The sequence below is a fragment of the Bombina bombina genome, unplaced genomic scaffold (assembly GCF_027579735.1).
Source record: "Bombina bombina isolate aBomBom1 unplaced genomic scaffold, aBomBom1.pri scaffold_627, whole genome shotgun sequence".
Taxonomy (NCBI): Eukaryota; Metazoa; Chordata; class Amphibia; order Anura; family Bombinatoridae; genus Bombina; species Bombina bombina.
Window position 1 is genome coordinate 1 of NW_026512012.1, and position 52,448 is coordinate 52,448.

Below are 52,448 nucleotides of genomic sequence, written 5' to 3' on the forward strand. Positions count from 1 at the left end.
AATAAAAGGGTTTTAAAAAAAAAATGAAATTTTTTTTTTAGCATATTTACATATGCTACTGTGTAGGATCCCCCCCTTAGCCCCCAACCTCCCTGATCCCCCCCAAAAACCGCTCTCTAACCCTCCCCTCTGCCTTATTGGGGGCCATCTTGGGTACTGGCAGCTGTCTGCCAGTACCCAGTTTACAATAAAAAGTGTTTTTTTTTCCTTTGTTTTTTTTTTTTCTGTAGTGTAGCTTCCCCCCCCCCCCCACCCCCCACAGACAAACCCTCACCACCTTGCTGATTATTTTCATTTTCGATTTTTTTATCTTTTTATTGATATAATTTTGGGCAGTGTAGCGGTTCCCACCCGCTCCCTCCCCGTGCACACGCCCGCCCCCACCCTCCCGTGCACGCGCGCGCGCCCGTGCGCGCCCCCAGCCACCCCCGCCCACGATCCCGCCCCCCTTCACTTCCACAGGGCCATCGATGGCCGCCACCCGCCTCCCGGTCCGGCTCCCACCCACCAACACAGGGAGCAACCGATCTCCGGTGCAGAGAGGGCCACAGAGTGGCTCTCTCTGCACCGGATGGCTTAAAAATGTTATTGCAGGATGCCTCGATATCGAGGCATCACTGCAATAACCGGAAAGCAGCTGGAAGCGAGCAGGATCGCTTCCAGCTGCTTTCCACACTGAGGACGTGCAGGGTACGTTCTCAGGCATTAACTGCCTTTTTTCTGAGGACGTACCCTGCACGTCCTCAGTCGTTAAGGGGTTAAATAGGAATCATTTATTTAATAAGAGTTAATTAATTTCGTTAGATTTAAATTATATTTAAGTTACGGGGGTGTTAGTGTTAGGGTTAGACTTAGCTTTAGGGGTTAATCCATTTATTATAGTAGCGATGAGCTCCGGTCGTCAGATTAGGGGTTAATAATTGAAGTTAGGTGTCGGCGATGTTAGGGAGGGCAGATTAGGGGTTAATACTATTTATGATAGGGTTAGTGAGGCGGATTAGGGGTTAATAACTTTATTATAGTAGCGCTCAGGTCCGCTCGGCAGATTAGGGGTTAATAAGTGTAGGCAGGTGGAGGCGACGTTGAGGGGGGGGCAGATTAGGGGTTAATAAATATAATATAGGGGTCTGCGGTGTTAGGGGCAGCAGATTAGGGGTACATAAGGATAACGTAGGTGGCGGCGCTTTGCGGTCGGCAGATTAGGGGTTAATTATTGTAAGTAGCTGGCGGCGACGTTGTGGGGGGCAGGTTAGGGGTTAATAAATATAATACAGGGGTCGGGGGGGTTAGGGACAGCAGATTAGGGGTACATAAGTATAACGTAGGTGGCGGTCGGCAGATTAGGGGTTAAAAAAATTTAATCGAGCGGCGGCGATGTGGGGGGACCTCGGTTTAGGGGTACATAGGTAGTTTATAGGTGTTAGTGTACTTTAGGGTACAGTAGTTAAGAGCTTTATGAACCGGCGTTAGCCCAGAAAGCTCTTAACTCCTGCTTTTTTCCTGCGGCTGGAGTTTTGTCGTTAGAGCTCTAACGCTCACTTCAGAAACGACTCTAAATACCGGAGTTAGAAAGATCCCATTGAAAAGATAGGATACGCAATTTACGTAAGGGGATCTGCGGTATGGAAAAGTCGCGGCTGAAAAGTGAGCGTTAGACCCTTTAATCACTGACTCCAAATACCGGCGGTAGCCTAAAACCAGCGTTAGGAGCCTCTAACGCTGGTTTTCACGGCTAACGCCAAACTCCAAATCTAGGCCTTATTTTGTAAACTCTATAGCAAAAACAGGAAGGGTTTATTCTCATATAAATTAGAGCATTTAGGTATAGGTATATAACGTTCATGTACATGTAACGGCTGCCATGAGTCTGTACTCACATAAATGCACATTTATTCACGCCGCTGTGGTCACTATAACCACAGTGATCACCTGGAGATTAAAACTTATATAGAGGCTTTATTTTATAGAGTGGCTTAGGGGCTTTAATAAAAGGGTTATCCTTTTTGATGGCCTAGTGTATAGGTATTTGACCATGTGTATTTTTAATTTAATATTTTTATAAAAATTGTACTTTCGCTTTACATCCCCAAGACACACACCGTTAGAAGAAGCAGGCCAGCTCCCTAAAGCTCCTCACTGTAGCCTGGCATTTCCGGGTCTCTGGGGTGTGATGATGATGGGCCACTTGGCCACCTCATATGTGGGGGCTAAGTGCACAATTAGTTCTGAAAGCCCCCCATGACAATGCATGGTCGTCATCAACACTAAAGACAATGGGGCCGATTTATCATTTGTCTGGTGGACATTATCCGCTGTATCGATCATGTCCGCCAGACATCGATAAATGCCGACAGCATACACTGTCAGCATTTATCATTTCACAAGCAGTTCTGGTGAACTGCTTGTGCAATGCCGCCCCCTGCAGATTTGTGGACGCTAGCAGGGGTGTCAATCAATCCGATTGTATGAGTTCGGGCAGATTGATGTCCGCAGCCCCAGAGGCAGCAGACGAGTTAAGGAGCAGCGGTCTTAAGTCTGCTGCTCTTAACTCCTGTTTCCGGTGAGTCTCAAGGCTTGCGCGGAAACAGGGGTATTTGGCCCCATTCGGGCCATGATAAATCAGCCCCATTACAGATATGAAAGTTGAGTTGCAATTTTCAATATTTAGACAGGTTGTACAATTAAAAAAATAAAACTTTCCAGTTCACCTCTATGATCAAAAGTACGTCTTTCTTCTGATATCTGTTGTTGTACCATGGCCAATTTACATGAGAGCATACCTAGGTAGGGTCAGGATTGTGCGTGTGTCTTGAGCACTATATGGCAGCAGTGTTTGTAACTATATATTTAAATGGACATCGCACTGTAAAGTACCCTTCTTTTAATGTGTTCCCTATGATCTATTTTACCTGCTGGAGTGTATTAAATGGTTTAGAAGCAACTTGGTTACCTTTATTTTGTCATTTAAAATAGCTGATTTTGCCTACGCTTAAAATGAGAATACTTTGTATTATCTAAAGAAAAGCTATGTAAACAAGACTTAGCAGAAGCCCAGTAGGGGTATTAAAATGTTACTTTTCAGTTGCTCTTTCTAAGGGCCTGATGATCAAAAACTCCTCAGCATGGAGAGAAATTACACAAAATCTTTTTGTGCATTATATTGTAATGTAGGTTCCTCTCCTTGACATATAGAAGCCTAGATTAACAGCTCACAAGGCACAATTTGCCATTCTAAAATTATTTGAGGGTACTCATAGTACTAACGCGACTTCTTAAATCATCTCTCCAGTGTGGAGAACATTAGCTGATCGGGCCCTTATCTTATCTCTTTGACTATACACAAAGGCTCATGCTAAGGAGGCATTTGTGTATAGAGAAATGGATAAGGATGGCTGCTCTTTCTGCTAGCTCATTTAAATTGGTTGTTTTGTCAATAAGCAAAAATATCGATTTAATTTAACACAAAGGGATGTTTTTTTTCCAATTCATCTAATACTATAATTTATTACCTTCAGTTTTAATTTTGTGAGAGTCCAATACATAAACAAGTTCATATTTTCCTCCCACTGTTCCAGAAAGTGTATAATGGGTTCCGTAGGTCTCCAAAAATTCATAATATACCCCTTTATCATAAGTAGTTGGAAGAAATGCTATATCCTCAAGGAAAGTACTTGATAGCATTGCACCTCGGCTCCTCAAATGAAATGTTCCCAACTGTACAGATCCGGACACTTTCATAAATATTTTGTTCTGGGGAAGATAAAAAACAGTTATCATATGTCTCAATTGCTATGAAATATGTATACTGTGCTCTAATAGTACATTACACTAGCAGATATCACCAGCACTCAGAGCAGATGCAACCAGGGAATAGAAGTCACTGCATCCTATGGCAGTATGCTGTGTTCTGTAAAATGTACGTGCAAACTAATTCCTAGGTAACCCCTTAATGGCAGACATTTTCCACTGTTACGCCCTGTACAGCACCCACTTCCTGGGCTGGGGCAGCGCAAGTCTCACAGACACAAGACCATACAATTTCTGCAAGCGTCTCCATGATCACATGCCTGTCAACGGTGTGCTTACAATACATAAGATACACGGCTCACCTTAAAGGGACAGTATACACTCATTTTCATATAACTGCATGTAATAGACACTACTATAAAGAATAATATGCACAGATACTGATATAAAAATCCAGTATAAAACTGTTTAAAAACTTACTTAGAAGCTGTCACTTTGGCTCTGTTGAAAAGGTAGCTGGAAAGCCCACTGCAAGTGGCAAATAAGACACTCCCCCCTCCCCCTTCTTTTGCATATGAAAAGACCCTTTACACAAACAGGAGCAAGCTGGAGTAGGTAGTCGAGCGTATTCACATAAAACTTTGGGGCTTGGTTAGGAGTCTGAAAATCAGAGCAATGTTATTTAAAAATAAACAAAACTATACATTAATTAAAAAAAAAAACTTTATGGGCTATATAAATAGATTATCTACAAAACATTTATGCAAAGAAAAAATGAGTGTATAATGTCCCTTTAAGCAACACCCACCTCAACAGGGAGTGTAGCGCTTCTCTTGTGGCAAATTTCTTTCTTATCTCTTAGAGATCAGGTTGGGAGATCTCGCCTATATTAAGAAAAGCGTGTGTGGCATAATCATTTTTTGGCGCATTTTGATACTTTCTATTCTCACTGCTTGTTCCACTATCGCTGCACTGATCACATGACCTCTACCTCCGGCTGACTGAATGCTCACAGATTGGAGTCATTCAACTACAGCATTTCCCCTCTGTGTATTATGTAACGGACGTATGTGTTGTTATCTGCAGTTAAAAGGTTAATAACCATATATTTATATGTGGCCCTTAAAGGGACAGTCAACACCCGATTGGTGTTGTTTAAAAAGATAGATAATCCCTTAATTACCTATCCCCCAGTTTTGCATAACCAACCAGTTATAATAATACACGTTTTACCTCCGTAATTACCTTGAGGCCCATTTATCAAGCTCCGTATGGAGCTTGTGGGCCCATGTTTCTGGCGAGTCTTCAGACTCGCCAGAAAGAGCAGTTATGAAGCAGTGGTCTAAAGACCGCTGCTCCATAACCCTGTCCGCCTGCTCTGAATACGGAGAGCGTATTTCTCTCTGCATTCAGTGAGGTCTTGCAGACCTGATCCACACTGTCGGATCAGGTCTGCAAGACCTTTGATACATAGGCCTCCTTGTATCTAAGCCTCTGCAAATTGCCCCCTTATTTCAGTTCTTTTGAAAGACTTGCATTTTAGTCAATCAGTGCTGACTCCTAGGTAACTTCACGTGCGTGAGCTCAATGTTATCTATATGACACACATGAACTAATGCCCCCCCAGTGGTGAAAAACTGTCAAAATGCATTCATATTAGAGGTGGCCTTCAAGGTCTAAGAAATTAGCATATGAGCCTCCTAGGTTTAGATTTCCAGTAACAATAACAAGAGAACAAAGCAAAATTGGTGATAAAAGTTAATTGGAAAGTTTTTTAAAATTATATGCCCTATCTGAATCATGAAAGTTTATTTTGGACTTGAGGCTTCTTAAATATTGATCTGTGGCCCCCGTGTGTTAGGAATTGGCCATCACTGTTTTAAACTATAAATGCTTTAGCTAGACATGTCATTGTGCCAACATATTCCTGGATTTGTCCTTACCCATACATATTTGAAGAAGAATATTACACTTATAACTTGAAAAGTTGAAATTACTAAGAAATTATTCCATGGATCAAATTGTTTAGATTGGAATGAGGCACTGAACACTGAAGAGCTACATTGTGGCGCCTTAGGCTAGATACACATATATAATAATAAAAAGAAGTCACTCAGCAACTCAACAGCTAAACACTGGAAAGAGAATGAAACAACTTGAGTGTTCCAATACCTTTGCGTTGATGTATTTCTTGATATTTTCTAAGCGTTCGGTTTTCTTGCTTGTTATTCCCAATCCTCCAGTAATTGTGGTATCATTTAATTCCGTAGGGGTATATTTTAAAGATAGAGATAATCCAAAAGTGTTCGTATTTTCCTCAACCATTTTTGATATCAATTGAACAGAATCTTCAAATGTTTCAGTTGTAAAACTTTTATCTGCTCGAGTCTAAAAAAAAAAAATTGTATGGATAGAAATATAACATTTTACTAACAGAAAACTAAAAATACATATTTGTAATATTTTCATTAAGTATTTTATAAAAGGTTGTTAAAAGTGATAGTTACAGCAACACAAACATATACAAATATATGTAAAAAGCACAATTTGTAATATTTTTTTAAAAACCTCATCACATTCCTATAGAGAAGCTAATTGTGGAATCTATTTAAAAAGGTCCCATTGATTTTAAACACTATGGGAGATATTTATCAAAGGTATGTTGGACCTGATCCGACACTGCGGATCAGGTCCGATATACCTCGCTGAATGTGGAGAGCAATACGCTCTCCGTATTCAGCATTGCACCAGCAGCTCTTGTGAGCTGTTGGTGCTACACCGCCCCCTGCAGACTCGCGGCCAATCGGCTGCCAGCAGGGAGGTGTCAATCAACCTGATCGTACTCGATCGGGTTGAATTCCGGTGATCTCTGTCCTCCTGCTCAGAGCAGGCAGACAGCGTTATGGAGCAGCGGTCTTTAGACCGCTGCTTCATAACTGCTGTTTCTGGCGAGTCTGAAGACTCGCCAGAAACACGGGCCCTCATGCTCCATCCAAAACTTGATAAATGGGCCTCTATGAGCCAGATTACAAGTGGAGCAATATTTGCACTGTGTAATACCAGCGACCGCTAATGTGCACTGGTATTACAAGTTCACAGCAATATTAAGACATAAATATATATGTATTTAAGCATATACATATATATTTACAGGGAACACACAGTTCCCATAGACCGCAATGTAAAGGCACTTTTCAGTGCATTTTTTTTTCTAACACCCCACTCCCACCAGCTTTAGCCCCAAAATACTGCCTAGTGCAGTAATCTTATTTAAAAATAAAGATGCTGCTATCTTTAATTTTTTTAATAAAATATGCTAGACTGTATTTTAGGGCAATTTAGGGCACATTAATCAAATTAACTAGAGATCTGATCTCTGGTTAATTTTATAAGCACTAATTGCTACTTATGGCTGACAAATTTGCCCGTTTGCAGGCGCGAGATAATTTAGCGCTCCACTTGTAATCTAGCCCTAAGTACACTTCATGGTTTCAGGGTTACACTGCACGTATCTGAAGAAAAGTTGCTGCAAACAGGAATACGTAAAAAAAAAAGAAACAAAAGATGGGGGAAAGAACGATAAGATAATCTGCATGAAAAGCCCTGTAATTAATTAATTAGGAATATAAGCTATTGGTTGTAGTAGTTACAAGCTTTTATGCCCCAGGGTGTGTGCAAAGGAGGAAGACAATTATTGTATAATTGTCAAAAGAGCATACAACTGAAAAAGATTTGCTCACCCCTAGGTAAACAAGTTAGTGATTACTGTACTATAAAGGTATCAGTAGGGATAATATGTAGAAAATCTTTATTTAAACACAGAACCATTCATACCAGCAACGTGATTTAAAAACAAAAGCCTGAGAAATCCATTAAAGTTATATCTATATCGATAAAGTATATAAAGTGAGTACTACAGCAGACAGAGAAATAATCTCAACTAAACTCCTTCAATCCGGTAGCTATTTTAATTTTAACTTGTATCGGAAATGTCTGCACTGTGCTGAGTAACAAAGCAACTAATGACGATATAGGTTAAAGGAATCAGGCAAGCAGTTTAAAAATGGATATACAGTAAAAGCTAATTCAATATGGGGGCAACCAAGACTAGAATGTCCTTTTAATGAAGTATTCTTTGGGGTGAAATGCTGATAAGAGTTGTCATCTGGAATCAAATATTTCTCTTAGGATCTTCTTGTCTTGTCAGTTAATATATATTAATCAAATCTAAACTGTAGTAGGAGGGGAATTGGTACAAGCACATTTTATATACTGCTGCATAATGTGTAATTGAATAGGCTTCAGATCATTTTTGCCAAACAAAATAGTTATATTTAGAACATTTGGGTGATAAAAAAGGAATCCAAAACATAAAGAAAAACCAGCGGGCCTCCAGGCAAGGTAAAAAACCTTTATTACACTTCCATTAGGAATAACAGTGAAAGTTGAATAAAAACTGCACGACAAGCAGTGCTGTCAGCCTTACACCTGACGCGTTTCGGCTAGTATGCCTTAATCGTAGATGCTTACACAGTGTCTCATTGAGACTTAAATAACACTGTGATTAGGCTAAATGTGAGAGGCTGCAGTTCATTAACTTGACAAAATAATTGATTAATAACATATGGGCGTCATGAAATAACTCCAATAGCTTAACAGGGTAGTAATAATTTTACAGTTGTATCATACATTGATAAAAGACTTAACATATTCTAAACACTCCATGATAAAAAAGGAAGTCACAAATAATGATATATGATGACCAATTATATTTCATGATAAACAAAAAAAGTGTAAATAGGAAATGTAATAATTATTATAATTAACAGATTAAACACAAATCAGCTCCAAAGAAGCAAATCACTATGGCTACTTAGCTGAACACATCTGCTGAACTAGTAACAAGAGACATTTGTGTGCAGCCACCAATCAGCAGCTAGCTTTCAGTAGTGCATGTCTGCGCCTGAGCCTACCTAGTTATACCTTTCAACAAGGATAAAATGTGCATAAATACATTTAATAATAAAAGTAAATGGAAAAGTCTCTTAAAATCGTATGCTCCATCAAAGCCAAGAAAGTTTAATTTTTACATATGTCCCTTTAATATATCTTAATTGTTCTTAAATATGTAATACAACTAAATTATAGTTTGAAAAAAGACACATTTTGCTCCACATCAATATATAATGTTTCTCTGTAACATTTGGCCATAAAAAACATATTTGCTTGTATTATTATCACTATATTTTGAGAGTACAAACAGTAATAGAGCAGATTCCAAGGCCATAATGTATAATAAAGGCAACCTTAGTGCTGTGCTTTCTTACTGATAATATTCTATATTGGACTTTTTTGTCTTTATTCAGAACTAATGTTGATCGTGTTTAGATTTTGTATATAGATACATGCTTATGCTGTCCGCCTTTAATATTGCACAAGCATTAAACCAGCAACGCTTGTGCAATGCCATCTCCTGCTCGCTTGCAGCCAATCCCAGGGGCTTTTAGATGGCAAAGAGGTTAAGGACCAGCTGTCTTAAGACCGCTGCTACCTAATTATTGTTTCACGCAAGCCTAAAACTATGGGCCTCCGAAACAGCAATCGCTGCTTGGTAAATGGAGCCCTATAACCATTGTAAACACTGATATTCACCTTAGTATATGATCTCATTTAAAAGATGAACTTTCCAATTTTAATGCTTATATTTGCTTTGCAAAAGAGCATAATTCATTTGAGTAATTGTCTGTTTGGACATCAGCTTAAACTTAAATAAAGTAACTAGGGATACTGCTACAAGCCAGCAACAATACAAAAATAAAAAAACATACTTTTATTTATTTCATTTTTTTTAAATTGGGTCAGGACAGGCCAAGAAAAAAAGTAAAGCTTATATACTAACCGAATCAATCAACTAACAAGGGCATTGCTAGATCCTTATTGAATTGTAAAAATGTGAACTTTCAATGCCTTTCCAATCTAAATGCAAAGTTGCCAACTGTCCCGTTTTTCCGAGGATAGTCCCATTTTTGCTTCCTGGCCCTTACTTTTAAGTGTGTCTCTTGGTCTATTTAGTCTGTATTTAGGCAATTATGTGTACAGTGCAGTACTCCTACTACAGAGGGCGCTGTGGCTTATGATTTTACTTCATTGCCTCTAATCTTATATATGTATGTAAGTTTTGTCTGAATCATGAAAGAAAAATGTTGGGTTTCATATCTCTTGAAGTGTAGTCAGGTAAGGAGAGCCATGAAATATGTTGGCTCTTTATAAATAAAGAATATTATTAATAATAATAATAATGATAATAATAATATCAGGATGGGTAGACTAGAATGCAATGTGTGAGGAAGTATAATATTGCACAATTTGTAATTGCCTTTTATTAGCAGGGGTTTAAGACATCAGGCTCTTCATGTGTTGAGCCTGGAATTCACAGATCATACAAAAAATATACTGGGGCATTTCTGTGTCTATTAACCCACTGCCCACAATCATTGCAGCAGCAAAGATCAGAAATTACTATTTACCTCATAAAATGCCACCTACTTGTGAAACTTTCAATAGTGTCTTAGCACAGGTACAACATAAAAAAACAAATCCTCAGTATATCTACATATATTATTTTCTATTCCAGCAGCCCCAACACAGCAGTTAGCAGGTTAAACATAATGTGGTAATATCTGTCTAATTTCAGGCTGTGTAGCATCTTTATAAATTAAATTGAGTTCTTTGTAGTGTCATCCTATACAGATGTTAAAGGGGTTAATAATTTAACCCTTTCTTGCTTATTTTGTTACTTGCTGTAAAGTTATTCTTCCTATGCCAGTTATGTGCTTGAGAGTGAGGGGCTGATTTATGAAAGTGCGAGCGAACATGATACAGATTCAGAGCTTGATAATTCAGACCCTAAGAGAGGAGATGAGAAACTTGCTGATTTAACAGTGCAAAAAGAAAATGCTCTTATATGTTAGAACATTTATTATGTGCTGTTCCCTGCATATAACTATGTGTTTAAACCATGTAAAGCAGGGGTTAAGTCCTGCAAAAAAAGTGTGGGAACTCACCAAGACTTCCACCCTCCCTCACAATTAATTTTGTTTCATTCATATATATATATATATACACTAACACTTACACACACAGTATTTATATGTATATAATCTATAGACTTTGGTTAATGAAAGCAAATTAAATCCAGTGAAGCATTGAATGGTTGCCTTTGAGGTTGAGAATCCTCCTCTGTCACAGTCTCACCCACTTAAGGTGCAATAGTTCTATTTCTGCTGAGGGGAGCTAAATAACCCCAGAGCAAGCCACACAGAAATGTAAGCTCCATGTGTAATAAAAGATAATAAAGATAATAACAGGGGTCATAACACAGCAGGACCGCTGACAATCTTACATTTAGTGTATTATAGGAAGTGTTACTGCCCATTACTAGAGGATCTTACTATCCCTCTAACCAGACTGTGGTCCAGCTCCTCCCACCAGCATCAGCAGTGTTTATTGAAGTGTTTCTGTTCTCTGTCCAGAGAGAACTTAGTTCCTCCTGCAAAAATAGTACAGGAACTCCGTTCCCATGCGTTCCCCCTGATGTAAAGGGATAAAACGCATAAAGTTATCTCTGTTGCAGCAATGTACTACTGTGAGCTACCTGAACACATCTGGTGAGCCAATGACAAAAGACAAATTTGTGTGGCCACCAATCAACAGCTAGCACCTAGCAGTGCCTTGGTGCTGCTGAGGATATGCACATATTATTTTCAACAAAAGTACCTAAGAGAACAAATTAAGTTTGATAATAAAAGTGACTTTAAAAATGACATGTTCTGTCTGAATCATGAAAGTATAATTTTTCCTATCCCTTTAAGCAATCAGTATGGCTATATTATACTACTAGTATTTTATGTGCTTGCTTTGAGGTGGATTGGAGTGGGCGGGGCTATGCAATCCATAAATGGGCATGGCTATGGTTTAACCATAAATCAACAAAAGAATTTATCACAAGCATTTGTTCATTTTTCAGTAATGGGACATTTATTCAATGAGTATCAAAAAACTTTCAAATTTGTCTGAAAATGAACGCACATTTCTAACAGATATCATATACAAATTTAAGGCAACTGTGGTCATTATCACTAAAAATCACTTTATGTTGTCAATATATATTAATATTATTATGATCTTGTTTTGCAGTTTACTGTTCATTTGTTTTTATAAACAAAGTATTTTTTTTTAGATACAAAGCATTGCTTTTTTATAAATCTATATCCATTTTCTAAACAACCACATGGCGCACCGTTTTTGTTTTGGTGTCATTTAGTCTCCTCTGTAGTCAGCCAGAACACCAATCAAAAAATTTGAATATCAAGCCACACGTTTTTATAAATAACTTGGTAATTACCGATTTTGAAGAGCTGATCATAAACTCTGACAATTATTCATAAAAAAATAGACCATTGAAAAGTGACTTTTTTGTGTTCCACAAAAATAAAGTGTTTGATATTACAGTGCTGTTTGTGCTGATTTTAATGTCTTACCTGATAAACAAGAGACGCAACGTTCCATGGCTTTCGGTAATAAAGTCTTGTGTTACCATCTCGAACTCTGTCACAAAGTCCATTAAAATATTCATTGTCAAAAGGGTTACTCCTAGTGTCCATACCCAAGATATTCAATCTAGAAAAAGAACAAAGTTCTATATTAATTAAAATTCACAATGTTTTAAAGGCTACAACACACAGTATTTCAATATGTATTAAAGTTCTTTGGTTTTTGAGAAATGGAATAGTCATGTGCTGAATACTTTCTGTGGGAGCTGTCCCTGTCAGCCAGTGACCAACCATTAAATATCAGTTGCACTTCGTGCTACTTTCATGATAGAACAGTTTTGAATACAACGTCCCTTTAACCTGCAAAGTCCCAAATGTAAGTATTGTACTGGTAAACCCTTGATTCAATCAGTGCTGTTTGTAAGCAGATAAAACCATGGATAAGTGTATAATGGTGGCCAAGAAGGGTCAAAACACTGCTAAGTTTGCAAGAAGTACATATGGTGGGTTGGGCTTCAAAATATGGTGACGTTTTGGTGTTAAATTTACCCATGGGCTGAAGCTCCTGATCTTTTCCCATCCTAAACATTCCCTGGAAATATTTGAAATAACTCATTAAGGAGCAAATATTTTGCAAAGCATTTATAGTTATGTTTAAAACAGATTAATGTGGTCTAGGTCTGATATTTTACACAAATTATTCACAAAAATTGCTCATCCTGGGTCCATGTCTACAAACTCATCTACTCATAAGGCGCCCCTCTAGGTAAAGTCACCCCTAGACAGCTACCTAAAAAGCATATACATAATCTATGATTGAAAAAAAAAAGGATTTGTCAAATACAAATAAATTCAACTGCAGCCCCACAATGATTGGACAGGCTGATAGAAGTGGGCAGAATAGGTAGCAACAGAGAAATATAGATTTTTCACATAGTATCAGGACACTTTCTGAGAGTAATGAAATGTTTACTTCAAGGCACTCTCAAGTCAAAATAAACTTTTATGATTCAGATAGAGCATGCAGTTTTAAGACACTTTCCAATTTACTTCCATTGTCAAATTGTTCACAGTCTATTTATATACACACTTTCTGGGGAACAAGATCCTACTGAACATGTGCAGAGGCTCACAGGGAGTCTGTGATTGGCTGATGTCTGTCACATGATACAGGGGGCCGGAAAATGGGAGAAAAAATAAATTTGTCAGAAAAACATCTGCTAATTCAGAGTAGGAGCCGATTTATCATATGTCTGTCCGACATGATCCACTCAGCGGCAGCTAGCAGGGGGTGTCAATAAACCCGTATCTAATTAGGTTGATAAATGTCCGCCTCTCAGAGGTGGCGGACCAGTTAAGGAGTAGCGGTCTTAAGACCGCTGCTTCTTAGCTGCTGTTTCCGGCGAGCGTGAAGCCTCACGCAGAAACAGATGTATTAGGCACCATACGGTGCTTAATAATTCGGCCCCTGTGTGTTAAATCATTGTCTTTTTATTATGCACTTGTTGATTATGCAATTCTACTGTATTGAGTGGTCCTTTCAGAAAGTAAATTTGCCAGTTCTTTACAAACCCATTTCCTGCAGTTTTTCCTATCTCCGACAGCTCTATGTCTCCACCACGGCAAGTTGGTTTTGGTTCTTGATCATCACATAATTCATCTGAAAAGTCTCCGCAGTCATTGTCAGTATTACACACTAACCGCTTCTTTATGCATCTTCCTTTAAATAAAAAAAAGGTAAAAGATTTAATTGTGTATTGGTCTGACTCTGATCACATACATTGTCTATTTACAAATGATAGAGCAATCCCCAATTTAGATGCTCAGCTATGATCATTAAATGAATTACAGTGGTGGGTCAACAGAAATGTTGTCCTAGATAAGTAGTGAGGATTCCTAATCCCTAACCACAACATAATCCAGGTATAAAAGTATATGCGTGTGTGAAACAATCTGCATATTTGCATGTTGTATATAGTGACATCCTATTAATAGCCATTACGTTACAAATGCTTTAATAATAAGGTCATTATACGCAAATTGCTGGACTCTTCTGCATTAAAGGGACATTAAACACAAGAGTAATTCGTCTAAGCATGTTTAAAGGGACATGAAACCCACATTTTTTCTTTCATGATTCAGATAGAAAATACAATTTTAAAGAACTTTCTAATTTACTTCTATTATCTAATTTATTTCATTCTCTTTGTATCATTTGTTGAAGGAGCAGCAATGCACTAATAGTTTCTAACTGAACACATGGGTGAGCCAATCACAATCGATATATATATATATATATATATATATATATATATATATATATATATATATATATATATATATGCAGCCACCAATCAACAGCTAGAAACTAGGTTCTCTGCTGCTCCTGAGCTTGCCAAGATAAACCTTTTAGCAAAGGATAACAAGAGAAGGAAGCAAATTAAATAATAGAAGTAAATTGAAAAGTTGTTTGAAATTGTATTCTCTATCTGAATCATCAATGTCTAATTATGACTTTAAGGTCCCTTTAAAACCGTAATTAAATATGAATATTGTTTAAATATGCTTTTACATGTTTTCATCTATGGCAAAGGGCTCCAATGCACACACACATATATATATATATATATATATATATATATATATATATATATATATATATATATATATATATATATATATATATACAGTATACAGCTGTTTTATATATATATATAGTGTTACCAAGCTGATAAGCACCACTCTATTTATCACATAAACCCACTTATTCATATGTTCTGATTATTTAAAATACATATCAGGGCACACTGTGCACGGGGGGAGAATACAATTTATGATAACACCAAATAAGGAGGTGTGGGTTAAACCCACATATAGTTCCCTTTGTCCGGCACCAAAGTATGTATGGTTAAACATCTAGCTAAATAGTAAAATTAACAGGGACAGTACTTACATGTATAGTATCTAAATATGCAGAAAAGAAACACCCAATCCATCATATAAAACATTTATCCGGTTAATCTTATAGGACTCAATTATACTTTATTGCCACCTTAAATACAACAACACAAATGTGGGCTCACTTTTTTAGATGACTAGGATCTTTTTATGTTCATTAGATACTCGGAGACCAATAGTGTCAGTCTTGAATCAAAGGAAAACGTATTTGCCGGTATTGTATTGCAGTCTCTGACAGACAGATCACAATGGAACATGGGCATAAAACGTTCTGTTGAGTGGGAGATATATCAAGGCTATCTACTCACAGGGTTAGTTGCGACATATCAAAAGTTACTGATTTTAACAGTTTCTGCAGGAGGATGTTAACAAATCGACTGAGTGCTGTGTGATGCGACTTTATCACCTCCAAGGTTTTACGGCTAAAAAAAAGTTATACGCCTCCCTCACCAGGTGAGATATACCATATCGCCATCAAACAACGCATAGAAATGCAGTTGAATTTGAAATTATCAAAGTGTCCATTTGTTATTCTTTTCTATCTCTCAATTTGCAGTGCATAAGGTGATTTCAATACAGGTAGCCCTCAGTTTACGCCGGGGTTAGGTTCCAGAAGGAATGGTTGTAAATCGAAACCGTTGTTAATTGAAACCCAGTTTATAATGTAAGTCAATGGGAAGTGAGGGAGTTAGGTTCCAGGCCCCTCTCAAAATTGTCATAAGTAACACCTAATGCATTATTTTTAAAGCTTTGAAATGAAGACTTTAAATGCTAAACAGCATTATAAACCTAATAAAATAATCACACAACACATAATATATAATTAAACTAAGTTAAATGAACAAAAACATTTGCTAAACAGCATTATAAACCTAACAAAATAATCACACAATACAGACATCACTTGCATTTTTCTTCAAACAGTTCTTTCTATGCATTTCAATTTGGACTGATTTATAGACAGGGAGATCTTGTTCCTTTGAAATCTGCTCAATAGCTCAGGTCTGGTTAAACTGATTAATTTCAGCTTGCTTGGCTTTGCTGCAACACAAGCGGACAGCTCCACCTACTGGCTATTTTAATAAATGCACTGCTTCTCAATGCTTTTCAATAGCAGTCACATGACTGGAAAAAAAGGTGGTTATTCTAAAACGGTGTAAATTGAACCGTTGTAAAACGAGGGCCACCTGTACTTATATATTATACAAATATAGCAACAATTTATACAATAGAATCAATTTGTATCTATCTAAACATTATGTTGATCGCAAAATTTAAGCTTAACAAACCAATTCAAGTTTTATCTAATGCTAGCTAATTTTAGCTGCTAATTCAAATTGTACTTAGGGTGTGCACAATCTAGAGAAAGATCCACTAGAGGATCGCAGTCAAATTGAATTACCAAGATGATTAGCACCACTCTATTTATCACATAAACCCACTTATTCGTATGTCCTGATTATTTAAAATACATATCAGGGCACGGGGGGAGAATACAATTTATGATAACACCAAAAAAGTCTTTATACTCATCAATACCCCATGAACAGGGCATTGCAGCATCTGAATTTTATTTATAACAGAGAGGACAATTATTTTCAAAACACACCAAATTAGTGAGTAAACTGTTGAGATATGTGTTGAAACACAATTACTAGACATTTGGGGCTAGATTTATCATAGCTGAGGCGTACAGGGGCACGTATACGCGCCCCTGTACGCCTCAGCTCGCCTGTGGCGGGGCAAAATTACCCGTAGGTAATTAACATTGCACACGAGCGCAATTTTGCGCTCGCGTGCAATCCTGCCCCCTGCCCGCGCACAACCAATCACGCGCGGGCAGGAGCTGTCAATCTCCTCGGTCGGACTCGACCGAGGAGATTGAATTTCGCCAGTTCAGAGGTGGCGAAGAGTTTAGGGAAGCAGCGGTCTGGTGACCGCTGCTTGTTAAATTGCGGCGAGCAAGTTCTTGTGAGAACTTGCTGCCGTAAGGGCTTAATAAATATAGCCCTTGATGGCAAGTTCTACCAGAAGATAAGGGCCACAGCAATGGGAACTTGCTGTGCCCCTACATATGCTTGCCTATATTTAGGCAAATGGGAGAAATATGTCATCTATGGGGGAAGCCAAGGCAATAATATTAAGTTTTGGCTTCGCCTCATAGATGGCATATTGGTATTTTGGTCGGGAACAACACAATCATTACATAATTTCATGAAAGATCTAAATACTAATCATTTCAGTTTAAAGTTCACTTACGAATACAGTGAGACTGAAATAACAGTGGATTTGAAAATATCTGTCAAAGGCGATAAAATTGTATATAGTCACTATCCACCCTCCCTGATTAAAAACATTCCCAAAGGCACCGCAGGAAATGTTCAGAAACCATAACGTTCAAACAAGAGGCTGAAAAATTAAGAAATAGATTTACAGCTAGGGGCTACCCTCAAAGTTGTCTCAAACAAGCATTTACAACAGCAATTAAAAGTGGCAGAGATAAATTATTGTATAAAGGTAAAGATACTATCAGTGACAATAAAATTTGATTTATCTCAATCTAAATGGCAAGATATTAGAGCAATATTGGAAAAACACTGGAGAGTATTGACAATTGATAGAGACATTATCAATTTTGTAGGAGATAGACCTCTAATGTCAGCGCGTAGAGCCCCCAATCTCAAGGACAAACTTGTTCATGGTCATTACACAAAAATTGAAAAAACAAATTAGTTACAAAAATATAATGCAAGAGAAGGCAATGTAACATGCAACAAGGGAGATTTTTTGTTGATAAATTTGGGAACAGTTTCAAAATTAGAGATAAAATGAATTGCAGAAGTGAGGGCATTAGATAGTACTATGCAATTGACCCATGTATTACGTGGGCAAAAGCTATAGGGAACTAAAGGAATGGATCAAGGAACATAAAAGGGACATTTCTAATTAAATTAAAACTAGCAGTGTAGCAAGGCATTTAAAAAAAATTACATAATAGCAATGAGGAAGAACTACGCTTCTTAGGCTTAGAGAAGGTAGATCTTTCTATAATAGGTGGTAATCTTGATAAACTCCCTTTGCAGAAAGAATGCAGATGGATCTTTGACCTAAAAGCATTAAAACCCTATGGACTGAATGAAGATATCAATTATGCTCCGTTCCTTTAAATAAATAAAATTAAAACTTGTAAATAACTGTATATAATGAATAAATAATACTCCCTGAAATACTCCTAGATCCTATCTCATTCAACATGAAATACTTTTGGATCAAATCCATTTAGTTTTGAGCAGTTTTAAGACTTTATTTTAGAATTTAATATTGAAAGATATTGGAATAGAAAAAAACTATACTAAAGTCTGGATAAGTTAGTTTAATGTTTAGATAGATACAAATTGATTCTATTGTATAAACTGTTGCTATATTTGTATAATATATAAGTATTGAAATCACCTTATGCACTGTAAATTGAGAGACACAAAAGAATAATGAACGGACACTTTGATACAATATCGTTTCATTCATAAGGGCGGAGAAACATGACGCTTTAAAAGTCAGGTATGAGTGGTCAGAGATTCAGGCACTCTCACTTAGAGTGAAGATAATTTGACTGCGGGATTACAGTAATCACGGAAGGAGGATAACAGCACTACTTGTCCTACCTGCTAAAGACAGAGCAGCGGTATGTTCCCTGTATGGGTGTAGAAGCAAGCTGCTGAGGATAACACAAACTACAATCAAGGTAGGCGCAGAAAATTCAACTGCGTTTCTATGTGATGTTTGATGGCGATATGGTATATCTCACCTGGTGAAGTAAGCGTATAACTTTTTCCTAGCTGTAAAACATTGGCGGTGATAAAGTCGCATCACACAGCAATCAGCCGATTTGTTAACATCCTCCTGCAGAAACTGTTAAAATCAATAACTTTTGATATGTTGCAACTAACCCTGTGAGTAGATAGCCTTGATATATCTCCCACTCAATGGAAGTTTTATGCCCATGTTCCATTGTGATCGGCCTGTCAGAGACTGCAATACAATATCGGGAAATACGTTTTCCTTTGATTCAAGACTGACACTATTGGTCTCCCAGTATCTAGTGAACATTAAAAGATTCTAGTAATCTATAAAAGTGGGTCAACGTTCATGTTGTTGTGTTTAAGGTGGCAATAAAATCATTGAGTCCTATAAGATTAACCTATTATACTGTTTTATATGATGCATTGAGTGTTTCTTTTCTGCATATTTAGATACTATACATGTAAGCCATGTCCCTGTTAATTTTACTATTTAGCTAGATGTTTAACCATATATACTTTGATGCCAGACAAAGGGGTTTAACCCAAACCATCTTTTTTGGTGTTATACAGTATATATATATATATATATATAAACAACTCAGTTCCAGCAAGACCCTCCTACTGGCATCTGCCTGGGTGCAACGATATCAATGAATAGCAAACAAAAAAGTGGCACTCACAGGTCTTTTGAATACAAGTACAACGTACTTTAATATGATGAAAGGGGACTAGATCCCCGAAAACGTTTCATATTAAAGTACGTTGTACTTGTATTCAAAAGACCTGTGAGTGCCACTTTTTTGTTTGATATATATGTATATATATATATATATATATATATATATATATATATATATATATACAGGTAGCCCTCAGTTTACGCCGGGGTTAGGTTCCAGACGGAATGGTTGTAAATCGAAACCGTTGTAAATTGAAACCCAGTTTATAATGTAAGTCAATGGGAAGTGAGGGAGATAGGTTCCAGGCCCCTCTCAAAATTGGCATAAGTAACACCTAATACATTATTTTTAAAGCTTTGAAATGAAGACTTTAAATGCTAAACAGCATTATAAACCTAATAAAATAATCACACAACACATAATATATAATTAAACTAAGTTAAATGAACAAAAACATTTGCTAAACAGCATTATTAACCTAACAAAATAATCACACAATACAGACATCACTTGCATTTTTCTGAAAACAGTTCTTTCTATGCATTTCAATTTGGACTGATTTATAGACAGGAAGATCTTGTTCCTTTGAAATCTGCTCGATAGCTCAGGTCTGGTTAAACTGATTAATTTCAGCTTGCTTGGCTTTGCTGCAACAGAAGCGGACAGCTCCACCTACTGGCTATTTTAATAAATGCACTGCTTCTCAATGCTTTTCAATAGCAGTCACATGACTGGAAAAAAAGGTTGTTATTCTGAAACGGTGTAAATTGAACCGTTGTAAAACGAGGGCCACCTGTGTATATATATATATATATATATATATATATATATATACATATACATACATATCCATAACATCTTTGAGCCTTTATAACTTTTGTGTGCAATATTATTATTGAATAATTTGTATTAGATGGTGTTATTATGAGTATAACTGTACTTTTCTAATGTACTTTTGATGTGTTTTGTGCAACTTTATGTTTCACCAAAGAATTAACCAGAGCTCTGAAGTCATGATAATCATTCTAGCGTAAATTGCAATTGCGCTCATGTGCTTGCGTTAACTTTCAACTCGTAATACAAGCGGGAAGCCCAATGAGTGCAAACCCTCGCAATAAACCCCTTATCACTCGGGTGCAAACGCTTGTGCTTCACTCGTAATCTAGCGCTATATGCATTTAACCCCTTATCACTCGGGTGCAAACGCTTGTGCTCCACTCGTAATCTAGCGCTATATGCATTTAACCCCTTATCACTCGGGTGCAAACGCTTGTGCTCCACTCGTAATCTAGCGCTATATGCATTTAACCCCTTATCACTCAGGTGCAAAAGTTTGTGCTCCACTCATAATCTAGCGCTATATACATTTAACCCCTTATCACTCAGGTGCAAATGTTTGTGCTCCACTTGTAATCTAGCCCTATATGCATTTAAAATATAAATTTTGTATTCAGATCTTCAGTAATCCTATGAATAATAGATGATTATGCTATGAATATTATGTCAATAAATTAAAGGTACATAAAACCATAAATGTTTCTGTCATTATTCGGATAGGACATACAATTTAAAAATAGAAAGTTCCCAATTTACTTCTATTATCAAATATATGGGCTGTCAGGACTTTTTCTGGCAGGCTGTAGGGTCACATTCTTGGTCAGTGAGGTCACCAAGCGATCCTTGTGCGCATGCATAGTGCATTTCTTCAAGGGTGTGGGGCCTGTGGCGGCAGAAAAGTGGCCCCAGGACTGCTCCTAACGAGGGTGTGGAGGTCTGTTACTGAAGAAAAGTGTCCCTAGGAAAGATGGGGTAAAGGCGGGGCCGGGGGGCTGTGGCCAGGGTGGAGGCAAGGCCAGGGGGGGCGGTCTTCAAACATTTGATTTCAATGGCCGGCCCTGATTAAATTTACTTTACTCTATCTGTAGAGCCAAATTTCTACTGTGATTTCATGGCGCACTTCCCCACCTTTAATGGAAACTATTTCACAATAAAGTATTTACATTGTTAGCATTTGTAATCTTTACTTATAACTGAGTACCCTTTTTATAATTTTTTGTGAGAAAAAAAGTTAATTCTGAGACTTATGTGTGCCCAATAGGTAGATCAGAACCTCCTACCTACCAGTAGACCTCTGTTGTATTCAAATATTGTTAAATGATTTCCTGTTTTTTACCCCAACTAGTCCTAGCAAAAAGCAAGCTGCCTCCCATTGAAAGTAGTGTTCTCTGCAGAAAATGTTGCCAGCCGGGTGGCATTATGAAGTAGCCGGGTGGCATTATGAAGTAGCCAGTGGCATTATAAAAGTAGCCGGGTGGCATTATGAAGTAGCCGGGTTGGGGCAGTGTAATATTTTCTAATATTATATCGTGTTTTGCTATCCAAAGCACAAATTAATTGCATAATTTAACATAAATGTATTTAATGATAATGTGTGCAATAAATATGGAATATTTTTAATATTAGCTAATTTTAGCTTAATATTGGCTACAATTTTAGCCGGGTGGTTAAATAAAAAATCAGCTGGGTGGTGCACCTGCTAAAAAGGTCCTGGGGAAAACACTAGAAAGTAATGAAGCTCTCCATAATTGCAGGGGAGAGTATATGCATTGTGACTTGCATGTGATTCTAGTTTTATATACATTTTTTTTATATAAGCACATTGCATTATTTGAGACACACACACCAAATTTTTGTGAGATTAAAAAGCAGGATCTGCAGGTGTAAAAATTCGCCAAGGCTGAAATTTACAATTGAAGTAGAATTTTGATTCTTTCCTGCATACTTAAAATAAGAATTCTACTATATACTTTAAATTTGCATTTTGCTGCATACTGTTAATACACATTTTAATATTGTTAATAGACACAAAACACAAATTCTAGTGTCGTTTTCATGAGACGAATTTCCAAACGAATGCACCAAGAAATGTAAAGAAAATTAACAAATACTGACAAATGTTGTTAGCATTAATTTGTTTCCTTAAAATTACCTAAATTACCTAATGGGTTAATAATACCTCTAGCGTGCTGGAGAGCCACGCTATTCCTGACCCTTCTTTACAGAGCCCCAGGGGCAGAACCAAGGGCCTGCACTAAAGACTTCTTATTAGCGTGCCCGGAGGGTCGAGATTAGCACGGCTCTCCAGTGAGCTAGAGGTAAGAATGTAACACTACAGGTGAATTTGTAGCAAAGTAACATTTACATTTGTTTAATTTAAATTAATGTATATGTACCACGAATATTCAGCATCCGTTTAGTTTAAACCGAAAAGAATACCGATTTTTGAGCATGTCTAATTTTGAATATGATTTTTACTTTAAACTTTCATTATAATTATTAAACTGCTATTGTATTGAGCACTGTATTGTCTCTCCAACACAATATTTACAAAATATTGTCTTCTGAGCAGGGAGATTAAGGAAATCCAACCCTAGCAAGCAGCAAAAAAATAAATAAAATAATACTTCTACTCTAGTTTTGGGGTATTTGTGGTTTCTAACAGTGCCATCTGTGCTCACTACGTTTCACTGAAAATGCTGTAGTGGAGCATGCTAGTAATGTTGCCATTATAAACTACACACAAAAAAAACACAAAAAAGAAAATGTGTTAGAGCATTTTTTATTGCTTTGTTGCTTGCTTATAATGATTTATCTTGTCTCATTTACTGAGGACAACTATGCACAGCTATAAATGAGCTTCTAGAGTGAGTAGGCTGTTTAAGTCTGGAGTCTGCACTTTCATTCCTTGCAGGATCTTGAAAGCCCACATTTTACATTACAGGAAAGGGGACAAACGGCCTCCCAATGCTCTCTATATCAGAGGGGCAGTACCTAATTCTGACCTCTGTCTTGCTGTCCCTTGAGACAGCCTTTGCAGAATCTCCTTCAGCCCTGTTCCCAGACCACACAGACACGCCCACAAACCTTCAGACACACCCACTGACAACTCCAATACCCCATGCACTATTTACCTGTGACTCTCCCCCTACTGACATTGCCCTGCCTACAAAATGGCAACGTCCTCTCAACCTCAAATGTGTCCCTAATACCTTCAGACAAATGTTGTGAGGTATGGGACAAAATAACTAATGAAAATATATTGCAAAGTGTTTTTTTATATATACAATTAAACACATGCATTGCAATTTTACCGTTTTTAATGTCCCTTTAAGGTATATATAAAGTATATATATTTTATAAAAAATAAAAATGGTTATAAACTGGGGGGGGGGTGCTTGTGAAAGTGTTACTGTTGAACAATACACATCAGGGAGTTTCCCTTATTAGCCAATGACAGTTAATCCCTAGGCATGAATGAACACAAATTTGAATGTGTTGTTATTGATTAAAACAGCTTTCCATTGAACTATTTTATGCATAGAATATTGTCTCTATAAAGTATGTTGTGAAAATGGCAGTTATTTTTAAGTTTGTATGCATAAATACAAAAATACGCTGCTCCTTAACTCGGAGGTGGCGGACAGCAATCATCCCGATTGGATACGATTGGGATGATTGACACCCCCTGCTAGCGGCCGATTGGACGTGAATGTGCAGGGGGCGGCATTGCATAAGCATTTCACCAGAAATTATTGTGCAATATTAAATGCTGACAGTGTATGCTGTTGGCAAATGGCAATTAGCAATGTCGGGCTACAGCGGATCATGTCCGCCCGACAGTTAATAAATCTAACCCATAGTCACCATCTCATGAAAGTTAAATTGGAGTTTGGCTTAGTTTGCAATAGTTTATCTGGTTGTACAAGAACATTAAAAGGACATAAAATAGAACATTTGCTAATGTATCAGATCATTGTATTATTGTGCAATTGTTTGCATATACTGTAACTATATATTGCAAATACAAAAAAGAGAAAATTAGCTAAATCTAATTATAGACATAAACTAAAATATCTCTTCTCTGGCTTAACCAAGAGATTTTGGCCCAAATTACAAGTGGAGCTCTAGTGATAGCGCAACAATAGAGAACAAGCTGATATTAAAAGTTCATGGTTAAAATTAGGTAACCAGAGAATGTTAGATCGGCCAACATTTTTTTTAGTGCGTCCTACAGTTTTAGCAGCTGTGCTAAGCTTCATTAAGTAGTGAGTTATGTGTGACTGAAGACCTGAGGTTATAATATAAAAAAAAATCCATTTTAACTAATATTTATAAATATTTAAAGCAAAAAATATCTTTTTCATTAAAATAAACTTTTAAATACTGTTTTAAAGGAATATGGTATAGAACAAGGTGCTGAATTGTGGAGGGCTCAAAGATATATATATATATATATATATATATATATATATATATATATATATATATATATATATATATATATATATATATATATATATATATATCTGAGCCCTTTCCAGTCAAACACCTTGTCCTATACCATATCCCTTTAAATCAATGTTTTATACATATATATATTTTTTGAAAAGTATAACTTTAATATGTAACTTTTTGTGGTAGTTAACCAATTTTACAAACACACACAGACATATAAATAAATATATACATACAGTATGCCTCATCAAGTCTATTAGGTGAGGAATTGAATCCAACCTAGAGACGTTAGTGCACCTGAGGCTTTTGCACTACCATTTTGCCTTAAACTTGTTATGAGAGTGCAAAAATAAGAGCACAATTAAGTTAACGAGTGTTGTTAGGGCTCAAAAGCGCTAATATTTTTGCTCTCCACTTGTGAACTAGGCCTTTTTTTTATTTCCATGTCCCTTTAAATTGTCTTTCGTGGTGCTTGTAAAAAAGCACAGTACAGAAATATTTTTTTGTATAAAAAGGTTAAAGCTGTTTATTTTGAAACTAACATCAAGGGTGTGCTTATTCAGTACTAGTTTATTGGATAAGAGCAAAGAAAAAGCACAAAAAAATCTTTAATTTTCCTTTAAAGGCACACTGAACCCAAATGTTTTCTTTTGTGATTCAGATAGAGCGTGACATTTTAAGCAACTTTCTAATGTACTCCTATTATAAATTTTTCTTCATACTCTTGGTATCTTTATTTGAAATGCAAGAATGTAAGTTTAGATGCCGTCCCATTTTTGGTGAACAACCTGAGTTGTCCTTGCTGATTGGTGGATAAATTCATCCACCAATAAAAAAGTGCTACCCAGAGTTCTGAACAAAAAAACACTTAGATGCCTTCTTTTTCAAATAAAGATAGCAAGAGAAAGAAGAAAAAAATGATAATAGGAGTAAATTAGAAAGTTGCTTTAAATTGTATGCTGTATCTGAATCACACAAGAAAAAGAAATGGGTTCAGTGTCCCTTTAAGTTTAAAATATTGTCAATTGTTTTAATAAACACATAAATATATTACCTGATTCGCACTGGTAGTCGCTATTTGGGCAAACAGGTGGCTCAATATCACAGGGCTTGTCAGGTTTACAACTCTGTGTGTCACCCAAAGGGCTTAAGCAACGTTTTCCTCCATACTGACCAAATGCCACAATACTCCTTGATCGATACTTAAAAAAAAAAAAAAAATTATGTTTAAATTATTTTCAAATATAAAAGCAAAAAAGTCACAGAACTACTCTGAAGTGATCTATGTTATTCTTATTAATCCTTGATATTTGGATATTTTATTTTTCATTACTTCCTTATTAATAAATAATCAAACAGATAACATATTAACAGATATTAAAGCTATTCTTTTTCAAAAAGCTGACAAAAATTAAGCTATGTTTAACTTATGCTCTGTGATTTGCTGCTCAATGCACAACATAACAATACAGGCTCACAGTATTTGTGCTATGAGTAATTCATTAACACGTTTATCAAAACACAGTGCAGGGAAAATGGCTTGGTAAATATACAGTTCAGTCTTAAAAAAAATGAAACTAATGATGAGATTTGGTTGTTCTGTTCATGTTAAGTGTGTTTAGAGAGAAAGGAATAGTGGTTGTAGTTGTGGGTGTACAGCTGCTAGCTCTGACACCTATCCTAGTGCTCTGACACCTATCCTAGCGCTCTGACACTTATCTAGCTCTTTGACACCTATCCTAGTGCTCTGACACCTATCTTGCTCTATGACACCTATCCTAGCTCTCTGACACCTATCTTGCTCTATGACACCTATCCTAGCTCTCTGACACCTATCTAGCTCTCTAACACCTATCCTAGTGCTCTGACACCTATCTAGCTCTCTAACACATATCCTAGTGCTCTGACACCTATCTAGCTCTCTGACATCTATCCTAGCGCTCTGACACCTACCCTAGTGCTCTGACACCTATCTAGCTCTCTGACACCTATTCTAGTGCTCTGACACCTACCCTAGTGCTCTGACACCTATCTAGCTCTCTGACACCTATTCTAGTGCTCTGACACCTATCTAGCTCTCTGACACCTATCCTAGTGCTCTGACACCTATCTAGCTCTCTGACACCTATCCTAGTGCTCTGACACCTATCCTAGTGCTCTGACACCTATCATAGCTCACTGACACCTATCCTAGTGCTCTGACACCTATCTAGCTCTCTGACATCTATCTAGCTCTCTGACACCTATCCTAGTGCTCTGACATCTATCTAGCTCTCTGACACCTATCCTAGTACTCTGACACCTATCCTAGCGCTCTGACACCTATCCTAGTGCTCTGATACCAATCTAGCTCTCTGACACCTATCCTAATGCTCTGACACCTATCTAGCTCTCTGACACCTATCCTAGTGTTCTGACACCTATCCTAGTGCTCTGACACCTATCTAGCTCTCTGACACTTATCCTAGTGCTCTGACACCTATCCTAGTCTGACACCTCTCTAGCTCTCTGACACCTATCCTAATGCTCTGACACCTATCTAGCTCACTAACACTTATCCTAGTGCTCTGAAACCTATCTAGCTCTCTGACACCTATCCTAGCTTTCTGACACCTATCCTAGTGCTCTGACACCTATCCTAGTGCTCTGAAACCTATCTAGCTCTCTGACACCTATCCTAGCTTTCTGACACCTATCCTAGTGCTCGGACACCTATCTAGCTCTCTGACACCTGTCCTAGTGCTCTGACACCTATTCTAGTGCTCTGACACCTAGACAGAATTGAAGCAAGCAAACATCAGAGACAGAGACTTGGATTAAGAGTTGAAGTAAGATCAGGTGATTAGTCCAGAATTGAGAGCAGATTGCAAACTAGACTGACATTGTGCAAGACTATAAGAACAAATTGAAAATCAGAAAATGTACCCATAAAATGCAAGAAAAACACGAACATTGAGGCTCACAATCTGCCCACGTTATCAACTAAACATTGACCACTAAATGGACACAGAGTTCAACATCCAAATGCACTTGATAAATACTCATCACCCACAGATCGATCTTCTGGATCTGCACATGCTTAGACCAGAAAAACAAGATGGCACAGCCCATGCCAACATCAGCAATGGCTTTTTTTTTTGGATGACAAGCCATGTTGTCAATGTTTCTGATTGGCTGTGGAGGTGAAGGGGATGTGATTTTAAGATAAATACACCATTTTATATTTGTGTTGTTTTACTTAGTGTATACTGTAACCCCCCCCCCTCCAAAAAAACAATCCCATTTAATCAAAAATGAAAGTCAGAACAATTAGAATCAACCATAAAGTGTCTTATAAACTATACTTGTAAATGTTATAAACGCACTAAAATACTGTAACCTAATTCTGCAGATGTGTAATGATAAGGTGCTGCTGTAGATAACGTTGTATCATGTGCTTGTGCAGCCATGTAATATGAACAATAAGATACCTTTGTGTGTGGGCACATGCACCTTAATCCCTGCCATTGACTGTGTGTGTCTGACCATCCACACCCTCTACCCTGCGCACACATATTCAACCCTTCCTCTATGTTATGGAAGAGTTAACAGAATAATAGTATGCTAAAGGAAAATATTGCAGCTATACTTTCTATACTATTTTACTCTCAATCCAATCATTTCAGCTGCTGTATTGTGTATTGCTCAGAACATAATCATTTAGGTAGATAAATAGCAGAAAGTAAATGTTGCCTTAATTAAATTATCTAGTTTCTGTATTTATCCAAACTGTACTGGCTAGCTGTTCAATTTTTACCATATTGGGCTCCATGTACGAAGCAGCGAAAGCATAAAATAATGCTGTAAGTAATGTTTTGAAAGGTTATGTCTGATATCTGAATCATCTGTACTCTAGCTCCAGTTCATAACCTCTTGTTGCAGCATTGCTGTTTCTGCAGCCCTCCTAAAGTTTGTTAAAGTCCTTAGTATATTTAAAGAGTTCATTCATATAATTTCCTTCCTTCTCTTCTCTGAACTCCAAATGTCTTTACTAAGATCATTAATCTTTTCAGATTTGATTCTCAAAATGTATTTTAGTAGACGTCCTTTGCAAAGACATAACTAGTGATTTGTAAAGTGTGATTAGCCACAGTTTCTATTGGATGCTAATATCTCTATCTGTAGAGCCAACATTTCTACCGTGATTTCATGGTGCACTTCTCCACCTTTAATGGAATCTATTACACAATAAAGTATTTACATTGTTTAGTATTTGTAATCTTCACTTATTACTGAGTACCCTTTTTATAATCCATCTGAACATCTGGCAAAGATTAATCAAGCTGACTTTCCAATACATAAACAGACCCACTATAACTCAAGTCACCCAGGGAACCCAAAGTCCTAACAAAAGTGCCAAGTATAAAAACTCAAAGTTGAAGACAAGTACTGTTAATCTAATAATAGTTTAGAAAGGACAAAGAGACTTATTCAAATTTAACAAGTCTGGCTCAATGATATCCAACTAAACAGTCTCACATGACTCAGAAGTAAGCAAAGAACAACATTCTCACAAGCGTTTAGGGAAAGTGAAATCTATATAAAAAAAAAGTAGTGAAAGTAGTTTGTTGTGATTTTTTTATGTTGATTATTTTCAGTTTGACTTATTCTACTATCCATAATATCTTCAGGAACTTCAATTTCTGATCATGGGATGAACAAAAGTAGACAGAACAAACCATTTTCTTATCTAAATAATAATATGCTTGTAAGTAGGGAGGTCCAGTACACTACAAGCTCTTTGTAAAATGTAGGTAAGAGGCTAAAGGGGCAAAGCCACCCCTTATTGGCTTAGATTTCAGGTGAGGCCAACATTATAGTAGCTGCACTCAATCATAGGAAGAGAGGATGAAATAAAGGGAGAGAGGGTGGTAACATTGAATGAAACCAAATCTGTGAACAAGAAATCACAAAAAGAGGGCGCCTCCTAGTGTAACACTGTGATATCACTATGGGATACACAATTCTTGTTAAAGAATCATATTCACAAAGGTGGCAGCACCCTATTGTGCTGAGTAGAACAGACTGGGATCTCTCAGTTTCCCAGCTCACTGATCCTTGGTGTAGGATAATGCTCCTCTTAGTGGCTCCTGATATCCACTCAGGACATAAGAGACTCGGGCTACCAGTGCAATAGTTAAAAGTTTTAATAAAATGGCAGCAATAAAAAACTGAGGGTGTTCCAACAACCCAAAATATTTAAAAATAATATATGAGAACAGTTGCAACGCGTTTCGCAGCTATACTGGCTGTTTCATCAGGCATCTTGAATGAAAGAATAGCACAACTGTTAGAGAGAATATTACATAAAAAAGCCAGGGTGGCATAAATAGGAGAAATGATTGTATCAGACTTCCCAGCTGTCCTGTATTTTCTGAGACTGTGAAAAGTTGAGAGCTCTGTGTAGTTGCCCCCATATAATTTTCTATTGTATTTCATTAGCTACACAACATGAAAACAGGAAAAAAATTCCACCTACACACACCGCTTTCACACTAGCTAAAGTGCCCAGCCATGTTCATGTGCTACCAACCAACTCTGCCCTGCTTTTAAACCCTACACCCTTAAAGTGCTGACTCATCTACAGTGCTACATGATCACACCCAACTCCATGATTGGTCTACCCTAGCCCTCCTGCCCCAGACATAGATTGCTAATTGCAGGGAGGTATGTGGTATGAATGGGAGATAACTTGGTTCAAATAGGAAACAGGAGAACACAAAGATACATTTCCACTTGATATTTACTCATAATGAATGGATAGACATCTAAAGAGAATTACCCTTTGCTTGGCACATGGCTCACATTCACTCCACTTGCCCCAACCACTTAACTGGCAATCAATGGGAGCTGGTGCCCCGACTTCTCTAGTAAGTCTAATGTTAATAGGTTCCACAGGCCTAAAAAACAAGAAAAATCAGTTAACATCGGTTTTCACTATCCACCTGCTATAAACAGATAAAAAATATACTGTATGACATAAAAACATCCTCTCTTCTGTAAGATCACTGTGCACATTCTTATGCTATGGAACATGCACAAATACATGGTTATAACTGATGCTTGTATACTGTTGTATTGGCTACAAATATTAAAGGGACAGTAAACACTTACATATATTAAAGGGACAGTAAACATGTTGTAATTACAAGACATTTCTGTTGTGTTGCTATAGAATAACATATCAGCCAAACAAATTAAAATCTTTTTTAAAGCAATTATTTTTCAATAGCCAAACTCCTCCCATCATTTGCCCTTTTTGGAGGAGTCAATCTGGGCTTTAGTCTGTTAGTCTGCAAACAACAATGTTAGCCACAGTCGAATTGAAATATCTGGGTAGTTTTCCCATGTTAAAGGGACACTCTATAATAGTATTTTTATTGTTTTAAAAGATAGATAATCCCTTTATTACCCATTCATCAGTTTTGCATAAACAACACAGTTATATTAATATACTTTTTACCTCTGTGATTACCTTGTATCTAATAATCTTCTGACAGCCCCCTGATCACATGACATTTTATTTATTATTTATTGACTTGCAGTTAGTACTGTGTTGTGCTAAATCTTAAATAACTCCTCGGGGCGGGAACACAGTGTTATCTATATGGCCCACATGATCTATCAGTTCCCTATTGTGAAAAGCAAAAAAAAAACATTTGATAAGAGGCTGTCTTTAGTGGCTTAGAAACAGGTAGACATTTGGAGGTTTAAATGTTATAAAGTATATTAATATAACAATGTCGGTTGTGCAAAGCTGGGGAATGGGTAGTAAAGACGTTGTCTATCTTTTAAAACAATAACGTTTCCCTTTAAGGAATCAGTTTGATTATTATTATAATTATCATTTATTTGTAGAGAGCCAACAGATTCCTATGCATTGATTAATATTCTGTGTATGTCTAAATGATGTTAACTTTAAAAACATTTTTACAAGGGCTTTTTTTTTAGCATACTATTTGACAGATAGTTTCATATTTTAGATAAATAGATAACAGACAGACAGACAGATATAGATAGATAGACACACTTAAACGGATAATAAAGTGTGTGTTTTTCTCTGTATTAGCAATTTTTCATTAATTTATCCCCTTGATCAATATAATGTGACTAGCTGGAAATTTAAATTACATCTTCTGAGAATTTTAATTCATGCCAGAAACGCTATGAAACTGAAAAAAATCTGTTTCCTTTATGTTTTTGTATGGATCCTAGATTTTATAAACATTTGTTGATCCCTGGTATTAAAATATATTAAAAGACACATGCATCTGGTCAGCCAATTAAGACTGGTATATGTACATATGCTCCAATCAGCATCCAAAATAGAGCATTTTAGTTTTTCTCTAGAATGGTAGCATTTCTCTTTAGGGTAAGATAGAAGTTGAAGAGATATTTGTGACTGGACAGTATTGCAGTTAACATATTTGCTGATCTTTGTCTTTGATGGAGTGTATTACGGGACATATTGCAACACTGACAATGTTTGTCATACATGTTTATTCACAGAGGGATTTCTCAATACTTCTATGTTGATCTTTAAATGTTAAGGAAACATTGCAGCTTTTATCTAGTTGGCTAAACGTTCTTTTCATAATGATAACACATTTAAAAAAAAAAAAACTTAAATAAAGAACCTTGTAATTGTGCACTACCCACAAAATGCAGGATCATATTTTCTGCTCGATCATAATCCTTTATAAAAACATAGCAAATGATTTCTCAACAAAAATCCCTTTAGACTTTAATAGTGAATTTTGTAGAAAAATCATACTTTTTTCTAAATAATTTTGATCTACCCAATTTGTTGGCTAAAATATTAAAAAATCAAATGAAAAATTAGAATAAAAAAAACATGAAAGTGGATATACATTATTATTAACAGGATTTGTACATAAATATTTGATACTGTTTCAGTAAGAATATCAATAAAACAAATATTGAAAACACTTTTAAACAGCTTTTTTTTTCTGTAGCCAGCACATAAAACACTACTGGTAATACTTCAATTCTTTTTTTAAAATATTTTTTTTTTTTGGTGTTACTGAGTGAAATCACAGAAATTAAAAATGTTCACACTTTATATATCTGGAGTTATTGAATTAATTTTCTTTATTTTTCAAACACTGATGCCTTTGCATCTAATTCAGTTAAACTTAGTGTGATCTTAAAAGCTGTTGATTTAGACACATACACTGTAGTGAACATTAGTAAGACACAAAATAAAACAATGGTACAAAGATGTTTGCATGCTTTAAAGACAATGGTTACAATAGCTGCAATAAGAGGGTAAAATACATTTTAAAATTAGCTACACATTATACAAAATATATTAAAACATTCTGCAAGTTTATTTTTAACACCAAGAAGAAATGTTGTCCTTACCTGGCTTTTCCTAAAACAGAAACACTTTGTTCTAAAACCAAGAGAACAGGAATTAGTCCCAGGATACAATGTAAAATTACCATGGTGCCTCTGAAGAGTCAGATAGTAGACTACAAGCTCACCCTCTGGCATCTATTTATATTGGCCATTGTTATTCATTAACTGCACCAATCAGATGTGATATTTAGACAAAAGAACCATAACTAACTGGTTGCATCTAGTTTCTTTATTTAAGGATTACTTACATTTACAACTATTTAGAAATCTATTTGTGTTTTGTAAGCCCTATTCTTAAATTATGAAATCCTCAGAATTTGCTTTGTTTTGCAGTTTTCATAGGACAGTTTGTGCTGTGGGTTTTTTTCTATTTGTGTTTTAAAAATTTGGATACCACAAATAAATTGTAAAGGCAATGAATGCATATACATTATAATGTTGTTAAACAGTTTTTCCCAAACTATGGCCTCATTCTAATCTATTAGGAAAGTGGTGTGAAAACATTGTATAAAAATATAGGTCTTTTTTTTCAAAATTTTCTAAATCATTCCAATCCATTAGAAGTATCGGTATCACTGTTTGAACTAATAACACTGCCCAAGTTCTGCACACATGAAACATGATAACAATCAGGTATCTCCCTAGCTTTTCAAAGTGGTTTTCACACAAAATATACAGCCTAAAGGAAATAAAAACATGCTGGCTAATTGATTCAGTATTGATTATAAAAGCCGTTGTGTGAATGTAATTTACACATTATACAAATTTAAAAATAATATTTTTTTAAATTTCAAAACTTTTATGGCAATTTGAACTCAATAATCTGATTATAAAATGTTTAACTTCTTCTGAGTATTTTATTTTAAAGCAAATTATGGGGTTGAACAGAATCTGTTTTTTGCAGATAACAAATTCTTAATGTTGTCTGGTATTGTTAGTTTTTCCAGTGATCACAATTCTAAATGTTTACCACCTTTTTCTATATATCAATCTATAGATTTATGTGTTGAGCTGGCTAAAACAACTTTTCTATAACCCAATATTCCGGAATGTTAAACAGATTTTGACGGCAGACATGGGTGTCCGCAGAATATATATCAAGGGTTGAAATTTATCCCAAAATGTTTCTAGTACAATATATACGTTGTGGAGTCACTGCTAAACTTTAAAACACTTTTACACTTTTTTTCTTGGGTGTAATACAATGGAAATAGAAGGAGCATATAGATTTACTTATTATTTAGTGCTTTGTTTATTTGATCTGTTGCATTTTACAGCTATATAAGAAGAAAACATAATCAAAATGAAATACAAAAGAACCAACTTAAGTTAACCCATACACATAAAGCCTAAAACTGCTAACAGTACGTTAACAAACTATTGCAGTATGTGAGTAGGAGGACTCTCCACAAAAAGTGTTAGCTCAGACCAGAGTGCCGTTAATGAGATACCTTTTTCTTTGCTGCTGTTAAATAGAAATCCCCTATACAGTATAGTTCATGGCACTTACACACACAGCACGGAGGAGGGGGTGTGACCTCATGCAAAACGTTCTGGCTTCCAGGAAGCTCACTCCCCACCAATGTACAATGCATGCTGGGTATTAGAGTCCAGAACTGCAGTGGCACAATACTGAGAGGGAAATAGTAAACTATAAATACCAGAATGCTATGTAAATCCCAGAATATTGTGCTTCTTCCTGTAAAACAGAGCTAAATTCAGAGGAATTATAAGAAACAAATTGGACATTCAATTGTCTTTTTTTTCCTGCAGTTTGTATTCCAGGTTGGGAGGAAAATTCCTTGACACCCCCCCTGTGGATGTCCATGACAGCAGATAAACAAACATACCAAACAAGTCTGCCCAAGTTTTCTATAAAGTGTAAATTTAATTAGTTTGTAGGATAGCCTCATTCTTATCCCAGGTATTTTTGAGGTCCAAAAAAAGAACAAAGAGGAGTTTTCTCACTTGTAGTAGTAAATATAAATATAAAAAATTAGTTATAAAATAGACGTTTGCGAAAAAGGATTCAGGTATTATCGAGATCAGTGGAGCTGGAGGACGCTCTGGCCGCGGTCTGCCTGAGTACATGTATTTAAAGTTTCCTTCTTCTTTGTGAGTGTGTTTCCCTGGTTTGCCTGAGGGTAGAAGTCTGGCTCATTATTTGGGACACTACAGATCTTTGTCTGTGGATAGTTGGCTATAAGACTTGACTTCATGACAACGCTAACTTTCGCTTTGCACTTTTGCTTCTTGCTTTGGATATTGCAATATTTGTATCTGCTTTTTGAGGTTTTTGGCTTTAGTATTTGGGGGTCCTGCATGAATTTTATCTGTTTAAATTGATTAAATATGTTCTTTTGCATTCATTTTTCCTTTGTCTTTGCATATGTTTATTAATTGAGTATGTGTGCAGTTAGCCTTGACTTTTAGATCGCCCTTACTTTGGGCTATCAATTTTCTTTATTTTTTAACTATTTTTGAGGTCCCCACAGTGTTAAAATCTACAATGACTCCATTGGGCAGAACGCCTATAAATTCCTCCTGTATTATGAGGGTTAGCAATGATGAAATACTGCCATAATTTCGGGTGATGTACATGATGTATGGTAATAGCTGGCCTAGTGAATTATTTGGGGGGTGATAGGTGCGCTACTGAAAGCTGAAGGTATACTGAAAATTTTAAATGATAGATATCAAAAAAAGTTATATGATAATGTGAAAAAAGTAATGTGGGTTATAAAGTGATATGTGTTACATTATAACTAATCAGTGTTCATTGCTACATTTCCACTATGGAAAAATAAGAAAGAGTTACTATAGTTAGAGTAAACAAAAAATATTTTATACAAAATTGCATGTATAACAATATGCTAAAAACATCAAATTAAAGGGACGTCTCCCTTACTATATAAAATATACAATATAAAAACAAAGAATAGTGACACTTTAAATAGTGATTACATAAGCTGCCCCATATATTAAAAATATATATGCAAATGTCCGTTTCTTTGAACGTTTAGGCAGGTTAGATGGTATTGATATGCCCTGTTGTACTCAGATGGATAATAGCAATTCAGACGTGCAGTTCAAATATGCATGAGCGTTTTAGCCAATATTAATATAGAGAGTTATTTTGAGATTAGTATTATCTCCAGTTGAAGCAGTTTATAAGACAATGTTTTCTTAATAGAATCGAGTACCTGTTGGTCTCCAGACCCGTCTTACCGCATCCGATTCCCCTTCTCACCTGGTGACTGATCAGCGCCGCATGTGTCTTGGCGTCTGACGTCACAACTTGGTATCTCGGGTAGGATTGGCTGGGAGTGTTTAGAAGACAGGCAAATTCTTATAGATGATGAAGTAAAAACTTTTATGAGATAACGATGTTTATAGAGAAATCCTGCACTTAGTGCTAGATGCACGCAGGACTTTGAGATTCCAATAGAACTATGATAGACAACCCGGGTTGTTGCAGTGTTAAAACTGAAATCAGGTGGTTTAAGAAAAAAAGTCTCTTTGTGTATTTAATTCACACAAATGTAGGGTCAGCAGTCACAAGGTCGACGCGTTTCGCTCAGAAGAGCTTTATCAAGATCCTGGTGACTGTTGTAACATAATATTTAAAGGCATCAGTTCTTTCTGATTGGTCTTCCATAATTGACCTCATTTAAGATGGAATGTTTTTATTATCTCTCTTGCTCATATATATCAGCAGAGTTTTAAGGTGGAACTTTTTCATGGGGCAGCTTTTTATATACTAAGCAGTCATAAGCTTTATAATACATGATTATTATCATAACATTACTTCTAAAACGGATATATATTGTGTTGTGTGCATTTACTATATGTCTTCATTCAAAGAGAAAGGGTGATAGATCCATTTCAGAGTTGAGCCCATTCGGATATAATGTGTTGTATTTATAAATTAACTCAGCTTCTTTGATTAATAATTTTTTCTCTATGTCTCCACCCCTCCAATTATTTTTAACTTTTTGTATTCCCCAATATAAAAGATCTTTGGTGTTCCCTTTATGGATAGATTTAAAGTGTTTGTATAAGTGTGTGTCTTCAGAGCCTCGTTCTATCTGGCAGAGATGTTCCCTTATTCTGTCTCTCACCATTCTTTTGGTCTCTCCAAAATAAAAGAGATTACAGGAGCATTTGAGAATATATATTATGTTTTTGTTAGTGCATCTTATTACATCCTTGATATTGATTAACCCCTTAATGACCGAGGACGTGCAGGGTACGTCCTCTAAAAAAAGGCAGTTAACGCCTGAGGACGTACCCTGCACGTCCTCAGTCTGTAAAGCAGCTGGAAGCGATCCTGCTCGCTTCCAGCTGCTTTCCGGTTATTGCAGTGATGCCTCGACATCGAGGCATCCTGCAATAACACTTTCTGGCCATCCGATGCAGAGAGAGCCACTCTGTGGCCCTCTCTGCACCGGACATCGATGGCCGGTATCGTTGGTGGGTGGGAGCCGACTTGGGAGGCGGGTGGGCGGCCATCGGTGAGATCTGGAAGGTGGAGGGGGGCGGGATCGGGGGCGGAGCCTTCGGGGCGCGCACGGGCGCGCGCGTGCACGGTGGGTGGCGCGCGGGCGCGTGCACGGGGCGGGAGCGGGTGGGAACTGCTACACTACAGAAAAAAAGTAAAGAGTAAAGTGTATTAAAAAATGAAATAAACATTTTTAAAAAAAAGCATTTAAGCGATCTGGAAGGGGTGGGGGGGTTGGTATTGGGGGGGGGGGAAGCTACACTACAGAAAAAGGAAATTTTTTTAATAAAAAAACATATTTTCACTAAAATGGGTACTGGCAGACAGCTGCCAGTACCCAAGATGGCGCACATTAAGTCAGAGGGGGAGGGTTAGAGAGCTGTTGGGTGGGGGATCAGTGAGGTTGGGGGCTAAGGGGGATCCTACACAGAAGCATATGTAAATATGCTAAAACAAAATGCACAAAAATGCACAAATTTTCCTTTTATTTTAGTACTGGCAGAGTTTCTGCCAGTACTTAAGATGGCGGGGACATTTGTGGGGTAGGGGAGGGAAGAGAGATGTTTGGGAGGGATCAGGGGGTCTGATGTTTCAGGTGGGAGGCTGATTTCTACACTAAAGCTACAATTAACCCTGCAAGCTCCCTACAAGCTACCTAATTAACCCCTTCACTGCTAGCCATAATACACGTGTGATGCGCAGCGCCATTTAGCGGCATTCTAATTACCAAAAAGCAACGCCAAAGTCATATATGTCTGCTATTTCTGAACAAAGGGGATCCCAGAGAAGCATTTACAACCATTTGTGCCATAATTGCACAAGCTGTTTGTAAATGATTTCAGTGACAAACCTAAAATTGTGAAAAATGTAATGTTTTTTTTAATTTGATCGCATTTGGCGGTGAAATGGTGGCATGAAATATACCAAAATGGGCCTAGATCAATACTTGGGGTTGTCTACTACACTACACTAAAGCTAAAAATACCCCAAAAAGCTCCTTACATGCTCCCTAATTAACCCCTTCACTGCTGGGCATAATACACGTGTGGTGCGCAGTGGCATTTAGCGGCCTTCTAATTACCAAAAAGCAATGCCAAAGCCATATATGTCTGCTATTTCTGAACAAAGGGGATCCCAGAGAAGAATTTACAACCATTTATGCCATAATTGCACAAGCAGTTTGTAAATAATTTCAGTGAGAAACTGAAAGTTTGTGAAAAAATTTGTGAAAAAGTGAACAATTTTTTGTATTTGATCGCATTTGGCGGTGAAATGGTGGCATGAAATATACCAAAATGGGCCTAGATCAATACTTTGGGATGTCTTCTAAAAAAAAATATATATATGTCAATGGATATTCAGGGATTCCTGAAAGATATCAGTGTTACAATGTAACTAGCGCTAATTTTGAAAAAAAAATGTTTTGAAAATAGCAAAGTGCTACTTGTATTTATGGCCCTATAAGTTACAAAAAAAGCAAAGAAGATGTAAACATTGGGTATTTCTAAACTCAGGACAAAATTTAGAAACTATTTAGCATGGGTGTTTTTTGGTGGTTGTAGATATGTAACAGATTTTGGGGTTCAAAGTTAGAAAAAGTGTGTTTTTTTCAATTTTTCCTCATATTTTATAATTTTTTTTATAGTAAATGATAAGATATGATGAAAATAATGGTATTTTTAGAAAGTCCATTTAATGGCGAGAAAAACGGTATATAATATGTGTGGGTACAGTAAATGAGTAAGAGGAAAATTTCAGCTAAACACAAACACTGCAGAAATGTAAAAATAGCCTTGGTCCCAAACGGACAGAAAATGGAAAAGTGCTCTGGTCACTAAGGGGTTAATTTGTCACAATTGTTTATTTGTAAATTTTTTAACTTTTTACTATGTGTGCAGGCTTTGCAGGTATAGCATGGGAAAAAGCCACTAATGTTTTTACCTGTCAGATCTTTCTGTCTCTTCAGATTTTGTTTAGGTTTTTTCAGTTCACTGGGAGCTAGTATAGATTTTAAGTTTGTTGCTTTTTTAAAAACAAATTTAGGTTGTTCTATGATATTTTTCCCCAAAATCGTATCTTCCCTTACAAGGTGCCAATGTTTTCTTATGATGCCTTTAATTATGTTGTGATCGGCATGGTAATTGGTAATGAATGGAATGTCAATTTGATTTGTGTTTTCTTTTTCTTTTTCTTTCTCCTTATATGTTAGAAGGGACTCTCTGTCAGTGTTTTTGGCTCTATCAATTGCTTTCTCTGTAATTGATTTATTATACCCTCTAGCCTGAAATCTCTCTGCTAGGATTTCTGATTGTTGTTCGAAATCTATGGTCCTTGAGCAGTTTTTTCTAATACGGAGATATTGCCCTGTGGGAATATTAAGTTTCCAGGTGTTTAAATGGCAACTTTTTGAATGTATGTAGTTACTACTGTCAACTTTTTTGAAATGGGTCTTGGTTTCAAGTTCTCTATTCATAATCATTATCTCTAGATCTAAAAAGACAATTTTTTCTTTACTATAGTTGAAAGTGAATTTCAAACCCCAGATGTTTCGATTCATTCTATCAACCATAGATATGAGGTCTTGTTCAGAACCTCTCCATATTAATAAGAGATCATCTATGTATCTCTTATAGAGCACAAGGTTTGCACCATAGCTATCGGAGCCAAAAAACTCGTCTTCCCATGCTCCCATAAACAAATTGGCATAGCTAGGTGCAAACCTTGTGCCCATTGCTGTACCTTCGGTCTGTAAATAAAACCTTCCATCAAATGAAAAATAGTTGTTTTCTAATATATATGTTATGCTTTTTAGAATAAATGCTCTGTGTTGATCTGACATATTTGGATCTTTTTTGGTTGATCACAGTATATAGTGATGTAACATCACATGTTACTAAAAACATATCGTCTTCCCACTGTATTGTTTTTAGAATGTTGAGGACTTGTGTGGAATCTTTTAGATATGATTTTAAGTTCTTTACATGTTTTTGTAGGTAGTTATCTACATATCTAGATAAATTTGCCGATAGAGAGTTAATTCCAGAAATGATTGGTCTTCCTGGGGGGTTGACCAAACATTTATGGACTTTGGGAAGATAATAAAAGATGGGAATAACAGGAAATTTTGATGTTAAAAAGACAAATTCTTTTTCATTTAGTATTCCTGATTTCTTCCCATCTGCCAGAATCTTATCAAGTCTTCTTTTGAATAAATCTGTAGGGTTAGAGTCTAGTTTTTTATATGTTTTTGTGTCTCCAAGTAATCTGTATGCCTCTTTGAGGTAGTCACTGGTGTTTAGAAGGACAATCCCACCTCCCTTGTCCGCTGGCTTTATTGTAATTTCTGCATTTTTTTGAAGGTTCTCAATTATAGATTTTTCTCTGATACTTATATTAAAGTTTTTTATTTTAGGAAGGGAGCATTTTTGTATATCATTACAGACCAATTTTTCGAATGTTTCCAGAAAATTCCCTTTGGCAAAAACAGAATTAAATTTGGATTTCCCCTTAAGATTAGTATGTTGAATGTTATCTAAATTTTGTGATTTTATGTTCATTTGTCTTTCAGCTGGGTTCTTAAGAAAAAACCTTTTGATTGTGAGGTTTCTTACAAATTTTTTAACATGAATATGTGTATGAAATTTGCTTAGTCTTGCTGTGGGGGCAAATGAAAGGCCTAGCTTTAGAATATTTTATTCTTCCTTTTTTAGAGTGTGACTACTTAGGTTGAAAATTCCCTGATGTTCTTTTTCTACCTCCATCTTTTTGCCTCGTTTAAGTAATCCTCTTCCTCTCTTTCCTCTAAGCTTCTTTTCTTTCTTAAGTTGGAATCTTGCTCCTTTTCTTTTATGTCTCTTGATGTGCCCTCCCTCAGAGGGCTCTTCTCTAAAAAAACTGATTCCTCAATTTTATGTTCAGTGTCTATGGGTCTATATTCTCTTAGATTTTCAAAACGATTTTGAATTGGGATTTTCCAATTGTCTTCCTGTCTATAGCTGTTCTGTCTGTTTGTCCTTCTTGGATATTCCCATTCTCTTTGTCTAGGGTAATAACCTCTTTTTCAGTATGTCTGAAGGTATTATGTCTGAATTCTTGATTGAAATGTTCCCTATTTCTGTATCTTGGATAATTATGTCCTTCATATTGGGGACGAGAGTTGGTAATGTATGGTCTGTCATAGTTGTGATTACCATTATTAGAATAGTTTCTATTATTAGTGTAATTATTATGATATTGTTGTTGTGAGTCTTTCGCTGTCCTATTTGTGTATGTATATTCCCTTCTTTGTTCCTCTCTGTACTCCTTAGGTAATAACTCATTTGGGTTTGTTTCTGTGTGTCTTTGGGTACTCTCATTTATATCCCTTTCCATTTTTCCCCATTTTGTTCGTAAGAGGTCTTTATTTAGACTTGCCAATTTTTCCATTATGACTTTCTGTCTTTCTTTGAATTCAGTATTAGATTTCTTGTCTTTTAATCTCTCTTTTATTTCTAGGATATTACTTTCAATAATGGTTAGTGTTTCTTGTCTAGATCTTTTTAAGATATCGATCAAAGTGTTTGAGGCTTTAATTAAAGTTTCAGACCATTCCTTTTGTAAAGCGTCTGAAAGTTGGAAAGTACAATTTTTACTGATCTTTAAACCTTTAGGAATTAAGCCTTTAGTCTTATATCTGTTTAAAAAAATTACGTCAATTTTTTGTTTCAGTTCTTTAGTCATATTAATTTCTAAATCATGTAACAAATCTGATAATTTCTTGGATGGGGCAGAGTTATTAGAGGGGGCATTATCATCTTTCATATTTGAAATTATTTTATCTCGAAACTCGAAGATATCTTCCATATTAGAAAACGGGGACGTGGAGGGGATATGTAACCTGCAGCAACTACTAAGTGAAGGAATAGAACTAAATGTGAGTGTAAGGGATATAGTAGTGCGCTGGTGTAGGGGTAGTTACCAAACACCTAAAAAATAGAAAGATCCTTCCGTCTTTCAAAAAACGATAGTGAATTATTTGGGGGGTGATAGGTGCGCTACTGAAAGCTGAAGGTATACTGAAAATTTTAAATGATAGATATCAAAAAAAGTTATATGATAATGTGAAAAAAGTAATGTGGGTTATAAAGTGATATGTGTTACATTATAACTAATTAGTGTTCATTGCTACAATTCCACTATGGAAAAATAAGAAAGAGTTACTATAGTTAGAGTAAACAAAAAATATTTTATACAAAATTGCATGTATAACAATATGCTAAAAACATCAAATTAAAGGGACGTCTCCCTTACTATATAAAATATACAATATAAAAACAAAGAATAGTGACACTTTAAATAGTGATTACATAAGCTGCCCCATATATTAAAAATATATATGCAAATGTCCGTTTCTTTGAACGTTTAGGCAGGTTAGATGGTATTGATATGCCCTGTTGTACTCAGATGGATAATAGCAATTCAGACGTGCAGTTCAAATATGCATGAGCGTTTTAGCCAATATTAATATAGAGAGTTATTTTGAGATTAGTATTATCTCCAGTTGAAGCAGTTTATAAGACAATGTTTTCTTAATAGAATCGAGTACCTGTTGGTCTCCAGACCCGTCTTACCGCATCCGATTCCCCTTCTCACCTGGTGACTGATCAGCGCCGCATGTGTCTTGGCGTCTGATGTCACAACTTGGTATCTCGGGTAGGATTGGCTGGGAGTGTTTAGAAGACAGGCAAATTCTTATAGATGATGAAGTAAAAACTTTTATGAGATAACGATGTTTATAGAGAAATCCTGCACTTAGTGCTAGATGCACGCAGGACTTTGAGATTCCAATAGAACTATGATAGACAACCCGGGTTGTTGCAGTGTTAAAACTGAAATCAGGTGGTTTAAGAAAAAAAGTCTCTTTGTGTATTTAATTCACACAAATGTAGGGTCAGCAGTCACAAGGTCGACGCGTTTCGCTCAGAAGAGCTTTATCAAGATCCTGGTGACTGTTGTAACATAATATTTAAAGGCATCAGTTCTTTCTGATTGGTCTTCCATAATTGACCTCATTTAAGATGGAATGTTTTTATTATCTCTCTTGCTCATATATATCAGCGGAGTTTTAAGGTAGAACTTTTTCATGGGGCAGCTTTTTATATACTAAGCAGTCATAAGCTTTATAATACATGATTATTATCATAACATTACTTCTAAAACGGATATATATTGTGTTGTGTGCATTTACTATATGTCTTCATTCAAAGAGAAAGGGTGATAGATCCATTTCAGAGTTGAGCCCATTCGGATATAATGTGTTGTATTTATAAATTAACTCAGCTTCTTTGATTAATAATTTTTTCTCTATGTCTCCACCCCTCCAATTATTTTTAACTTTTTGTATTCCCCAATATAAAAGATCTTTGGTGTTCCCTTTATGGATAGATTTAAAGTGTTTGTATAAGTGTGTGTCTTCAGAGCTTCGTTCTATCTGGCAGAGATGTTCCCTTATTCTGTCTCTCACCATTCTTTTGGTCTCTCCAAAATAAAAGAGATTACAGGAGCATTTGAGAATATATATTATGTTTTTGTTAGTGCATCTTATTACATCCTTGATATTGATTAATTTGTCAAAATTGTTTATTTGTAAATTTTTTAACTTTTTACTATGTGTGCAGGCTTTGCAGGTATAGCATGGGAAAAAGCCACTAATGTTTTTACCTGTCAGATCTTTCTGTCTCTTCAGATTTTGTTTAGGTTTTTTCAGTTCACTGGGAGCTAGTATAGATTTTAAGTTTGTTGCTTTTTTAAAAACAAATTTAGGTTGTTCTATGATAGTTTTCCCCAAAATCGTATCTTCCCTTACAAGGTGCCAATGTTTTCTTATGATGCCTTTAATTATGTTGTGATCGGCATGGTAATTGGTAATGAATGGAATGTCAATTTGATTTGTGTTTTCTTTTTCTTTTTCTTTCTCCTTATATGTTAGAAGGGACTCTCTGTCAGTGTTTTTGGCTCTATCAATTGCTTTCTCTGTAATTGATTTATTATACCCTCTAGCCTGAAATCTCTCTGCTAGGATTTCTGATTGTTGTTCGAAATCTATGGTCCTTGAGCAGTTTTTTCTAATACGGAGATATTGCCCTGTGGGAATAATACATGTTATGATAATAATCATGTATTATAAAGCTTATGACTGCTTAGTATATAAAAAGCTGCCCCATGAAAAAGTTCCACCTTAAAACTCCGCTGATATATATGAGCAAGAGTGATAATAAAAACATTCCATCTTAAATGAGGTCAATTATGGAAGACCAATCAGAAAGAACTGATGCCTTTAAATATTATGTTACAACAGTCACCAGGATCTTGATAAAGCTCTTCTGAGCGAAACGCTTCAACCTTGTGACTGCTGACCCTACATTTGTGTGAATTAAATACACAAAGAGACTTTTTTTTCTTAAACCACCTGATTTCAGTTTTAACACTGCAACAACCCGGGTTGTCTATCATACTTCTATTGGAATCTCAAAGTCCTGCGTGCATCTAGCACTAAGTGCAGGATTTCTCTATAAACATCGTTATCTCATAAAAGTTTTTACTTCATCATCTATAAGAATTTGCCTGTCTTCTAAACACTCCCAGCCAATCCTACCCGAGATACCAAGTTGTGACGTCAGACGCCAAGACACATGCGGCGCTGATCAGTCACCAGGTGAGAAGGGGAATCGGATGCGGTAAGACGGGTCTGGAGACCAACAGGTACTCGATTCTATTAAGAAAACATTGTCTTATAAACTGCTTCAACTGGAGATAATACTAATCTCAAAATAACTCTCTATATTAATATTGGCTAAAACGCTCATGCATATTTGAACTGCACGTCTGAATTGCTATTATCCATCTGAGTACAACAGGGCATATCAATTTATTATACCCTCTAGCCTGAAATCTCTCTGCTAGGATTTCTGATTGTTGTTCGAAATCTATGGTCCTTGAGCAGTTTTTTCTAATACGGAGATATTGCCCTGTGGGAATAATACATGTTATGATAATAATCATGTATTATAAAGCTTATGACTGCTTAGTATATAAAAAGCTGCCCCATGAAAAAGTTCCACCTTAAAACTCCGCTGATATATATGAGCAAGAGTGATAATAAAAACATTCCATCTTAAATGAGGTCAATTATGGAAGACCAATCAGAAAGAACTGATGCCTTTAAATATTATGTTACAACAGTCACCAGGATCTTGATAAAGCTCTTCTGAGCGAAACGCTTCAACCTTGTGACTGCTGACCCTACATTTGTGTGAATTAAATACACAAAGAGACTTTTTTTTCTTAAACCACCTGATTTCAGTTTTAACACTGCAACAACCCGGGTTGTCTATCATACTTCTATTGGAATCTCAAAGTCCTGCGTGCATCTAGCACTAAGTGCAGGATTTCTCTATAAACATCGTTATCTCATAAAAGTTTTTACTTCATCATCTATAAGAATTTGCCTGTCTTCTAAACACTCCCAGCCAATCCTACCCGAGATACCAAGTTGTGACGTCAGACGCCAAGACACATGCGGCGCTGATCAGTCACCAGGTGAGAAGGGGAATCGGATGCGGTAAGACGGGTCTGGAGACCAACAGGTACTCGATTCTATTAAGAAAACATTGTCTTATAAACTGCTTCAACTGGAGATAATACTAATCTCAAAATAACTCTCTATATTAATATTGGCTAAAACGCTCATGCATATTTGAACTGCACGTCTGAATTGCTATTATCCATCTGAGTACAACAGGGCATATCAATACCATCTAACCTGCCTAAACATTCAAAGAAACGGACATTTGCATATATATTTTTAATATATGGGGCAGCTTATGTAATCACTATTTAAAGTGTCACTATTCTTTGTTTTTATATTGTATATTTTATATAGTAAGGGAGACGTCCCTTTAATTTGATGTTTTTAGCATATTGTAATACATGCAATTTTGTATAAAATATTTTTTGTTTACTCTAACTATAGTAACTCTTTCTTATTTTTCCATAGTGGAATTGTAGCAATGAACACTAATTAGTTATAATGTAACACATATCACTTTATAACCCACATTACTTTTTTCACATTATCATATAACTTTTTTTGATATCTATCATTTAAAATTTTCAGTATACCTTCAGCTTTCAGTAGCGCACCTATCACCCCCCAAATAATTCACTATCGTTTTTTGAAAGACGGAAGGATCTTTCTATTTTTTAAGTGTTTGGTAACTACCCCTACACCAGCGCACTACTATATCTCTTACACTCACATTTAGTTCTATTCCTTCACTTAGTAGTTGCTGCAGGTTACATACCCCCTCCACGTCCCCGTTTTCTAATATGGAAGATATCTTCGAGTTTCGAGATAAAATAATTTCAAATATGAAAGATGATAATGCCCCCTCTAATAACTCTGCCCCATCCGAGAAATTATCAGATTTGTTACATGATTTAGAAATTAATATGACTAAAGAACTGAAACAAAAAATGGACGTAATTTTTTTAAACAGATATACGACTAAAGGCTTAATTCCTAAAGGTTTAAAGATCAGTAAAAATTGTACTTTCCAACTTTCAGACGCTTTACAAAAGGAATGGTCTGAAACTTTAATTAAAGCCTCAAACACTTTGATCGATATCTTAAAAAGATCTAGACAAGAAACACTAACCATTATTGAAAGTAATATCCTAGAAATAAAAGAGAGATTAAAAGACAAGAAATCTAATACTGAATTCAAAGAAAGACAGAAAGTCATAATGGAAAAATTGGCAAGTCTAAATAAAGACCTCTTACGAACAAAATGGGGAAAAATGGAAAGGGATATAAATGGGAGTACCCAAAGACACACAGAAACAAACCCAAATGAGTTATTACCTAAGGAGTACAGAGAGGAACAAAGAAGGGAATATACATACACAAATAGGACAGCGAAAGACTCACAACAACAATATCATAATAATTACACTAATAATAGAAACTATTCTAATAATGGTAATCACAACTATGACAGACCATACATTACCAACTCTCGTCCCCAATATGAAGGACATAATTATCCAAGATACAGAAATAGGGAACATTTCAATCAAGAATTCAGACATAATACCTTCAGACATACTGAAAAAGAGGTTATTACCCTAGACAAAGAGAATGGGAATATCCAAGAAGGACAAACAGACAGAACAGCTATAGACAGGAAGACAATTGGAAAATCCCAATTCAAAATCGTTTTGAAAATCTAAGAGAATATAGACCCATAGACACTGAACATAAAATTGAGGAATCAGTTTTTTTAGAGAAGAGCCCTCTGAGGGAGGGCACATCAAGAGACATAAAAGATAAGGAGCAAGATTCCAACTTAAGAAAGAAAAGAAGCTTAGAGGAAAGAGAGGAAGAGGATTACTTAAACGAGGCAAAAAGATGGAGGTAGAAAAAGAACATCAGGGAATTTTCAACCTAAGTAGTCACACTCTAAAAAAGGAAGAAGAAAATATTCTAAAGCTAGGCCTTTCATTTGCCCCCACAGCAAGACTAAGCAAATTTCATACACATATTCATGTTAAAAATTTGTAAGAAACCTCACAATCAAAAGGTTTTTTCTTAAGAACCCAGCTGAAAGACAAATGAACATAAAATCACAAAATTTAGATAACATTCAACATACTAATCTTAAGGGGAAATCCAAATTTAATCCTGTTTTTGCCAAAGGGAATTTTCTGGAAACATTCGAAAAATTGGTCTGTAATGATATACAAAAATGCTCCCTTCCTAAAATAAAAAACTTTAATATAAGTATCAGAGAAAAATCTATAATTGAGAACCTTCAAAAAAATGCAGAAATTACAATAAAGCCAGCGGACAAGGGAGGTGGGATTGTCCTTCTAAACACCAGTGACTACCTCAAAGAGGCATACAGATTACTTGGAGACACAAAAACATATAAAAAACTAGACTCTAACCCTACAGATTTATTCAAAAGAAGACTTGATAAGATTCTGGCAGATGGGAAGAAATCAGGAATACTAAATGAAAAAGAATTTGTCTTTTTAACATCAAAATTTCCTGTTATTCCCATCTTTTATTATCTTCCCAAAGTCCATAAATGTTTGGTCAACCCCCCAGGAAGACCAATCATTTCTGGAATTAACTCTCTATCGGCAAATTTATCTAGATATGTAGATAACTACCTACAAAAACATGTAAAGAACTTAAAATCATATCTAAAAGATTCCACACAAGTCCTCAACATTCTAAAAACAATACAGTGGGAAGAAGATATGTTTTTAGTAACATGTGATGTTACATCACTATATACTGTGATCAACCAAAAAAGATCCAAATATGTCAGATCAACACAGAGCATTTATTCTAAAAAGCATAACATATATATTAGAAAACAACTATTTTTCATTTGATGGAAGGTTTTATTTACAGACCGAAGGTACAGCAATGGGCACAAGGTTTGCACCTAGCTATGCCAATTTGTTTATGGGAGCATGGGAAGACGAGTTTTTTGGCTCCGATAGCTATGGTGCAAACCTTGTGCTCTATAAGAGATACATAGATGATCTCTTATTAATATGGAGAGGTTCTGAACAAGACCTCATATCTATGGTTTGATAGAATGAATCGAAACATCTGGGGTTTGAAATTCACTTTCAACTATAGTAAAGAAAAAATTGTCTTTTTAGATCTAGAGATAATGATTATGAATAGAGAACTTGAAACCAAGACCCATTTCAAAAAAGTTGACAGTAGTAACTACATACATTCAAAAAGTTGCCATTTAAACACCTGGAAACTTAATATTCCCACAGGGCAATATCTCCGTATTAGAAAAAAACTGCTCAAGGACCATAGATTTCGAACAACAATCAGAAATCCTAGCAGAGAGATTTCAGTCTAGAGGGTATAATAAATCAATTACAGAGAAAGCAATTGATAGAGCCAAAAACACTGACAGAGAGTCCCTTCTAACATATAAGGAGAAAGAAAAAGAAAAAGAAAACACAAATCAAATTGACATTCCATTCATTACCAATTACCATGCCGATCACAACATAATTAAAGGCATCATAAGAAAACATTGGCACCTTGTAAGGGAAGATACGATTTTGGGGGAAAACTATCATAGAACAACCTAAATTTGTTTTTAAAAAAGCAACAAACTTAAAATCTATACCAGCTCCCAGTGAACTGAAAAAACCTAAACAAAATCTGAAGAGACAAAAAGATCTGACAGGTAAAAACATTAGTGGCTTTTTCCCATGCTATACCTGCAAAGCCTGCACACATAGTAAAAAGTTAAAAAAATTACAAATAAACAATTTTGACAAATTAATCAATATCAAGGATGTAATAAGATGCACTAACAAAAACATAATATATATTCTCAAATGCTCCTGTAATCTCTTTTATTTTGGAGAGACCAAAAGAATGGTGAGAGACAGAATAAGGGAACATCTCTGCCAGATAGAACGAGGCTCTGAAGACACACACTTATACAAACACTTTAAATCTATCCATAAAGGGAACACCAAAGATCTTTTATATTGGGGAATACAAAAAGTTAAAAATAATTGGAGGGGTGGAGACATAGAGAAAAAATTATTAATCAAAGAAGCTGAGTTAATTTATAAATACAACACATTATTTCCGAATGGGCTCAACTCTGAAATGGATCTATCACTCTTTCTCTTTGAATGAAGACATATAGTAAATGCACACAACACAATATATATCCGTTTTAGAAGTAATGTTATGATAATAATCATGTATTATAAAGCTTATGACTGCTTAGTATATAAAAAGCTGCCCCAGGAAAAAGTTCCACCTTAAAAACTCCGCTGATATATATGAGCAAGAGAGATAATAAAAACATTCCATCTTAAATGAGGTCAATTATGGAAGACCAATCAGAAAGAACTGATGCCTTTAAATATTATGTTACAACAGTCACCAGGATCTTGATAAAGCTCTTCTGAGCGAACGCGTCGACCTTGTGACTGCTGACCCTACATTTGTGTGAATTAAATACACAAAGAGACTTTTTTTCTTAAACCACCTGATTTCAGTTTTACCACTGCAACAACCCGGGTTGTCTATCATACTTCTATTGGAATCTCAAAGTCCTGCGTGCATCTAGCAGGATTTCTCTATAAACATCGTTATCTCATAAAAGTTTTTACTTCATCATCTATAAGAATTTGCCTGTCTTCTAAACACTCCCCAGCCAATCCTACCCGAGATACCAAGTTGTGACGTCAGACGCCAAGACACATGCAGCGCTGATCAGTCACCAGGTGAGAAGGGGAATCGGATGCGGTAAGACGGGTCTGGAGACCGACAGGTACTCGATTCTATTAAGAAAACATTGTTTTATAAACTGCTTCAACTGGAGATAATACTAATCTCAAAATAACTCTCTATATTAATATTGGCTAAAACGCTCATGCATATTTGAACTGCACGTCTGAATTGCTATTATCCATCTGAGTACAACAGGGCATATCAATACCATCTAACCTGCCTAAACGTTCAAAGAAACGGACATTTGCATATATATTTTTAATATATGGGGCAGCTTATGTAATCACTATTTAAAGTGTCACTATTCTTTATTTTTATATTGTATATTTTATATAGTAAGGGAGGACGTCCCTTTAATTTGATGTTTTTAGCATATTGTTATACATGCAATTTTGTATAAAATATTTTTGTTTACTCTAACTATAGTAACTCTTTCTTATTTTTCCATAGTGGAATTGTAGCAATGAACACTAGATTAGTTATAATGTAACACATATCACTTTATAACCCACATTACTTTTTTCACATTATCATATAACTTTTTTTATATCTATCATTTAAAATTTTCAGTATACCTTCAGCTTTCAGTAGCGCACCTATCACCCCCCAAATAATTCACTATCGTTTTTTGAAAGACGCCCCATTGATTCCTATGGAGAAAATACATTTATGTCTACACCTAACACCCTAACATGAACCCCGAGTCTAAACACCCCTAATCTTACACTTATTAACCCCTAATCTGCTGCCCCGACAACGCCGACACTTGCATTATATTGATTAACCCCTAATCTGCCGCTCCGGACACCGCCACCACCTACATTATACTTATGAACCCCTAATCTGTTGCCCCCAACATCGCCGACACCTACATTATATTTATTAACCCATAATCTGCCGCCCCCAATGTCGCCACAACCTACCTACATTTATTAACCCCTAATCTGCCGCCCCAACGTTGCTGCCACTATATTAAAGTTATTAACCCCTAAATCTAAGTCTAACCCTAACCCTAACACCCCCTAACTTAAATATAATTACAATAAGTCTAAATAAAATTACTATTATTACCTAAATAATTCCTATTTAAAACTAAATACTTACCTATAAAATAAACCCTAAGCTAGCTACAATATAACTAATAGTTTACATTGTAGC

At 36.0% G+C, this 52,448-nt stretch overlaps 1 protein-coding gene across 1 annotated transcript; it reads right to left on the reverse strand.

The window, feature by feature from the left end:
* Window positions 1–3,509: 3,509 nt before the first annotated feature.
* LOC128644091 (complement component C9) lies at window positions 3,510–33,582 on the reverse strand (the record flags this gene model as incomplete). The annotated part of the gene is given in 7 exon segments (XM_053696808.1): window positions 3,510–3,750; window positions 5,920–6,135; window positions 12,288–12,426; window positions 13,872–14,019; window positions 26,087–26,234; window positions 30,854–30,971; window positions 33,457–33,582. Coding segments are annotated over 7 exon segments (1,093 nt in total), but the record flags the coding sequence as incomplete, so codon positions are not given.
* Window positions 33,583–52,448: the final 18,866 nt, after the last annotated feature.